General features: G+C 42.3%; 1 protein-coding gene across 1 annotated transcript; it reads left to right on the top strand.

Moving 5' to 3' along the window:
- Window positions 1–32,573: 32,573 nt before the first annotated feature.
- On the top strand, window positions 32,574–67,730 carry MAK10 (MAK10 homolog). Its single transcript, XM_087391701.1, has 17 exons — window positions 32,574–32,755; window positions 35,186–35,253; window positions 36,093–36,233; window positions 36,329–36,496; window positions 36,787–36,937; window positions 37,322–37,401; window positions 37,602–37,865; window positions 46,675–46,818; window positions 46,927–47,061; window positions 47,150–47,248; window positions 65,181–65,237; window positions 65,333–65,457; window positions 65,573–65,670; window positions 66,124–66,242; window positions 66,504–66,572; window positions 66,704–66,802; window positions 67,295–67,730. The coding sequence occupies exons 1-17, from the start codon at window positions 32,668–32,670 to the stop codon at window positions 67,562–67,564; spliced, it is 2,175 nt and encodes a 724-aa protein (XP_087247827.1). The 5' UTR covers window positions 32,574–32,667; the 3' UTR covers window positions 67,565–67,730.
- Window positions 67,731–72,089: the final 4,359 nt, after the last annotated feature.

The raw sequence follows: 72,089 nt of genomic DNA, 5'->3' as shown, positions 1-72,089 counted from the left end.
TGGCTTTGACTCATCAAAGTAATCTGTTTCTGACAATAGTTTTCTGAGCCATATAGCCTCACATGCACCTGTAGTGAGTGCTCTATATTCTGCTTCAGTCGAAGACAAAGAAACAGTTGGTTGTTTGTTTGACAACCATGATATAGCACCTTGACCAAGGAAAAATGCATATCCTTGTGTCGATCTCCTGGTCTCATGATCTCCGGCATAGTCACTGTCACAGTATCCCATGCAACCGTGGATGACTTCTTCTATATTCTATCCCAAACTGTCTTGTACCTTTGATGTATCTCAAGACTCTTTTGGCTGCATTCCAGTGAGATTCTTTTGGATTTGCCATAACCTATGCTAGTGATCTTACTACATAACAAATATCTAGCCGTGTGATTATCAGATATATAAGAGATCTGATGAGTTGCCTGTAGTATCTGTCATTGACTGTAGGCTTTTCTAAATCTTTAGTAAGTTTCAAACTTTGTTCCATGGGAGTGGCTGCAATCTTGCAATCTGCCATATGAAACTTCTTCAGGAGACTATCAACATACTTGAGCTGACTCATGAAATTGCTATCTGAATCTCTCCAGAACTCAATTCCAAGAAATAGTGCATAAGTCCAAGATCTTTCATGTCGAACTCTGTAGATAAGTCTTGTTTTAGTTTTCTGATGAAGCTATCCTTACTTCCTATCACAATCAGATCATCTACATACAAAAGTGTAATAGTAATGTCTTCCCCTTGAACTTTGTAGTAGAGAGTATGATCTACATTGGACTTTATGTATCCCAAATCAGGAAAATACTTGTCGATTCTATTGTACCAACTTCTGGGTGCTTGTTTTAAGTCATAGAGACTTTTCTTGAGATGGCAAACCTTATTCTCCTTTCCTGGTTCAACATAACCTACTGGTTGTTGCATGTAGACTTCCTCGTCTAGGTAACCATTGAGAAATGCATTCTTGACATCGAGCTAATACACATTCCATCTGTTGAGTGTCACTAGTGATATCAAGAACTGTATGGAATCCATCTTTGCTATTGGAGCATAAGTCTCATCATAGTCCTGACCATATTGCTGTGCAAATCCTTTTGCAACTAGTCTGGCTTTGTATCTCTAAATACTGCCATCTAGATTGTACTTCACTTTGTATATCCATTTGTTTGCTATGGCCTTCTTTCCTTTTGGAAGGTCACATAATTCCCAAGTATTATTCTTATACAAAGCATCCATTTCTTCATTCATAGCAGTTTGCCATTTTGGTTTGTCTACTGCATCTTCGAAGTACACTGGCTCTTCTGTAGCCATGATGGTAGTCATAAGAGCATAATTGGTGGTTTCAACCTGAATTGCTTCGCCTTATGAGCATATGTCAATCTGGCTGGAGGTCTGCTTTCCCTAGTAGACCGTCTGAGCTGCTATGGCTCTGCTTGGGGTGTTGCTGGCGATTCTTGCTCTTCTTCATCAACCTATGACTATGAAGTTGATGCTTCTATCTCCTGTGTTTCCATTCTGATTCCTCATCAAAGATTACATCTCTGGAGATAATGACTTTGCGGTTGATGGGATCATACAATTTGTATGCTTTGCTTTCTTCACTGTAGCCAACCATGATGCGTTTGCATGACTTTGCATCCAATTTCCTGCAATGATCATCATGTATGTGGGCATATGCTATGCAACCAAATATGCGGAGATGCCCAATGTGTGGCCTGTGTCCAGTGAATGCTTCATAAGGAGTCATAACCTGTATCGGTTCAGTAGGAAGCCGATTAAGCAAGTATTTTGCTGTAGCTATTGCTTCTTCCCAATACTAATTCGAAAGATGCTTTTCACTAAGCATTGCTCTAGCACTATCTACTAAAGTCCCATTCTTCCTTTCAGCTCTTGCATTCTGATAAGGAGTATCTGCACAGTTGAATTGTCTTCGAATGTCGTGATATTTGCAAAAGTTCATGAATGCTGAAGACATGTATTCAGCTCCTCTATCTAATCTCATACCATGGCTTTGAATTCTTGAAATCTGGAAAACACTTCACATTTCTCTTTCAGAAAGTAGACCCAACAATATCTACTGTAGTCATCGATGAAAGTCAAGTAGTAAAGTGAACCATTAATGCTGCGGGTCTGGGCATAACCCCATACATCTGTATGTATCAAATCAAGAATACCTCGTGTACAAAAATCTGATTTGTATTACAAGGCTTGTAGCAATGATGCCGGGAATAGCCAAGAGGCTTTACAAGGCTGAAATGATGTGCACGATGCCGTGAGATAGTCGAATAGGCTTTACAATGGGTGGTGGCATGTGTGTGTGAAATCAAATGCTATCTGCCCACTAAAACAATCTGCAATGCCTCTATACTTTGAAGCCTGCTCATTGAACTGATGAAGGTAAGGTTTTAGGTAATGTAATAATGTGAAACCGTATGTGAGTGAATGGACTAACTCCGAGTAGGTACTAGTCGGGAATTTTGGGCATGGCTTAGATTGGCAACTTGGGGAAATTCAAAGTGAGAGTACTCTCAATGGAAGCAAGAACGGAAGAAGGAGAGAGAGAGAGACAGAGAGCCACACAAGTTTTGGTGGGTGCAGAACCACCCTAATCTTCTTTTTTTCATTCATTTATATATGTGTTTGAGTATTGTACATAACCGGGGTAAAGGCACAATGACCTTTAACCCCCACAACCTCCCACTTAAAGGACAATGTGCCTTTAAGGGAGAACAACCAGTGAGCATACTATCCAATGCCCATCAATACACAACAATACTCAAACCGCTGACTAGGTAGACTCTTTGTCAGCATATCTGCAGGGTTATCATCTGTATGAACCTTGACAAGCTCTATGCGCTTGTCCTCAAGTACCTCCCTGATGAAATGGTACCTGACCTCAATGTGTTTGGTCTTTGCATGAAAAACCGGATTCCGTGCTAGCTGAATAGCACTCATGGAATCACTATGCAATGTCAGTACACCTGTATGAATCCCCAAATCTCCCACTAGCCGATCAAGCCATATAGCCTCCTTGCAACCCTCTGTGGCTGCAACATACTCAGCCTCTGTGGTAGACAAAGCAACACACTTCTGTGCGCGAGACATCCACGACACTGCACCACCTGCAAAGGTGAACACATAACCAAAAGTGGATCTCCTACTATCCACATGCCTTGCATAGTATGAATCTGTGTACCCAAGTACACGCATGTCTCCTTTACCAAAGCAGATGCACATCTCCTTGGTACCCTTCATGTACCTCATGATGTACTTAACTGCCTCCCAATGCCTCTTTCCTGGATTAGCCATATACCGGCTAACAACTCCCACTGCAAATGCAATGTCTGGTCTAGTAGCTATCATAGCATACATAAGACTCCCAACTGCTGATGCATAAGGAACCTTGGCCATCATGGCCCTTTCCTCATCTGATTTGGGACTATCTGTATGACTCAGTTTCACATATGGAGGCAATGGAGTACTCACTGCCTTCCCCCCCTCCATATTGAAACGCTGCAATACTTTTGTAACATACTCTTTTTGTGAAAGCCAAAGGAGTTTCCTACTCCGATCACGCGTGATGCGCATACCAAGAATATGACCTGCAAATCCCAAATCCTTCATATCAAAGGCCTCATGCAACTTGGCCTTTAATGCATCTAGCTCATAAGTATTCTTGCTAGCCAATAGCATATCATCCACATATAGTGCCAAGATTATCAGGCTATTATCCTTAGCTCTTTTAGTGTAGAGGCAGTGATCAATTTCACTCCTTCTAAAACCCTGCGATCGAATGAAAGCATCAAACTTTTGATACCATTCTCTAGGTGCCTGCTTAAGGCCTAGAGACTCTTCTTCAGCTTGCAAACTAAATGCTCTTTGCCCTTTTCTTCAAAGCCTTCCGGTTGCACCATGTAAATTTCCTCATGCAAATCCCCATGCAAGAAAGCTGTCTTGACATCCACCATTTGCATAAGCTCCATATCCTCTGATGCCACTAGTCCAAGCATGCATCTAAGTGTGGTCATCTTCACAACCGCAGAGAATATCTCATCAAAGTCCACACCCTTCTCTTGCTTGAACCCTTTAGCAACCAAACGGCCTTGTACCTAGGCACATCATCACCTGTGACCTTCATTTTGTAGACCCATTTACATGGCAATGCTTTCTTTCCATGTGGCAAAGAAACCAAGTCCCAAGTCTTATTCTTCATAAGTGAACTCATGTCTGATTGCATAGCATACTCCCACTTGCATTGATCCTCACGCATCATAGCCTCTCTGTAGCAAGAAGGCTCCCCGCAATCAGTAAGCATCACATAGTCTACCCCTAGAACAAACTTATCAGGTGGTCTAAACACTCTAGATGATCTTCTCAAGGGCATTTCAGCTTGTTGTCCCACTTGCATATCAGCCACATTTGGCTCATCATTTCCACCAATAGATGATCCATCATCTACCCTTGATTGTATACCTGTGGGAGTACTTGTTTGTACCATTTCTTGCACATTTGGTGCATGGACAGCTTGTTGTCTATCAACATATGCAGGTGGATTCACATCTTGGAAAGTGATTCTCCTCATTTCCACATCCCTCATGGGTGCCTTATGCATCTTCTTCTCATTGAAGACCACATCATGGCTGTGTATGATCTTCTTTGCTTCTGGATCCCAGAGACGATAGCCCATCTCTCCACTTTCACCATAACCCAGAAAGATGCATTTCCTAGACTTAGGATCTAGCTTCTTTCGAAGCTCTTTTGGCACATGTGCATATGCCTCACACCCAAATATACGCAAATGAGAGTAAGAGGGCTTCTTGCCACTCCATGCCTCTTCAGGAATACCACCATCCAAACTCTTACTAGGTGATCTATTGATCACATGCACTGTAATCTTCATTGCCTCAGCCCAAAAACCACCAAAAAGACTTGCATTGGAAAGCATGCATTGCAACCTTTCTTGAATGGTACGGTTCATCTTTTCTGCAACTGGATTTTGCTCTGGAGTATGAGGGGATGTGAGCTCCCTCTTAATCCCACGTGTATCACAAAAATGCTGAAAGTCATGAGAGAGATACTCTCCACCATTGTCAGTCCGTAGGCATTTAAGCGTTCTACCTGACTGATTCTCAACCAAGGCCAGCCATTTCCAAAATACCTGGAACACATCACTCTTCCGAGCTATAGCATAAGCCCACACTTTCCTAGTTGCATCATCAATGAATGTCACATAGTATTCAGCCCTGCCTAATGACCGTGTAGGCATGGGACCACATATGTCTGAATGCACCAAATCAAGCTTTTCAAACTCTTTCTTTCCCCTTCTTTTATGGGCTGATTTAGTCTGCTTCCCATAGAGACAATGCTCACAAAATTCAAAATCAGAGAAACTCAAATGCGGTACATAACCCAAATAGCATAAGAGTTTCATTCCATTTTGGCTCATGTGCCCCAACCTGCAATGCCACAAAGAAGTGCTTGGCTGCTTGGTTATTGCAACAACATGATCAAATACCCCTGATACATGTAAGGGATACAAAGTCCCACACTTGGCACCCCTGGCCAAAAGCATAGAGCCCTTCTGAATTTTCCAACTCTGAAAGCCAAAAGTGGTGTGAAAACCAGCATCATCTAGCTGACCCACTGAAAGAAGACTCTTGGTCAGCTTAGGCACATGTCTCACATGTTTCAAAAACAAATGCAGACCCATTTGCAAAAGAAAACTTTATGTCACTTGCTCCCACTATGTCACATGCATAGTCATTTCCAAGATGCACACAACCTGTCTTTCCACTGTCATAAGTGGAGAACCATTCCCTATGGGGAGTAACATGGAATGAAGCACCAGAATCCAAAATCCAATCCTGGGAATATGCATCATCTGAAGTGGTAAGCAACTCTGTAGATAAACTAGACATGAAGAGAATGTCATTGTCACTATCATGTGTGACTGCATTGATCTCCTCGATCTTCACTTTTCCTTTGTCCTCCCTTGGACTCTCTTCCTTTTGATTTGCACCCCAATTTGCATTCTTTTTCTTATCCTTTTGCTCTCTTTTCAGCTTGTAGCAATCCTTTTTCATATGGCCCTTCTTGCCACAATGGTAACACTCAATGTTCCGTGCCCTGGATTTGCTACAAGACTTCCCTCTTTCTTGGGACTTCCCCCTGAACTGTGATCTGCCCCTTTGCACATTTAAGTCTGCATCCTACTTGTTGCCATCCAAAGACTTCCGTCTAATCTCCTCAGCCAACAAGCTACCCACAACGTCATCAAATTTCAGTACTCCACCAGGTGCAGAGTTACTGACAGCTGTACGGAAGGTATCCCATGAGGATGGCAATGAACATAAGAGAAATATTGCCTTAGTCTCTGCATCAAAATTCATCTTTTGAGCCTGAAGCTGGCTGAAAATAATATTGAATTCATTCAAGTGAGAAGCAATGGAGACCCCTTCCTTCATCTACAGCTCAAACAACCTCTTCATGAGGTAAACTTTATTAGAGGCAGTTTCCTTCTCATAAGTGGCACACAGTTTCTTCCACAAATCTTCCGTAGTCTACTCATTTACTACTGTGAAATAAACTGACTCTACAAGATGAAGTCTAATAGTAGACTTTGCTAATGCATCCAACTCATTCCAATCATCCTCAGACATATTTGCAGTCAATCCCTGCCAAGGGTTTAATCTGCTTCTTTTGAATAAGCACATCCCTTATCTGTTCTTTCCACAAAGAAAAGTTTGTCCCATCAAACTTTTTAATGCTGAAAAACTCCTTTTCAGATGTGGAAGAGGATGCCATGATGCAAATGAAGCAAAATCCCAAATGCTAGTGCCTCAAGAGAGAATCACACCAAATACCAGGTGCACCCAAATGTGTATGCCACAATAGAGTAAAATATCACCAAAATTCAAAGCTCAAAGCATCAAAAGATGCATTTGACTCATGTGCATATACTATGCATCCATATGAGCAAATCTGGCCCAAAAGAAAATGCCAATAAGTGCCCAATGACTCAAGCATAAACACTGTCCACTGGCATATGCATCAATAATATCTCATCCAAGAGAGCATAGCACTATCAGTGCATCACCTACAATGTGTCAAAGCTGTCCCTCAGCATAAAATAGCATCCATGTGCAAAGCGTCCATTAAAAATAGCATCCCACAAGGCAATTTGGGGCTATCAGCGCATCCAATAAGGACCGCAATGCATCCAAATGGCCTATAAATCATCCACTGCAACCCAATGCATACCACGAATGAGTGCACACTGCTCAAACTGCAACCAGAGTGATCTGCATAAGGTATGCTCAAGAAATCATAGTCCCACGGTAATGAGCGCTACTGAAAATAGAACCTGAGATGCCTCAAAACATGGGCGCCATTGCATAATCGGACTCAGCAAGAAAATCTGCAAATATCTCTCTTCTGCCAAAACTCCAAAATCCCAACCGATGAGTGAGAAATGGGAGTCAACACTTATCCACTGCCATGTGGCATAAATCTAAGGTTTCAAAACCTTATAATGAAAAATGCATAACAGAGAGACGAAATCGAATACACAGAGATCTATAACTCTGAAAATCCTCCACCGAATCGCACAAGAACTGATAGGCAGGGGTTTTTGGGCGTTCGGAATGCAATGGGACAGACGGTTTTAGAAACCGTGGTCTCAATCACTAGGTCCAACACACGGATTGAAAAACGTTTTTGGAAACAGAGCTGTTTGTAAACTCCACCGGAGTGCGAATGATGAGCAACATAGAAGTTTTAGGACCTCCTGAGTCCACCGGAACTGACAGATCTGCAAATGGTTGCTCCAAACTTGAGTTCCAACACCCGGGCAAAAAACGCAGAAACTGACAGTGAGTCAGAAATCCAATGAAATGATCCCAGATTCAAGAATGAAGGTGTCTCCAAGCTCTTGAAGTGAAGTGGACACCAAAAGCAAGCAATAGTTGCCTCTACAAGTCAATACGGAGTCTCTGTCATCGAACGGAAAAGGGAAAAGCTCAAAAAACGACTTTTTCTTTGAAAGCTCTTAACAGGCTCTCAAAACCACTTCGCAAAGCCAAAGTGACTTTTCCAAAGGTTCCTCCAAGGTCTCTGCACACTCGGATGCAAGTAAAGTCACCCACAAAGCTTCCCATAGAGCTTCTCCTTCCTCCCACAGAGTTGCTGAGCTTCAAGCATTCACGCACGCTCAGCTAGATCACCCGGGCTCTGATACCAGTTGAGAGTGCTCTCAACGGAAGCAAGAATGGAAGAAGGAGAGAGACAGAGACAGAGAGCCACACAAGTTTTGGTGGGTGCAGAACCACCCTAATCTTCTTTTTTTCATTCATTTATATATGTGTTTGAGTATTGTACATAACCGGGGTAAAGGCACAATGACCTTTAACCCCCACACAAAGCGTCCCCTCTATGGCAATCTGGTCTACTTTGATCTAGATCTATACCAACTGTCGATCGATGAAAGAACAGCAAATAATTCCTTTTCTTTTGTTCTTTTTAAGTGTTGGGTTAGATGCGTCGATGTAGAGGCAAATGTGCATGAAGGAAGTGGTTTTGTCAGTGAGGCTTAAATGTGAGTATAAATTGCACCGAAATATGTGCGTGATGTGACAAGCGCATAGAGCACGAAAAAATGAGCAACTTTCCTTTTTGGAGCGCCCTCAAATTCTTCATGGATCAAGAGATACGACTTGATCTATGTGGAGGGGCAAAAGGAGTGCAAATGTGCTCAATGATGATGTGTCACTGTGAGTCACATGCAATGATGATGTGGCATTGTGCCTAGCAAGAGATCTACCTATGAAGCCCTATGCTGAGGTGGCAGGGGTGGTCACATGAAGTGATTGTGGAGCACTGTGTGTGCCTGTAAAGGCAAATGTGTGTGAAGGAAGTGGTTTTGTCGGCGAGGCTTAAATGTGAGTGTAACTTGCACTGAAATGTGTGCATGATGTGACAAGCACGTAGAGCACGAAAAAACAAGCGACTTTCCTTCTTAGAGCGCCCTCAAATTCTTCCTGGATGAAGAGATACGACTTGATCTAGGTGGAGGGGCAAAAGGAGTGCAAATGTGCTCAATGATGATGTGTCACTATGAGTCACATGCAGTGATGATGTGGCACTGTGCCTAGCAAGAGGTGTTCCTATGAAGCCCTGTGCTGAGGTGGCAAGGGTGGTTACATGAAGTGACTGTGGAGCACTGTGTGTGCCTGCAAAGGTCCAGTGTGCCATGTGGCACATATGATGTGGTAGTTGATGATGTGGCAAATGACGTGGCTAGATGACATGGTAGATAAGATAAGGGTGCTGACATGGTAGCCTCATGGGACTACTGATGTGGCAATTGCTGAGGTGTCAAATGAGATGATGCTACCACGTGCCAAACTTCTAACCAAATGTGTGGTCAATCAGGGGATAAGGGTAGCCCCTTATCTACCACGTGTCAAAGATAGGGAGGCTGAAATCTTGTGAAGATTTTGACAGAATCAAAGAGATTCCATCGGAGATGTTGATGCCGTCACCATTGCGGAGGAGCTTTCAAGAGCTAGGAGCTTTGATGCAGGGTCGACAACTAGTTTGAAGCTCATTGCCCATTCATTTGGGTGGCTGGTTGATGAAGGAGTTGGTTGTGGGAGCTAGGCCGTGGGCACGACCTTCTGCAGCCTTGCGCAATGCCTTACTAAAGTAGAGGCCTTTCGGGAGCTATGGGCTACAAGGAGCCGGTTGCTACAGGGAGATGTTGCTTCATTGGGAGGAGGCCCGTGCATAGGCTTTGGCTGTGTGGCACTAGATCGCTACGTTGGGAAGACCCGTCTAGGAGGTCATTGGAAGACCCATTGAAGGAGGGCTGGTCGTTGGGCATCAAAGCCATGGAGCCTTAGAAAGCTGCTGTTGTCTCGGTCATCTAGAGGTGCAGCATCTGAGCTGCTGCATGCAAACGGGCTGGTTGATGGCTAGTGCTGCGCGCATTCGTTCATCGGTAGAACAAAGGATGCCATAGCTATAGAGCATAGAGGCACTAAAGTACAAGCTAAATGCTTTGCTTGGCATTGTTGTAGAGCAGATACTTGGCTACAAGGCTGATCTCAACCACAACAAAATATGAACTATCTCTCTCTCTAAGGAGAAATCTCTATCACTCTTAAGTTACACCAATTCTTTCACAAGAAGAATCAATCTAGATCTCTCTCACAACTCAAGAAACACTCAAATGAACTCTCTCTCAAATGACAGAAATCTTTCCAATGAACGGAAATTCTCTATGGAAGTGAACTCTCACAAGAACACTCGAGAACTCTCAATCTCACAATCTCTCAATCTCTCTCACATGGATCGCAATGCCTCCACGGAAGGCAAGGGAGCTTTGATACCATGACAAAATATGAAGAGGGGAGAGGAGAAGAGTGGAGATGAGGAGAGAGGGCACAACTAGAGAGCACACCATAAATGACTAACTGTACACTAGATTTAGTTTAAAAAATAGAATATATACAAACCCTTTTAGGGTTAGGGTCAGGGGATCTAACCCTTCCTTTATAGCACTCTATAAGGTTAGTGCTATGCACATATGATCATGTGATGGTGCTATGCACACATGATCACATGATGTTGAGCGTGAACTCTCAACATTATACTCCCTCAAAAGCGTCAAGAAACTATGCACACATGATCACATGATGTTGAGCATGAACTGTCAACACTATACTCCCTCAAAAGCCTCAAGAAGTGAGCATCACCAAAAAGCGGGGAACATGGTGGGTCAACGAGTCCATGTCCTCTACCGTAAATCCATGGTACCAAGGGATAAGATACAACAAATCAGGGCCTAGCCCCTCTAGTGAACAGGAGTTGCCACCAAAAGGTGAATCACCAAAGAAAGCAAAAAATATGCACAGCCCACTGAGAAAGATGGAAACTATTAGTGGTGTCTCCAAAATACTGAAAAACACCTACACATATCCACTCCTGGAAATGGAAATGCTAGGGTTGGACTTAAATCCAAATAATGTCGGAAAAAGGAAAAGATAGTACAAAACGTACAAAGAACTGAGACAACTATTTGTAGAGTAGAAATGTTGCAAATACTTTGTATTTCAATAAATGGAAACAACAACCCTGATGTAGGAGATGATGATCCGATTATAATAACATCCAATAGTCGGGTAACGGTCAAAAATAGACCTACTTCCAAAAATGATGTGGTGGATAAGGCCACTACTACTGGCTATTAGGGACAATTATAATTGTCCCTACAGTTACAAAATTATCCACTACTTCCTAATGTAACTCCCCTTTACTAGAGGTCTACTAACCCTCCTTGGTTGAGGTCCACGTGGGTGGAGAGGTCATCCTCAATAGAAACTAAAGGAGGAAGAAGATAAAGAAGGCCCTAAATAAGAAGCACTGTGGCTCATACCTAGAAGGAGCGAGAGAAGAGCTCCCCAAAGATAGATGAGAACTGCCAAGAGGTTGCTTGCCAAAATTGAATGGAAGTACTTGCTGAATCATCAGAAGATGAGTTGGTTGAGCGTGATCCAGAGGGTTGGAGAATATGCTTGAGTGAAGGATAACCCCAAAGAACTTCCAAGAATGTTGGCAACCCTTGAGGGAGGCACACAAGTGTATTAAGGGGCATGAAGGTTGGTTATCCACCACACAATGCTAGCCTCCATGTATCGAGGGCTCACTTTGCCTCTTGCCTTGAAGCTCAGTGCTCCGCTTTGAACCCATTAGTCAAAGCTGGAATGCTAACGAGGGCTATCACCTTGTTGCTAAGGAAACACATTATGTAACAAGGATGAAAACAAAATTGCACCCACCCGTACGGTGGGTAGGGCCTTGAAGTTTGGATCTTGAAAGGCATCACTGCAGCACGGGCTAGGACAAACTAGGCTGAGGGGGAGCGGACAGGTAGTAGAATGTTTTACATGTAGGAAGGTAATCATCATACCACCGCTTGGATGCAACTGATTTCAGAAGCATACATGGAGATGAAGCCAAGGCACATAAGGGTTACGTACACGGGGATATACCCATAGTGCACCTTTGAAATTGCGTTGCCGATGGGCTTGCAGCGAATGAACTCGTAAGTCCCTTTGCTTATTATGAGGACGATATGAATTCAGTATTTGGAAACATAAAGTGTGTACGGTGTTGTATGCTACTGTGTTTGGGAACATGTAGATTGAATGAGCATGTGATTATCAAGCCAAGTTTCTGAGATACACTCCAATACAAACAGCATATGTGAGCATGTATGGTGTTGTATGCTAATGTGTTTGGGAATGTGTGGATTGAATGAGCATGCGATTATCAATCCAAGACTCCAAGATGCACTCATCAATACAAACAACATCTGTGAGTGTGATGCATATGTGTTCATGAGTACTTTGAGTACAGCCCACTATCAAGTCATAGAAAAATTAAGATCAAAGGACTCTAAAATAAAAAATCAATAGTATCCATTGAGTAGGGGAGTTCTTACAAGGCTTATGTTTCAAGTAAGTTGAGTTATGTGTTGCTATTTTGTGTTAGTCTTTAATTATGTTCTTTTACTTGAACTTCTCAAAATGAGTTTTACTCTTCGTGCTTTTTTTGTTTAGGTGAAGTACACTACCAATCACATGCAGTCTCTTGAAGCTATTGCTAAGAAGGTGCCAAAGGAGATGAGAAAGGATGCACAACGCAAAGAGAGAACTAGGATTCACAAAAAGTATGCTTACAAAATGGGAACAGTGAGTTCATATCTATTTTCATGGGCTTCTTTCATTGTTCATTGTTTTACATATCATACCTATATTTGTCTTTGCAATGGACTTCAAGTTCTCAACATTTTTTATCCCAAAAATGGGGATGTTTGGAAATCTAAGGTCTTTTCTTTGTGCTATGATGGGCATGACTCCATTGTCACATTGGCAAAGCTTAAATATCTTGCTAGTGCTGAGTTAAGGAATGATACGAGTTTTATGTTCCTTTCTTTCCTAGAAGCAAATAAGAGAATTCGAGAGACCTACTACATGGCAACTAGAGAGAATGAGTATAGAGGGTGTGTGTTTTATGTCTTGCACTTGTAAGAATGATTTTAAGTGTGGTTGTAATAATCACGTCACTAATTCGGTGGTTTGTCCTCTAGGTGGTTATTGAAGGAAACCTTCCTTGAGAAGTGGAGGTTTCTTCAATGATGTCTTTGGAGGACTTGACTATACTTTGTGCATTAAAGCATCCATTGGAGTTGCATGTTGACTACATGCTATAGTAGTACATTGAAGACATTAATTTGGAGGGCCAAAAACACATGTTCTCATCCCTCAAGTCTAGGGATAGTAAGGCCAAGTTGAAGAGCCTAAAATAAGGAGATGGTGGGGTGGATCACAAGAAGGCAGCTGAACTAGACTAGACATCTTAGCGGTTGGTGTATAGGTATTGCACAATGATATTCTTACTATGCTGCACATGGTTGTCTATGTGATAAGAGTTAACAAACATGATGTTTATCTTGGAGGTGTTTGTCCGACCCATTTCAAGAAGGTGGATTGCATGGCATGCCAAGGTAGTGTAAGGGGTGGCTTGGTAACACTGTGACATGTATGTTTCCTAAATCCATGCATGGGTTATCACAGTGGGAGCTTGCACAGTCTCTTTGGTGGGTTGACTTCAATGAAGGGTAACTATTGATTAGAGAGAGGGACAACTACATGCAGTATGCAACATGTAAAAAACTTATGGAGAAAGAGAGTCCCAAGCCTATCAGAAGAAGAGTAAACCAAATGGATGTACCGAGCAAAGAAAAGGAAGGAATATCATAAAAGTTTATATGACATGCTTTTGTTGGAAAGTCTCATGAACGTGCTCTCTAGAGGATGTTCCGGCCACTCTTTTTAGGGCTGCTCACTCCTCGGTCGACTCTCCATGGGAGATCCTAGCTAGCATTGCAGCATGGTACATTTGGAGAGCCAGGTGCACTGAGGCTTTGGAGGGTTCTCAAGTTCACCCTTCTCAGATCTTAGCCAATACTTGGACAAATATGATACACACTCTGATGGCCATTTGGGCGACCATGCAAAAATCATCTCGAGTAGCCTCCTCCAGGAGAGTTACTTTTCTCAGAGATTGGAGAGACTCTCCCTTCTTTGCTGAGACTTCTACAGGGTTGAGATGGCATTTTTAGCCTCAGCCTTGGTTTCTTTCTACCTCATTCCTCTGAGGTGTTTTTATTACATGCTTAGCATGGTGTATTTCTCCACAGAGCTTGCTCTAGTGGGTTTCTTTCTTACTTAATAGAAGTCTCTTTTTTGGAAAAAAAAAAAAGAAAGTCTCATGAAAGTGGCTCTTATAAATTTCATTGACTATTTGAAACAATCAGTTGTTGATTTAAGACAAACAAAAACATGAGATGCCCCTATTGGATAAGGATGAGAATGCTATTGTGATAGAGCATGATAAGATCTCCTCCGTAGTTGTTGTGTTACACTTTTAATGCCTATCAATCCAAGTGTGTGAGCAATACTGAATAGCTTCATTGTATTGTAATTCTTGAAAATGTAGGAATGGAGATTGCTGTTAAGGAGCAATTTACTTTCGTGTATTATCCTCCTTCACATGTGATTGTTTGTTTTATTCTTTTGCATGAATACAAATACAACTTTACTATATGCCTTTAGGTCCTTCATGTCCCCTTCATGTGAATAAAATATCAATATTTGATTTGTTAATGAAGGATACTATATTTCTTAGATGGAGTGGTATGCTCACATCCAAGGTTTGGAGGTGGCACATTGTATATTCTTGCTTAATAAATTTCCATATGGCCACCAAACAGAAGATGGGCTGATATCATGGTGTGTTGCATTAAGTTATCTTTCAATTTATTCAGTTCACATGAGTGATTAAATGATTTTGATATGTTTGTCATGCTCTTGTAGATGCGGTCATGTATGCTTATGTTTTGTAGATGGGTGGCCCCTAGACCACCATTATTCTATATAGAGGAGAGTAAACCTCTATTTCAAAGGTTGAAATGTTAGCCCATGTGTGACCATTGGAGTCACTACATGCCAATGGCCAAGAGTACAATGGGACCCTCTTTGACATGAGCATTACGGGGTGCAATTGAGAGGTCATCTTCTTTTATTGAGGCTATTTTTGGTGTCTTGTGTCCTGCAGTTGACTTAGCTATGGAGATGGGTTGTGGTCTGGCACCACTCATGAGATCATGCTTGGCCAGAGGTCCGCATGCTTCTCTTTTGATAGTGACACTTCCATTATCAAAACTATTGTGGAACCTCTTGTGCAAAGTGCTACTGCAAAGGGAGTTCGAGCGGATGTTTTGGATGAGGAGGGGCATGAGGGAGATGAGTATGTGGTTGCACCCATCAGCATCCCATATGACTCATAGTGAGATGCTAGCATGACTTTGTTTTTATGACTGTTCATATTATTCATGATACGATAACTTAGAAGCAAGTGGATCTTTATCGGCTTGTGGCTGTTGGTGTTTCATGTTTAGTTGTATATGGCACCATTAAAATTTGAAAATGGTGTGGGAAAAAGTGAGGTTTATAGTGCTTGTGACATTCCTTACTTGATAGTATGGGCATAATGCATCATGTTTTGAATTACATGCTAGAATCACGACTTACAGACAATGCATTTGTTTTGTGGCTTGTGTTTCTTTGTATTGAACTTCCATGCTATGTTGAAGCAATGGCAAGGGAATGGTGGAGAGAGAAAATTTTGATAGAAGACCGAAAGAGAGAAAATGGGTCCATTGTATCTATGTGGATGATGAGTCCTTATTGAGTTAAGAAAGATCTTGGCTTGTGTCCCATTATTATGCTACAAGTCCAGCTTTGGCCTTTAATCCCTTGTGCTAAGAGGTTCATCTATATGAGCCTTGTTGTCAAACAATGATACATTTTTAGTTTCAAGTTGAACTTGAACTTCTACAAGTTCATCCTTTATGTTGCTAGCTATGTATGGGTCCTCAATCCATGTACTTGTTCGACATCAACTTTGATCCCTTGTGCTATGAGGTTCATCTATATGAGCCTTGTTGTCAAACAATGATAAATTTTTAGTTTCAAGTTAAACTTGAACTTCTGCAAGTTCATCCTTTATGTTGCTAGCTATGTATGGGTCCTCAATCCATGTACTTGTTCGACATCGACTTTTGCTTCGATCACTAATGCAAAGAAAAGAAATATAAATGGTTTACCTCTACAATCATTATTTTGGTTCTATAAAATGCAAACATTGCTTATTTGAAGCTTTTATTCAACTACAAAGAAAGATACTTTGATACTCTTATTTATGGAAACCACCTCTAGGAAGAATTTGTTTGTCGATTTGTAGGTTTCTTGAATTTGTATCACCATCAGTTAGGACCTTTATGCATTCCAGATGTTCTTCCAGTGTAAGGGATTAAGAATATCCTCTTTTGGAAAAAGAGGCTTTGCTATCATTTTTGGGGAGATAAGTGCCTTATCAGGGATAGAAAAAGAGATCCAAGGGAGGCACAAGTCACTAGAGGCATTTTAAATGAGGGTGTGTATTAGATGGATGAACATGGCCGTAGCATGTAATATGTATGTGTTCAATCAAGTACTTCAAAAATGAAATTTTAAAAATTAAGGCATGCCTTCTTTGAGGACTCCTCCTAGACAGGTCTATGAATGGCGCATTTTTTAAAAGATTTAAAAAAAGGGATGGATATTACCTCCATAATGGGTTTTTCTTGATGGATTCCTGTATTGGATTGTTTGTTGTGTGCTTGTAATGGAATACAGAAAAGGGTCTCGCTCACTTTTCAACGCTCGTTCCTTTGCTTCACTCGCTTTTCATTGCTCTCTTTATTGACTGCCTTGGTTTCATGTAGTACCTCGTTTTCTTTCTAGATATAAAGGAAGGTGGTGCCATGTGGCAAGCAAAGGCACCATGCTTCCTTGCATTCAAGGCCTCCACATGGCATCCCTCTATGAGGTGCCTCCACATGGCATCCCTCTATGAGTTGCCTTGCCTACCTAGACACTCTCTCTTTGATGCCTGCCAAGACACCACATTCTCTCTTTCTTTCATCCTCTTTTCCACAAATCTCCTCATGTCGCTGTGACAATCCAGACTGATGACTCCCAAACTCTTCTTCATGAGCACCATGCCTACCCCTTCTTACCACTACTAAGTTATCGCCAAACCTTCCCTCCCATGGCTATCCAAGCTATATATGGCCCACATCGTCGCAGATTCCCTTGCTTATGTTGCCCAACATGTTCATGATTGGGTGGGTTTTTGTTGCCCTAGGAAAGGCTACTTGCCCATGGAGTCAAAAGACAACAAGTTGTGCTTCTTTCACTACCCTCTACTTAGCTTGCAAGTAATGACCATCAAATTGATATAAAAGAATCAGACGAAAGGAAGGTGAGTCTCCTGCGTGCTTATTAAACTCTGTGGAGAAATATTTTTTACATATATTTGTTCAATCAAAGTGTGTCTAAGCCTATTTTGGGTGACATTGAAGCACATAAGAGCTACCACTCCCAATTTCATGCCTTAACTCCTCCTTGAATCTTCTTAAATACTCAAATTACTTTTGGAGGTTCAATGATCATAAGATACTTTTGGAGCTATAATGATGAGGAGCTCTCCCTCTCTCTTAGCTCTTGTGGTTACTTCTCAAATTTGCCTTTGTAGTTTCTTGAGGGCCAATAAAAGTATTTTGATGTAGAATTGGATGCTTTGGCAAGTTCTAACTTAATGAAGGGAGAGTCCAACCATGTGAGGATGCCTAAGACTGCTCACTACACGGCCTTGGTTGCAGGCCATATCAAGCAAGTGGCCCAATGCATGATCTTTTCTCCTTCTATCCCTTGAGCAGCACCAAGCCATGATTCTTACGCAAAGGAGAGTGGATGTGAAAACCATGAAAGGATCCATGACTATAAATGAGGTGTAGTCTTATGTGTACAGCAAAGATGGCGATGGCAATTCAAGGGTAGTGGGTGGTGTGCAACCCATGGCAAGATAAGGGCCACATTCCTCTGTTGAATCTTAGTAACCTTGGTGCTTTTAGTGTATGATCAACGTGCTCCTACATGCTTCTTAATTCAATAACTCTCTCACAATGGATGGAATTCCACACTAGTTACAATTGATCATTTCAATGGAGAAGACTACCACTAGATGTTAGTCTATGATTTCATGCTTCTTCTTCTTCTTCATTGGACTTCATGCATTGGATGGCTCCAAGATAGAAATTATTTGCACAAGGAGGTCATGGAGCATGGACTTCTTTTTTCCAAACCAAGATAGTGCTAGATAACATCAAATAGATGCAAATCGATGCCAGGCAATTTTTGAAGAATTTTGTAATACTATCATCGCTAAAAGGAGTGTTTCCACATGCTCATACATGCTTCTTAAATCAATGACTATCTCAAAATGGATGGATTCCTCCCAGGTGATCGTAGAAGACTACAACTAGGAAGCTACAAATGATTGCAACCATGGAAGCTAAACAATCATGATGGGAGATGAATCAAATGCTAGTGCTAGCGTGTTGGATCATGGAATCAAATAAGAATGCTATAGTGAGGTGGGTTAAGTGAGCAACCATAGAGCACCATAGGACCATCCTAAGGAGTGCAAGATGTGGTGATGTGGGAGAAGGCAAGACGGTAGTCAAAACAGCTAATACGTAAGGAAAGAGGAAAGATTTGTGTATTAGAAAGTACATTGTAAGGTACATCAAACATAGAAAGACCCATGAGAGCTTCCATTTTGATAATAATTGCATAGTTATTAGAGAGGTCAAGACTCCTTAGGCTCAAGCAAGAAGCCAAAGACTCCAAGATGGCTCCTTGCAATGAGTGTCTTGCAAGAGATATATCAGGCAAGCTTTTCCAATCAAAAAAAAGCTATGAAGATATGTCACCTGAGAGAAGATCACTGTGGGGCCTAATAGAATGTTATGCCATTCATTCTGAGGCTAGCGGTGGAAGTAAGAACAAATCAAATAATCATTGCTACTTATAAAATATGTGAGCATGACCCTTATATGGTTACAACAATTGCAAGACAACTATGGCATGAGCGCAAAGTTAAGGTGAGAAACTAGAGATTTTTGGGCTTTGTTGTACAAGTTTGAAGTACAACATAGAATGTTAGCACTCGTAACAATTTTAGAAGTTCACTTGGATTAAAGGCAATTTAATTATTGTTCAAACAAAAATTCTTGAAACGCGCGTGCACACACAGACACATACACACATATAATTGAACCATACAATTGATTCAGTCATAGATTGGCCTTAAACTAAACAATTAATTTATTTATTTTTAAATCAAATATGGAGATTTAAACATTCAAAAGATATGAGATATAATTTTATTTCAAAGGTATTATAGCTAATCAAGGTAGGTTTACAAAAGTGTAGAATCCATCCGGTAGTCCAGGCTCCGAGGTCAGGGTTCACTTACCTGCCACCATCCAAGAAAAACTAGGTGTTAGAACATCATAGTCTCAATTGGGTAGACAGGTAATGCCTGTATTCCCTAGCATGTTATTGCTTTACCAAGGAACATAGACAACCGTCTAGATTCACAAAGTAAATTTTTGAAAATACCATGCCATATGTGCAATTGGTGTGACAAATCTATCATAAAAGGGATACATCCGCGACTAAAGTGTGAGACAATAAGGGGGGTAGTCCCACCCTTACAAGAAAACAACCAAATGGGAGGTAATCCACACCCTTAGGTTAGTCCATCTCAACAATTAAAAATGGGTGATAAACGACTAAGTCTACAATCAAATGGATGTGAGGGGGATAAATGTGTTAGGTAAAGTCAATTAAGAATTAAAAGAGAAATAATTTTACATATATATTACCAAGCTTACAAGACAAAAGAAATTAATTAACTGATCATAAATTTCATCACAAAAAGAATGAACTCCTAAGAAGTAATAAGTAAACCAAAAAAAGGGGGGTTAGATAAAGCTTTTATTTTAAAAATCAAGCAATTAAAAGAACCTATGTTTATGTAAAGAGAGGGTAAGAGAGCATAAAAAGGGCTAGAGAGAACCTAAAATAAAGGCAAGAAAAAGAGAGACCTAAAATTAAAAAACAAAATTGAGGCCACTTTGAATAAGGCAAGTGTTATAGATTTTAGACAATCAATAGTTACACGAATGCCATAATTTAAGAGTCTAAAATTTAAATAACCTCCTAAGAATATACAACTAAAGAATAGGGTTTTTGGCCATAGAAAGGGGGAGAAATAGGTAAAAAGAAACTTAACAATAAAATGTTTGACACATTTAGCAAAAAGAACAAAAAAATGTAGAAAATAGTGTTACTAAAAACATGTAAACAAAAAAAAGGAAAGAACTTACTAGTAAAAAATGTCTAAAAGATACTAAAGACTATATATATATATATATATATATATATGTATATATAGATAAACCAAAGACAAAAATTACTAAGTGTAGAAAAAATCCTAAAAAGGTCAGAAAAAGAGCGCTACCTAAAAGCAAGTAAGCAAGACCTATATATATATATGTATGTATATATATATATATATATATATATAAGCTCTATAAAAATAAATATAAGCAAGTAGGCAAGTTCTTTACATATATATATATATATATATATATATATATATAAGGAAAGAGGAAGTACTAAACCACGTAAAAAAGCACAAAAATCGGGAACACTAAAAGCAAGAAAAGAGAGAGATAAGAAATGCTATGTGACAACAACAAGAGGTTAGAGGTAGTGAGGAGCGTAACAAGAAGAAGTTGGCAAGTACGCAAGAAGAGATGCCAGCAGGTCACGGAAGGGTAGAGGTGCATAGGAGGCCACAGCCATAGTAGAGAAACACCATGAAACTTATACGGTTGTGATATACATAGTAGTATTAAGCATCCAGTTAGGCAAGCAAACAAGAAGGCACACCATAGTCCACCAAACAATTAGAACCAGGTGAGGTAGTTTGTGAGGACGGACTTGAGAGTTTGGAGAGGCCATCGGTAGGGAAGGAGACTGAAAGTGTTTGTGAGAGCAAGCAAAGAAATGGAATCTGAGGTCCAGGCAAAAGAGGTCATAAGATAGGAATTTGCGGTAGTCTAGGCAAACACAAAGGGGATCACTCATAGCAGCCATGTAGCTTAGTGAAAGACTACGTAGAGAGGCCGTCACCTGCAATAGAGAAGAAGCCAAGCATGGAGGCTTGAAGTTAAAAAAGGTGGTAAAGTGAACTCTTTACACGCATTGAGTGATGAGGTTGGTGAGAGAGCAAGAGCAGTGAGGCAAAGAGTCAGACCAAGAGAATTGTGAGGAGCAGCCAAGGAGTTGTCTCAAAGGTAACATAGTGAGACCTGAGTAAGTTCCAAGGGCAAGACAATCTAAAGAAGATCACACGGAAAGCTGATCATCCGTAGGGAGAAGACAACGATGCTGATCACAGGGAGAAGGGACCAAATAATAGTCGAAGGATTTTGATACAAGGTGGAAGCAAAAGGCCAAGTAGATGAAACCATGAGGCAACTAAGGGAGGTGAAATTTGAGGGTGCGTCAGAGCCAACATGAGCGAGAATAACAACATTTGCAGCAAAGGACTCATGCAATTGAGGCTAGAAAGCATGTAAAAGGCAAGCAAAAGAGTAAAAACCACCGATGAGGAGCCCAAGAGGGATGAGTACAAGAGGAATCAGACTCACATAGAGACGAGGGGTCAAGCATTTGTGTAGATGCAAAAGGAGCAAAGAATGATAGTCAATGAGCTTAGGGAAGGTGCACAAGAAAGATTGGAGGGAAAGTATCCAGACAAAAAAGTACGAAGGAGCAAGGCAAAGGCGAGAAACAATTGGGAGGCATAAAGAAAAGAACCTGAGTAAAGGTGGCAGCCAAGGCATCCTTGCAGGGAGTTGAAAGGAGTTAGAGTAGTTGGTGAAGGGCAAAGCTGCTCAAGGGAGAGCATGAGCAAGAAGAGAGAAGGAAAAATTCACGATGACACAGAGTAGAGCAAGGTGATGAAGAAGGAGATATAAGAGCGACTCTAACAACAAAACTATCATGATCCACCAATGGAGAGAGCACTGCTTACTTCATTAAACCCCGTCACATGCACCGCTCAAGGGTAGATAACCTTTATCTAAACCTTATCCCCACCTATAAGGAATAATATAATGCGCAGCAAGCAATATAAGGGTATGCATGTAGTTGGCCATGTAGGTAGGTCTAGGGTAGTCAGTTGTGTAATAATTGTTTTAGGAGGCAGGCTAGGTAGTCATCTCGTGAAACCAAGTGCCAGTGGCAGAAAGATAGTGGGAAATAAATGTGGCGGGGGGGTTTGGGGTTTCCTTTTTTAAAAAAACAAAGATTAGAAAGTCACAAAAAAGGGCAAAATAAAATCAAACAAGGTAAATAATTAGATGGAAATAAATTTAATAGAGGAAAAAAAGGGGGTTAAATAGGAAATATATTAAAGGTAAAACTTAAAAAAAGGGGAAAAGGAGCTCGTAATCACAATGAGATGGAGGAGCAGAAATATATTTTGGCATATAAGTGTGAGTGTGTCGAAGAAAATGGAAGGGGAGAGAGAAAGAGAGAAGAAGAAGAAGAAGAAGGAGAAGAAGAAGAATGTATTATCATCCTCCAGGGGCCAAGAAACCGACCCATGGGACCCATAAGCACAATAATACAAGTGTCTCCTTCCTTTTGTGGAAGGGAATAAGAGAGCAACTATTCTAAGATAGATTTTGTGATACAATATTCATGATATTTGAGAGTCTTGGCAATAAAATTACCCAGAGTCAGTGGAACTGACCAGTCAACCTAGTCGGTGGAGCCGACTAGTCAACCTAGTCGGTGGAACCGACTAGTCAACCATGGAATATTCACTGAATATTCCCTATACCATTGCCTCAAGGGCTCCCACCCTCAAGCCCCCACCAAGGGGGCCGTTGGCCCCCCTAGGACCCAGAGTCAGTGGAACTGACTAGTCAACCTAGTCGGTGGAGCCGACTAGTCAACCTAGTCGGTGGAACCGACTAGTCAACCATGGAATATTCACTGAATATTCCCTGTACCATTGCCTCAAGGGCTCCCACCCTCAAGCCCCCACCAAGGGGGCCGTTGGCCCCCCTGGGACCCCCCAGCTAGGGGCTAGCTGGCCCCCAAGCCCCAGCAAGAATAAGGGGCTCCCACACAATCACCTTTCTACCATCAACAGTCTCATTGTTGATAGACCTCATCTGACCTGCAAGTCAGGATCCATCCAATGTCCTGGGCTCACACATGGCTTCTCCTCATATGGGGGCCTTACAACTTGAGCACCTTGGACTGCTGCTGGTTACTAGGAGGGTGGGGCATTGAGCATATCTAACACCCCCCCTCAATGTCCACCCGTAGGTGAACTACTTTCTCGGCCCAATGCCGAGTCTCTGAAGATGACCCTGAAGCTGATCCTTCCCGAGTGCCTTGGTAAAGATATCTACTCCATTTTGCTCTATTGGATAGTAGACCAATTCCACTATCCCGTCCTCGATCAAATCACGCACATAGTGATACTGAATCTCTATGTTTTGTGCACGCATGAAACACTGGATTTTTAGCAATGGCCATGCAACTTTGATTGTCGCACCTCAGCACAGTTGCCTCATCCTCTTGCACTCCCATGTTCCATAAGATCCTCATCCACACTACTTCACAAGTAGCAAAACATGCTGCCTTGTACTCAGCCTTAGTAGAAAACAATGCCACTGTTGGTTGTTTCTTACTGATCCAAGAGAAGATACCTGAACCTAAAGAGAAATAATATCCAGAAACTGAGTTCCTGGAATCAACATCTCCATCCCAATATAAGTCACAATGACCAGCCAAGGAAGTGCCCGTACCATAGGTGATGCCATAATCAAGAGTGTCCGTACCATAGGTGATGCCATAATCAAGAGTGTCCACATACTTGAGCACCCGCATCCCTGCATTCCAATGATTCTCCTGGGGCTTATTGGAGAACCTGCTCAAAACGCCAACAGCAAAATTGATGTCCGGTCTGGTGTTGCACAGATAGATGAGACTGCCAACCAACTTCATGTACCTCCCAATGTCTGTTGGTGGTGAGGCATCCTCCATAGACAATCTCGCATTTACCTCCATAGGTGTAGCTATCTCCTTGCACTCGAACATACCAAATGCCTTCAAGATCTCCCTTGCATATTTCTACTAAGAGATGAAGATCTTGCCTGGCGGACTTCAATCCCCAAACAGTAGTGCATCAAGCCTAAGTCTGTCATCTCAAACTCAGTGCTCAACACCTTTCTTGTCTGCTGGATCATGTCTTCAGTCATCTGTAATAAGATCATCCACATATAGAACAATAATAGCAGATTTTCCACCTTTCCTGTACACATATAAGTTAGCATCTGAGGCACATCTTTTGAAGTTTAATTTATGAAAATTTTTGTCTATCCATTGGTACCATGCTCTTGGGGTGTGTTTTAGGCCGTACAAAGCCTTCTTGAGCTTACATACCTTGTTCTTAGAATGGGGGGCCTCAAACCCAGGTGGCTGAGCCACGTACACCTCCTCCTTGAGGTCACCATTCAAGAATGCTAATTTAACATCCATTTGATAAACTGGCCACTTTTTATGAGCAGCCACCGATAGTACTGTGTGAATAGTGGTCATTCTGGTAGTTAGAGTGAAAGATTCCTAAAAATCAAACCCTTCAACCTGTGAAAATCCTTACGCAACCAATCTGGCTTTGTACTTTTCCAAAGTCCCATTGACCTTGTACTTTACCTTCCAAACCCACTTGGTGCCAATAACCTTTCTATTAGGTGGTCGATCTACTAGCTCCCAAGTTTCATTCTTCATGATGCTGTCATATTCTACTTGCATAGCGTTTTTCCAATCTCGGTCTGCAAGTGCTTCCTCCAAACTCGTAGGCTCCTTTACTTCTGCAATAATCTCAGCCATCAAGGCCATATTGACTATGTGAGCAGAAGCCCTCCTTTGCTCCTTGATTCTCTGAGATTGCCTTGGTCCATCTGCATGCTGCTCAACAGACATAGGCATCTGATTATCATGGTCGTAGAGCTACCTTACCCATTGCGGCAATGGCTTTTCCGGTGGTCTAAGAACAGGTTGGTGACTTATACGTTCATCATCTGATATTTCCTCCTCCTTTATAGCTCCTGGGACAGGTCCATAGTGAATTACCTCTTCGCTTGATGATAAAGTGGAAGAGCTCTTCTCTACCTCCACTGCATGTGGCTGCTCCCTAAACCCCACATCGCGGCTCGCGATGATCTTCTTTGCCTCTCAGTCATACAACTTATAGGCTTTCTTCTCATCACAATAGCCTAAGAAGATACATTTGGTGCTTTTTGGTTGTAGCTTGTTTCTCTCTTTGTCTGGTACATGCGCATAGCATTCACACCCAAACGTCCTGAAGTGGGAGATAGATGGCTTCTTACTGCTGTAAGCCTCGTGTGGTGTTTTACCTTTGAGTGCCTTTGTATAGCTGCGATTAAGGATGTAAACCGTAGTATTGACAGCCTCAGCCTAAAAGTGGTTTGGCAGATCATCACCTTTCAACATACACCTCCCCATCTCCACGATGGTCCACATTCGGTGTTCAAAAACCGAATTTTGCTGAGGTGTATGTGTTGTTGTCGTTTGTCGCTTGATCCCTTTGCTCTTGCAAAAATTTCCAGACTCTGTAGAAACAAACTCACCACCACCATTCGATCTGATTTTCTTCACTTTTCTCCCTGTTTCATTTTCAACAAGCTGTAGCCATTCTTTCAATTTACCAAAAGCTTGAGCCTTTTCGCAAAGAAAGTACACCCACATCTTCCTACTATAGTCGTCGACAATCAATAAAAAATAGGAAGATCCCCCCAAGGCCTGTGTAGGCATCTTGCCGCACAAGTCAACATGCACCAACTCTAGAGGAGTGTTTGCTCTATTCTTGCTTTCTTGTGGGAATGCCTTTCTTTGTTGCTTGCCCATCATGCAAGCTTCACACAGTTCTTTGATTTCTGCGACTACAGGTAAGTGAGCAACCATACTTTGCTTTTGCATCTCCTTCAGTACTGCAAATCCGATGTGGCCGAATCTTTCGTGCCAAAGTTTGCTTGTGCCCACTCCACCGGTGGCTGTAAGAGCACTTAGCTCATATAGGTTGTTCCTCCTTACTCCTGTGCCAACAAGATTGCCTAAATTTTTGCTCCTGTCTTGATGAACCTCACCTCATGGTCAAGGTCAGTTATGGAAGCAATTGATAGCAAATTTCTCTTGATTTGTGGAACATACAACACATTAGATAGTTTCTTAACATCTCCATTTACGAAAACAAATGAAACAATACCTGTACCCTCAACAGGGCATTTTGCGTTATTACCAACCGTCACGATGATGGGTTCCTGTAGAGGCTGCATGGAACAATATAGACCCTTCTTGCAGGTCATGTGACGGGAGGAACCACTATCCAACACCCATGAATCAGTGGTTGACCCTTCTTGAACTGAGGAACACTCTTCCTCAATGGCCAGAAATAGATCCAACTCTACTTCCACTGTGTTAGCTGTCTCTTTCCCCTTATCTATCTTCTTCAGGGTACCATTCTTTTCATCTGCTTTCTTGACCCAACAATCTGTAATCACATGGCCCTTCTTCTTGCAGTAGAAAAATTCTCCCTGAAACTTCTTGCTGCCCTTCTTCTTTTTGTCACCAATAGTAGAGGACTCACCTTTGGTGGAGGAACCACCTTTGCCTTTCGCAGTGGCAGAGAACGCAACATCCCCATTGCCGCCTCCATCTCAAGCTTTAAGCCTCAATTCCTCCTCCATAAGTAAAGCACAGAACTCCTCAAATGACAATGGCTGGGGTCTCACCTAAGTGTTAAGTGCTATTACTAATCCATCAAACCTTGGTGGACATATTTGGAGACACGGCCAAGCTAGATCTTCGCTAGTCTTTTCTATCCCAACACCAGCCATTTGGTCTCACAGATTTTTGATTCAGGTTATGAATGCCTCCGCTGTCTCTCCTTCATTAAACTTCTCAGCTGTGAGCTATTGATTCTCCAGGTTCTGGATCCTTGTCTGATTCCACATCTCATACTGACTCTTCAATATGTTCCAGGCCACAGTTCCCTTAGATGTATGCTGAATCAAGGTCAAAACACTATTAGTAGTACTTGTAACCAAGGCACACAGAGCATCTATGTTCCTACGTTTTCAAGCTCGTAGAAGGTTGACATTAGGAGGTATCGTACCCCCTGGATTTGCTGGGTCGGGGGTTCCTTATGGTTTTGAGTCAATCCCCAGTACTGTCTCCAGAAGATCATACGAATCCAGAATAGCAGTAATTTTAAACTTCCATAAAGTGTAGTTTGTACCATCTAGCTTGCCTTCAGTGAAGGCTGGTGGGCAAATCCTCAATGCTTGGATTGTTGGTGTAGCTGGTGCAGCTACAGTTGCTGAACTTGAGCCGCTTCCTATTGTCATCACTCTGTATGTTGTTGAAGCCCTCGCCTCTCTTCTACTCTTTGATCCTTAGAGTTGCCTGGGCTCTGATACCATGTTAAATTACACGACGCAGCAGAATAGAAACTGAACAAAGAATAGAGTACACAGCAAACTGGAGAGGAACAAAATTTTCCTTCAATATTGATGTAGTACAGATGATGGCTCTGTCCACCCATGCGCTCCCACAGTGGAGCTTAGATGGCGATCTAAACAGATACTAGGTGAAGAGCTACTAGCTGGAAGTTATGATCTAATCTGAACTGATCTGATACAATGGACTAGGGAGCTCGCCTCTTTATAGCTATGAGGGCGATAGTCGAATCAACGTTTTAGTATTTCTCTCTCTAGATCATGATTTGCAAGTATGATTGTAAAGAGGATTTTGGCTACCCCTATATTCTTCAATTCCTCATACCTATTTTCAAGCTAAAGATATTACAAGTGAACTTTGTTGCTACTCCACAATATAATGATCTTGTATTGTGTGCTCTAAACTGCACTTTTGATCCTTGTTGCCACAGGGTTAACACCAATAGAATGGGGTGGCTAAAAGGAAGAACTAGACAATCACTAAAATGGGCTTAGGCATGCTAAGAGGGAGCAAGATTCCTAGATCTTTTGGCCATTCACATGGCTGTCCACATCTTGAATAGAACAAAAGCCAAAGTGGCGGTGGAATGGGAGACTACATATAAAGCGTATTTTGGTAAGAAGTCTGTAATTTCTCATCTAAGGATTTTTGGTTCCGATGCATGTGCACATGTAAACAAAGCAGACAGGATTAAATTGGATCCCAAAGCAAAAGTGCATCTTCATTGGGTACAGTGAAATATCAAAAGCATATCGATTGTATCACCCAAAAAGGAAGAAGCTAGTGTGGTGAATTGGGATGAGGTGTTCAATGAGTCAGAGCCACAAGCAATTGCACCAAAAGCTCCAATTCTTCCCTAAAGACTGAGACTTGCTATCATGTAAGAAGTCTCAAGCCATGAGCTGCGAAAAAGTGCTTATTGACTCTACCACCCATATGAGTCCAAAAGGACTCTCGTGCATGAAAGACATACTCCACTCTCTGATTTAGCAATGATTTCTGAAGAGCCCTTGCTGCTCTTGAATCCAAGCATCTGTAGGTTGTTTATGCTCTTCCCTCTGAAGGGCTATCAACTGATGGCGAAGGCCAGGTTCTTGTCTGAGTATCTCTTACTTTTTGGTGTTAGTGAGACGGAAGGATAGAAGTCACTATTGTCAGATAGGGCTACTACCACATGTGAAGGGGATGAAACTACACCCTGCATATGAGAAACCCAAATCTATAAAGCCACCTTGGTGAGCTCCTCCTCCGAGTACATGGAATCCAGAATCTTGAGACTCGTAGAGTGGCCTCTCAAATGAGGCTCGGAAATCATCAACACCACTGGAAAGTGGTTTGAAGTATAAATCCCAAGAGCAATGCATATACAACCACCTCTATCCAAAGCCCAATCGTCAACATAAAATTTGTTAATGCATGCATGAATGGGCATCTGAGGTCTCTTGTTTGACCAAGAAACTGGAGAGACTGTGACGGAGTGTGAAAAGCATCATCAAACTAAACATCTCAGCCACCACTGAACTAGAATATGAAGGCATCCCAAGCTGCTCTCTCCAAGGAATGGATACCTCCTTCTCTACAAAGGATCTAGAAACTAGAATCAAAGATAGAGTTGAGGCATCCATGCCAACAAGACCGACCTTGACTAAGGAAAGGAAGTTACCAAAGTGGTACCTGACGACCTCATAAGATTCATGTGTGACAGGTAGCCCAGAGTGGTCTCAAAGAAAAGCCCCTACCATAAACTATGCCTTGATAGTTTTGAGCTAGAACCTTTAAGAAACAAAGGGAGTCCCAAAGTGGTAGGATGCTATGAAAGTAGAGATGGATGCTATTTTGAAGAACCACTCATGGGATCTTGTTGATAGACCCTAAAAGAGGAACACATGTAGAAATGGTTGACTATGGAGAGACATTTGCTCGTTTAGCTAGGATGACAACCATTCAGGCATAGACAGAGTCATGGCAGCCCACCATTATTGGCCAATTTTGTTAGATGGACATGAAGTCAACCTTTTTAAATGGTGAACTTCAAGAAGTAATATATGTTGAGCAGTCATAAGGGTTTCAACATCCAATTGATGGCAAGAAGGTGTTCAAACTTAATAGGGCATTGTACGAGCTAAAAAATCTCCAAGGGCTTGGTACCAAAGGATAGAGATGACTACTTTCATGAGATTGGATCATCTCGTGGTCCATCTAATCCTAACCTCTATCTCTTCATAAGTGGAGGTAAGACCATGATCAATATCCTTAATGTAGTTGCTTTCATTACATAAGTGATCATAAGAAGAAGATCCAAGAAGTCAAAGGACTCTTTGATGTAGGAGTTCAAGATCACAGATTTGGGACTTCTCCTTCATTTCCTTGGGATATACAAGTCATGCAAAATAAATGAAGGTAGTTTCAATTATGAAGAGAGCCTCAACAGAGGTATTGTCAAGAGGTGCTGAAAAGATTTAAGATGCAGGATTGCAAAGAAGCATCAACTCTATGGAGGTTGGGACCAAGCTAAGCCACTAGAACCGTCTTAGTTGGTAGATGCAATGATATTTTGGAATATGGTTGGTAGTTTGCTGTATATAACCAATACCAAGCCTAACATAGCTTTTGCAGTTTGAGTACTCTCTTAGTTCTCAACCAAACCACCTCAAAGGCACAACCAACCATGTAATCATGTATTGCTCCGATAGCGAGCTTTGAGGATTCTATGATATAGATTTGATTGGCATACATGGCACTCAACTTCGAGTTACTAAGTCATGCTTACAAGGGTTGCCATATCATGGCTAAGCAAGAAGCAACCTATTGTTGCACTATCTTCTACGAAGATAGAATATAGGGTAGCTTGTTTGGCAAGCATGTGAGTTCGTTTGGCTTGAGGAGGAGGTGACAATGACCATATGCTAAAACATGAGTTGCATAGTGATTGCAAAGAACATGATGTTCCATGCTCATATGAAGCATATCGGGGTTCAGTATCACTTCATTCTGGAGCTGATCTAGGACGAGGCTGTGTAGTTGCTTTATTGTCCAATAGATGATAGAATCTCCAATATCCTTAGTGAGGCTCTTCCTAGTGAGTAGCTGGAGCATCTCATTAGGCGAATGGGCATTGCCCCATAGTTGAGTCATTGAGAGGGGTCGTTGGAGTGTCATTGACCCACCTTTGAGCCCCCCTATGAGGACAAGTGGGCAGGGCACCATAGGAGGGGAACATACTTGGACAAAACACTTGCACATGGTGTGTAACACGGGTTTAGAGGACTAACTACGTGAAGGATTTGAATAACCACAATGACACATGGACTATCTACATGGCACAAGGTAGGAATGTGCACTGCCAGGGCCTACCTAGTGGATACCTGCAATATACAATGAGATAAGCAAAAATTGGCTGATTCAACTTGTGAATTGGGCAAACCACATCCCGTATTCCAACAAACCAAGTTGGCTATTTTTGGGCAGACTCCAAGCTCCTACATTACCTAAAATAGGTCATCATCAGTGGTAACCTCCATGTAGCAAGTGAAGGGCCCATGACTTGTGTAGAGTGTGGCACATTATCTCTTTTGTAGGTCTCTATAGGAGCATCCATCTTTGACTACGATTTTACCTAGCATCTCTAGCTAGATGTACTTGGCTCTTTCCTAAGTAGTTTTCCCACATTTTGTGGATGTGCATAATGAGTACTATTTCTTCTCTACATGCTGTAATATCTGCACGAGTTTCAGTGAATGCTTGCGCGGCTGTGTCTAAGGGAGATTAGTGATTGTTTCAAGTTTATTTTGTTGTGATAGGGTTGTTGTCAATATAGTTCCTAATTCTAAGAGTAAATGGTTAGTCTCCTCCCCTTTAAGCTTTTGCTACAAAGGTGTCAAGGACAATCTAAGGGGAGTGGTTCTCAGATGCATGCATAGTTAGGTGAAAACTTGTTACTAATGTAACATTTTCTCCCTGACCATTGTTGTGACCCTTGTATATCATGCCATCTTCATCGACTTTATCTTGAAGATCCCCCTTGCCCTATGGTTGGGGAATATCATGACATCTCTTGAACTTGCAAGAGCACTGCCATCTTGACTTGAAACGTTTTAGACTAACCCCAAGTGGCACAAGGGTTTTTGACCTTGTCTTCATCCCTCACCTACTTAGAGCTACTCTTGTGAGCTTCACTGAGATCTTAGGCCTTTCCCTCTCATGGCTATGGGCTTTGAAGCAGGCATACCCTAGCTCATAGCTGGGAGGTCTCCTCTCTAACCTCCTGCACACATCCCATCACCATACTTTATTGCAAAAGTTGGTTTTTTTGCACATGTTTAAAGCTCATCGAGATGCTAAACATTGACTTAGGTAGAGGGAATATGAAAACTTCATCCCATAAAATCATGGCATGATGGTCATGTAAACAACTAACAATGTCAAGTAAGGGTCTTAGCACATGTGATGAAAATGAGAAAAAGGGGTCCATCCATATTCAAATCAAAATGTATTTTTATCCTATTCCCATCCCACCATGTGCTAACAACCAAAAGGGCCTTAGCACTAGCAAGGGTTTAGGATAAGAACCTATTTATCATCATCTCTCCTTGGATGGGTTCGCTTGGTCTAGGATGGGAATAACCACTTTTTCTTCCAGGATTGGTTCACTTGGTCTAGAATAGCCACTTTTTTTGCCAGCCCTTGAGACCCAAAACGAGATCTACTTTTTAAGCGGTTCCCCGGCGGGAGGTTTGGTCGTGAGATCAGATACCGTTCAATGGGTAGAAGAGGATATGAATGGAATGATGACATGCGTCCCCACTTATAAAATGATGCCATGTGTCCTTTCCATCCCTAGTTGTGACCTAAGCCACATTTTGATCCCGAGGGTTAAGTGCAACTAGGGCAAAAGGGAGCAGTTTACTAAAGTCAAGGCTCTCGTTATCGACGTTCTCACGGAAGTAATAAGGAGAGTTTTGTCGCAGTTGTTTTGCAAAAGCCTCCATGGCTGCCGCTTAGCTTCACCTTCGTGCCCTTTCCAGGAGCTATGGAGACCGACCCTGCAGTTGAGTTTCCTGCCGGCGATCAGACCGCATGGGCCGATGCTTCCAACTTCTTTTCAGCAGTCTGCAACGGTATCATACTTTGCATCCTTTTATCTGCCCACAAAGGCCCCTTGTCCTCTGCTGCTCTGTTCAGTGTTTGGTTACTCAGTGATTCGGCTCGCCTTTCCTCTATATGGAGGTCAACCGCTGTTCCTCCTGAATTCCTTCCCGTCTAGGAGTGATTGGAGGACTCAATCGTAGAGCTTCTCGTGCGTATCACAGAGCAAGAGTTGCGCAAGTGCAAACTCCGTGCACATGGAAAGGATCAGCTTTAGATTGCCATTCAATACCTCAGTTTTACCGATGAAATGATTGGTGAACGCTGAGAGAGAGAGAGGGAGAGAGAGAGAGAGAGAGAGAGAGAGTTCAGGGGCGTGATCAAAGAGGATGCGACATGTAGGAGTCTGTATGAACGAGTAAGAATTGAATCAGCTTATGTGAACGATAATGATAAGTAGGATGACACTCGTTTTCAAATTTGATTGAATGAGGGTGCCAAGGAGACCATATACAATATTGTTAAAAGGGCAATGACGGCATGGGATTATACTAGGGTGCAGCCTTATTTTTTCATCACCATCAAAGGTGACAATTTGACGGACATATAACCGCTCATTGTCGATTTTTAGAATTTGTTGCTGATGTTGGTCAGGGCTTTGTGGGAACTAGGATGATTAGACTAGATGGAGTCATTGTAGGCATTGAGTTACTTGAAGATGAAAGAAGCATTTTGTATATGGTTTGGTCCATCTTTGGATACTCTCTCTCTTCAGCTTAGTTCATTTACTGTCTGCACACATCTCTCTCTCTCTACACTATTACATACTAAGGAAAGAAGTTGGATTTGAAATTAGCACTGTGTGATTGCTGGGCACTACATCTTTGTTTATCTTCGGCTACTGCGGGGAGTGTTAGCTGTAGCAAGCAACCTCCACCTTTGTTTTTCTAATGCCATCCAGTCAGCCCTCATTAGCCCGACTTGCAAGCACAATCAATGCCATGCCTTACGTATTGATGAATACAAACAGGCAGTAGGCTGTTGCTCAACAAGCAAACTTCAGCTTCTCGCTGAAGTTACAACACCAAGCTCCAACCATCTTCCTTTTACAAGCACTAGGCGAAGATGTATTTGGCTGGTTGGATCATTTCATCATCAAATTTGCCGATAACTTCTTGTAAGATTACCAACCTATCAAGAACTTGACATAAACTGGTTGGGGCTGCCAAATATACCAAAATACACCCTAACATTCAAGCAAGCTGGCATCATCTCGGCATGGAGCATATTGTATTGGATCAAATCAATGGCCTCTATTTGAGCACACAAGACAAGGAACCCGTGCCCAGCATTGTTTCATCTAATGTTCAGCAATTTCTACTTCATTCTGTGAAATGATGGGGGTAGGCACCTAGCCACTAAAACTCTCCTTCCAACAAGTGCCCTTCCATGAAGACTGCATGTGCCTCTCTAAGCACAGTTGAAACAATCCGCTTCCTCCAACTTCTTAAATGCGTCGTAGCACAACAAACACAAGCCCAAGATCCTACCACCTGCAGACAAGCTATTTGATTGCGTACCACACTTAAAATTATCTCAACCCCTCCATTATCACATCTTCTTTTCCTCCTATCATCTCTTTCCCCTTCCACCACTTCTTCCCATTGCTACACCTATAGAAATTGTTTTGCATCCTCCAAACCTAGTAGAGGATAGGTCCTACTTCACACAATTGACATTTTCTTAAGGAACTATGCAAATTCTCTTCAATCACTTACACAGTAGATGTAAAAGACCACTATTAGTTAATAGTGGTTACTAGTCCCATAGATCTTGAAGGGTCTCACGTGGACTTTAATAAGCAACGAAACGAAAACAACCCCCCCCCCCCGCCCCCTTCGCCAGCCTTTAGCTTATCTGTCTACACATTGTCCCTCTCTTCTCTCCAGCTTGCTGTTTCATTTTCTAAGCTTTGTTTGTAAACGATTCCCAATGCATAAGATTGAATGTATCTGGTCTTTCACGAGGATATAGATGAAGATACATATAATGCATCCGTGTATGCTTGAACATAATTGCAGACACATACATGTGCATATGCACTCAAACACGCTTGTTTTATTTGCATGCAGATATTTTAGTAAGCACTAATGATGAAAGTACTTGCTTCAGGAGTAGTCTTTGTCTTAGCATTTATCCTTATGTGAAGGTTTTTAAAAACAAAATTTTATTTTCTTGCCCTCTGCCTCTCCTCCCTTTCTTCCTCTCTGCCCCTTCTCTACCTTTCTTTGTTCTTTTCTTGTGTCACTCTTTTAAGAGTTTTGAAAACTAGGATCAGAAATATTCTAGTCTTGTGATGGTATATTTACATGGATGCATGTGTACAGATTGTAAAGCTTTTAAAATCTTAGCTTTGGTAGCTTTCTGATTCAAATATTCACTGATGGTTCATTATTTTTCAGACTTGGAAGTTGGTGAATTAGTTCATGGAGAGAGGTTCAGTTTGTTTGAGGCGATGTCTGCCTTGGAGGTAGGGAACTGCCATTGCCATAAAATTTTGTGGTATTTATTACATATCAGCTATGTGATATAAATGCATGCTTACAGGTTAGCTTCGTAATAAAGGATATTTTTGTGAGGTTTGAATGTTTATCTATCTACATTTTAACAGGAAGGCTTTACAAAACCTCCCCTTATCTTTTGTCTATATTTCGCTGTGTTTTTCTCCTTCCTGCTCCCCGAAAGAACAAATAAAAAGACAAAAGATGAGCTTCCACAGGAGTCTCATATACCAGCAAAGACGTGCATCGCTGGGCTGTACCATTTTGTGGCTTTATAATCAGAGATGTATTTTGCCTGAGTCATCTTTCTTAGATTATTTCAGTTAATCCCATTCACTTCTTTTCTTCGTCGCTTTCCTTTCCCCTGGTCTCCTAAAGGGTTGTGGGGTTTGTCACCTCATTCATTCTTACACTTCCCCATCATGTATTCCCATTGGAAGAATTTGGTGTTACAGCTTCATGTGCTTAATGAAGGCCAGACGGGATGTTCTGTTTCACTCATTTGTGGTAGATTTCTTGTTGAGGATCTTCTCTTTTTTCTTTTGGGTGTGTTTGGCCTATTTGCTACTGTATCTTCTATTGGCCACATTCTCAAACTTGGAATATAACTGTGGATTAGCACAATGTGGAAACACAAGAAAAGAAGGTTGATTTGTGCTGCATTTAATTGAATAGTGTTGTAGGCTTTCCCCCCCTTCCTAACCTTTTATAGGGGACTCCCCATAGTCTAAGGCTTCGAAACCTCTGGTATAGGTTCAGATCTTGTTGGTTTAATTTGTATCCTTAGCTTGGTCAAACTGGTTTGCAGATAATGGATCCAAAGATGGATGCAGGAATGGCAACTTCTGGTGTAAAAACACTTGAAGATGCTGTTCGGAGGGGAGCAGCTCCTATCGGTTTGAGTGCTCCTGAGATAGTAGATGTCATGGATCACCTCTTAGCATGTGAGGTATAAAATGCTGGAAAGAGTTTTGTGTGCAGGTAACCTTGTTTTGGACTTCATGAATGCTCAGATTTAATACAACCTGTTTGTGATGCGTGCAGGCATCCTGGCACAAGGGTCATTCATTGGCTCAGACAGTTTTTTCTTGTCTCTATCTGCTAGACCTGGATAGAACTTCCCCAAATGCCCTGTTGCATGCATATTGCAGAACAACCAGAGCAACTTGCAATTTGATACGAAATGCTGTCTCTGCAGCTCATACGAATGAGGTGTGTCCCAGACAACAAACTTTCATTATGTTGACTTCTGGATTTCAATGTCTTTAGTTCTGCCCAAAGGCTAATGTTATGACATGCGAATCATTTGGAAGAGAAGTTGATCTTTCAGAAGGACAAAGTATTTCTGGTCACTTCGTTTGTGTAATTTCTAACTTTATTTCTGGTGATATTAAGGAGTTTTACTGTTATTAATTCACTTGTAGTCCGCAAGTTCATGCTTCACGTGTAGTGGCGGCTTCATCCTTGGAAATATAACATGAAAGAGTATTTGATTAATGCAGGAGGAAGAGCTATTTACAGTTGCTTTTGGTCTCCCTTTAGAAGGAGAGGGGGATGGAAAATGTTTGTCTGGGTTGCACTCAGTAGAAGAGGTAGTGGCTCGACAGTTAAAGGGCAGCAAGGGTGTCACCGTGAAAAAAAAGTTTGCGGAAGGTTAGGCTTTGACTTTCAAACTTTCCTTAAAAAAGAAAATCATACTGAACACAACTACAAATTGTTTTTTTTGTTGGCATATTATTGGCTATTGAGCATTTGCCTTTGTCATGCTCAAAGTCTGGTCTTCCACCTCCAAAGAAGTGAGAGAAACTCGGTTTTTCCTTTGTGCACACGATGTAAATAGTATATAGCTAGCTGCACCCTCGTGAGTGTGTTTTGATGCAAGACCTTAGGTCTCAACGCTGTCCATGTTTCATTGTTGTCATGTCTATTCATGTTCATGCTTGGTAGAATGAAAAGAGGCGGTTTCTTTGAAGCATGTCCATTCGAATTTATTACAACTGATTAGAAACAATTAATTTTTGAAGCTGTATTTTGCAGATGTTGAGCTGTTGCAAGAGGATCCAGATTTGGAAGAAGGATATTGCCAAGCAGTTTTGTCTCGTGTACGATTCAGAAAGGTTATGATTCTTATTGTGCAGGCTTTTGTGTTTAGAAGTATCGATTTCATTGTGAAAGTCCTGATGATTTTCTTGTCTTAGAGGACTCAATCGTTGCTCAATTGGCTGTACGCGGTGCAAAAGAGAACTTGATAACCTTGAACTTGTAATTTAGAGCTTCAGAACGGTTAGTAGTTGACACTTAAATCTATGGTGCCCAGGCATTTTATCACACAATAGTCAATATGAACAAACCTCAAGGACGAGGCTTAGAGATGGCGCACAAGTATATTACAGCAGCTCTTTTGGAGTTGAAGTCCATCCGACAGTCCTCTGAATTTCTGTCATGCCAACACAATGAATCTTTGAGGAGTGAGAAAACCACCGCATCTGGCCGGCCTGCAATTGGATTTGATGCAAGCGTAAATAGGCGGCTGTCTGCTCCTACGCCACCCCGGTCTATCAAGATGGTTAACTGGCCAGAGGTAATCTTTTCAAATTTTGTGGTGCGGGAAAGGGGCCATGATCGTTGCTTGCCTCTCAGAGAAGCTGTTGGTTTTATCTCAATGTCTACGTTATGAACATGTGCAATCGTGTCAATGTTGAGTTTACCGTTTTTGCCATTAAGTTGGCCTTTGAAACACTGCTTGCTTTGCTATTAATGTCAATCGCCTCCTCTTCCACCCACAAAAAAAGAAAGGTGCACTTTCCCCCTGCTTTTTGATGTTCCTTGTCTATAGGGTTGGGAAATTCTCAACCCTCCAAATTGCATTCTGATGTGCACATTCTTGACTTTCAGATTCTGGAGTCCAGGGTTGGGGGGGGAGAGAAATAAAAAGAAAGATATATTAATGTCCACAGAAGGCCTCGTGGGCCTATGGGACAAAGTGACACCAAAGAGAAAAACTCATACAAGCCACAAGGGGCTGAGGCAAAGGGAGTGCTAAGACCCTTTGCTGAGTATTGTGCTGAAATAAAAAGAGCTCACTGGCTCAAAACAGGTGATGCCTGAGGTGTCCTTGAAGGGGCTGAGGCATTACCAGGGGTTTCCATGCTTTAAGGAGGGGGCTTTCATTTGCTGTAATTTGATAATGAGCAGCAAATAACAATATGAAAGAGAATCCTTAGAAAAAGAATGGAAAGAATCCACCTGGCATAGATTAGATCTGCCAATTAGTTGCGTAGAAAAGCCCTGAAAATCTCTGTCCGGAGGTCCATTTTGCTGTCTTTGCAAGTCCACGTGAATATGTGAACAAAAACAGGTGCCTGGCGAGACTTTCGAGGAGATAGGGCGTTGGCAGAGGCGTTTTGCAGATTGCGTGAAAATTGGCACACTTTTCTTGCATTGAAGTCCGTGGCTTGGCTAAGGTGGCCTGCGTTGAAACCTGTGGGGTACTTGAAACAGGCCCGGGCCTGGCTAGCCGGAGTTTTAGGGCAGCAAAGAGCTGCTGTTCACAGGCTATGAGCAGTAGGGACCAGACTGATTTGATTCGCTGGCAGAGGCTGCTTGCATCTGGTGCTGCTTGAGGGAAGTGCTTTGCTCGCTTCCAGGGCTGATTTGCGGGCAGCAAGGGCTGATGATCTGGGCCAGGAAAGACTGGCTGGAAACCAGGGCAGCAAATCGGTTGATGGAGAGCGGCATATGGCGTGGAAGAGAGGCGAACTTGCGTGATGAAATTGCGTCAAACGGGAATCGTCATTTATTTTTGGTTGCCTAGGTTGGGTGGTTGCCAAAAATTAAAACGTGGGTTGCCTTGTCCCTAGGGTAGTCTTGGGTTAGGCCTTGGGTGTAGGGCTGGTTGCCCTTTTTAGGCCCTCTAGGTACCCTTTTGTAGGTTGGTGCTTGGTGCCAAAGGGTGTGCCTATTCTAAGGGGTATGACCCTTGGAATAGGTGTACCTTTTCATGAAGGGGTGTAACCCTATTTTAAAGAGGGATGTCCCCACACGAAAAGATGTGTCCTTTTTTCCACGATGGGGTGTGTCCCTTAGGCGAGGAGTCAAAAACTCTTCATCAAAAGATGTGTCTGATGATGAAAAAGGTGCGTCCCTTGGTTTTGGGACAGCCCAAGCACATCAAAAGACACGATTTTTGTCGTGTCCATTCACATCAACTCGTGATGTGAGGGAGATGGAGAGGCCACTGATGACTTAGGTGGGGTTGGTGCTAAAATTTTTTACGCTCATTCTCTCCATCTTTTCCATGCACAACGTGCGTGGATATCCTTCTAGTGGAAGTAGATGTATCAGATAGGCGATAGAAGGTGGGGGGCATTTCCTATAGGCAGGAGGGAAATTTGCTCCGATACCACTGTAGAAGGTGGGGGGCATTTCCTACAGGCAGGAGGGAAATTTGCTCTGATACCACTGTAAGAAATCTTAGATTTCCTTATTTAGAAATGTGCTAAGGAACATAAAGGAGACTGAAATAGCAAAGAACAAAGAATATTTGTATTGCTCGAGTGTCTGTAGTGTGTCATCCATACAGTTGGACCTCTCTTATATAGAGAGTGGAGTCACACATGAAGTGTGTACTCCAAAGTGTATGTGCATGAAGAGTTGTGTATCCCTTGTGAAGGGTGTGACCCTTAATGAGAGGGTACATTACAATGGTAGTCTCTTCAATAGAATCTCTTGTGAAGGGTTGTGCCTCATAAGAAGTATCCCGTCGAAAGGGCGTACCCTTCCACAAGTGTCCATTCATCAAACCATCCATAAGCCTAAGGTATAGAGAAAGGAATATGTCAGATCGTGACACAGTAGATTGCTCTATTTGATCTCAATTAATACAACTCTAACACAAAAGCTTCACGGATATCTATTCAGAGAATCAACAGAAGATTATGAGCTGTATTTGACAGAGGAGATAGACAAGAGACCTTCTATTACATGAAACTCAAAAGAACTATTGATGCAGGGTCATCCAGACCGGGCTTGTCGCCAATACAAAGACTCTTCTAAAGAACCCTAGCAGCTGCTACACATCGACTCTATCTAAGGCACAAAGCTTGGACAAAAGGAAGGAACTCATCATCTCTTTATGACTATATAGGACGTCAAATAGCTGCCTCTGTCACCGATAGAACCTTCACGAGCAACCTTTATAGTCACCAAGCGGCAAGAGAATAATACCAAATGCCACGTAGCTGCCCATGCATTGGAGGATCAAACATGCAGTGCATGGCCCAATCAAAGATCTCAGCCTACATCACATAGCCAATCAGAATGTTGCCCCTTGCCCCAGCAACCTTAGGACCATAGGTCTCCCCATGAGACTCCCCCCGAGTCGAAATGGGGAGAAGGAAATAGAACAACAAATCAAAAGTTACAAGGAAACGGATCAAAACAACACTACTCAAAACTGGTGAACAAAACACCTTAAGAGCGAACAAATTCAGACTGGTAATCACTATAAACGCCAACAGACGCAAAACCAGTGCACCGTAAGAATTAAAATGCCCAATCTTGATTACTAAAAGCTACAAAATTTGCGTGATCTTCGGACCCTGATGCTTCATAGGCTTTGGCTTTTGTATCATGTACTTTCTGCTTGCGCCAACAATGCTGTTCATCATGCCTTGGCTTGCCACAATGACCACATCTCTTCTTTTTCTGAATATTCTTACCTTTGACTGCATATGTTGTATCACCGAACGGTTGAAGTATGTCATCATGTTTTGCTTCGCTTAAAAGAAGAGCTACACAGTCACGAAAATCCGCACTTTCATCAAGTCATAGAATTCTCTCTGTTTCATTGTACTTCGGAGGTAAGGACTTCAGGAGAATGGCTTTCTTATCATCTGCCTCTACACGTGATCCTAGATCATGCAATTGTCTAAGAAGAGATTGCATTTTGTTTAGGAAGTTTCCCAGATTTTTGTTCTCATTCATTTTCAAGTCGAATAATTCTTGCTTCAATATTGCTTTTGAATGGTTCATGTGCATACCGAAAAGTGTCCAGAATCCTCCAATTCTCGGCTGCAGACTTCTTCACATCAACATGGTGAAAATAATCCAATGTGAGAGCTCGTCCAATTATTCCTATTGCCTTATCACTTTTTTGATTCCATACTGCTAATTCTCGCTCTGATTCTGGTTTTCTTTCAGATCCATCAACGATGCCCCAAAGACCTTTTTGCATCAAGTAGAGGCGAGTAGATAGCTGCCATGAAGAGAAATTTCGACCGGTAAACTTCATAAGAGAATTGTCTGCGCTCTCTTTCTTTGTGAGATCCATCTCCTCCAGTTGAGTGACTCCTAGTGCTCAATCAATGCTTTGAAGTAGGCCTCAGCAAGGATGTCGAGTGAAACACTCCTCCTCCACAATGGAGAGGCTGATATACCCGTAAAATAGCCGATTGGGGGCCTGTACTGCCGACCTAATCAGGGTTATGCTGATCCAGCTCCCTGGCTGGCCGATTCAGTCAGTGGACTGGCTGACCAGACCAGCCCTTGGGGTCATATAAGAGTCAATACCCCCTGTTGGCTGTGCCTCTTGTGCTCAAGTCCAGGGTTGGCAACAGCCCCTTGTGCCCCTCCAATGGGGCCTCCAATAAAATTGCAAAACTACGTGAATGAGGGTTCCGTGTGTGGCCCAAGGAATGGCCAACACCATGGCTGTCTGTACCATGACAGATTTGACCCAAAGGGTGGGTCATAAGTAACCCTAAGAAGGATACTCATCTGCTGTCCATGTGGCGGCCTGTGTATGGCAGTACTCTCTCTTCCTCCACGCCCCTCTATCATGCTACAGTGGTCGCTCCCCCATAATTTCCAGAGGATGGAAAAAAAGGAGAGTAGAGTTTATTGAAGAGCACAATATAGAGGTATTGTGGGAAAAAAGAATTAGGGTAAGGTAACTAATGAAACATAGGTGCAAATAGAATCATTCTAATATTATGACAAAAAATTAGGCTTTATAAATAAATAAAAGGCTTAGTAAGAGGAGGAGAGAGAAAAAGGGGGGTAGAGTAGTGAAAATGTAGTTAGAAAGGTGAGAAGTTTACTTAGTAAAGAGAGCAAAAGTGGGTTAGAGTAGAAAGGTTTTAAGTAAATAGAGGTAGGGAGGGAAAGGAATGTAAGGGGGTAGAAAGTAAGAGAGAGGGGGTTGGAGTAGAGAATTTAATTATAGTTATAAGTAAATACAGGTGAGGAGAGAGAGGATCGTAAGGGAGGGGTGTAATGAGAATCAATAGAGGTATGTGAGAGTTCATGTGGCCGTCTGGGGCGTGGACAAAGGAGAGATTATGGGAGCAACAATTATCCGATGAGCACGGGCAGGGGGTGGTAGAGGCGGCGATTTGGAGATGTAGGAGAAATCGATGGAGATTACAAAGAAATTTCACAAGAGCAGGCATTTGAATTCTTGGCAAGTGCAACACAATGACCTTGTAGGAGAAAGCAGACAAGATTGGGATCATGTTGCATTGGCTCTATTTCTTTGATACCCTCTCAATGAGTTGTTGTGAGCCACAACCCAGTCCTCGAAGAATACAGTCCATCTACTCCCTTTGTCGGAGACGATGTTCTTGGGCAATCCATGTTGTATGAAGAGTTTGGCGATGTGTGGAGCCTGGGCACTGCTCTTGCAAGCGACAAAAGTGTGCCATTTTGGATAGTTGATTAACAGTTACCATAATCCGAGTGTTATATGTGAAGGTTGGCCAAAAACTCAACCCAGTGTGCTTGACGAGTGTTCATTGCTGGCTTAGTGAAGATATACTTTTGAGAGTGATGATTTGTCTTTACAATTGAGTCCGAGATAATGTTTCCATGCGCGGTAGGCATGAACAATACCAATAAAATCCTTATCATAATGGTTTGGATATCGGAATGTTTATGGCTGTCAAAAGCAATAACTCTGCCTTCTTGCATCAAGATTGCTCGTGTAGCTACGTTGGATTGGAAGTGTCAGCCATGACCTCAAGCAGAAGGTTTGGGTCAGCAATAGTCATAACAGGTGTGGTAGTGAGTGCTTGCTTGAGCTGTTGGAAACTATACTTTGTTTCGGGAAGTCACTGGAATACTTCCATGCTTTTTAATAATTCGGGCATAGGAGCTACAATCTTGGAAAACTGTTAGACCTTTGTATGGTAGAAGTTGCCCAACCAAGAAAAGAGTGGACATCATGAACGTTCTTTGGAGCAGGCCAGTTCCGGAGTACCTTGATATTCTTGGGATCCATAGAGATTCCTTGGGCATAAATTACATGTCCCAAATATTCGAGTTGGGTTTTGAAGAACTCACTTTTCTCTACGTTGATGTAGAGAGATTTGGTGCAGAGAACTTCAAAAACTTTATGTAGATGTTTGTGCTCATGTAAGGATTTGTTGAAGACGAGGATGCCATCCACGTAAACGACAACGAACTATTGTTCATTAATGTCATGAATGTGGCCGGGGCATTGTTTAACCCAAAAGACATGACCATACATTCTCAATGTCCGTACTTCGCCTTCTTGTATGCGGGTTTGATGATAACTGGAGCGAAGATCAATCTTTGAAAAGTCCATTGCATGTAGAAGTTGATTGAAGTGGTCATCAATGCGAGGCAATGGTTACTTGTTTTTGATGGTTAGCTCGTTTAGGGTTCGGTAGTCGATGCAGAGACGCATTGACTTATTCTTCTTTTTCATAAGTGGTACAAGAGAACCGAAATGGCTACGACTAGGCCGAATGTGACCTTTGTCAAGTAGTCCTGTCACTTGTCTTTGGATTTCTTCGTTTTGTGTGACAGAAACCTGAGAAGGAGGTTTTGATGGTGGATTACTTCTTGGAATAAGGTCGATTGGATGATCCACTGGTCGTCGAGGTGGTAATTGCTCTCTAATTGCTTTGGCAATTCCTGTGGAAAAATATCTAGGTAAGGCTAGGAAAAGAGTTGGTTGAGGTACTCAAGAGGATCCTTTTTCGGTGTCTCCTCGACTGTCGTAACCAATAGAAGTGTAGTTTTAACTTATCGTTTACAAACCCACTTCTTAACTTATAAGGCGGAGGCAGCTGGTGTTGAAGGAGCATCCCTAGAACCAGGTAACTCGATAAGTTTTCCCTAGTGGATAAATTGGATGGTATGGCAGCGGAAACTAATTGATGGATCGTAGTCGTAGAGCCATTGTTGTTCGAGGATGATATCATACTGAGAAAGGGACATGATGTCAAAATTCAACTAGTGTTTAATGCAAAAGGACAAGTTTTTGACTCTGGTGTTGCACAAGATGGTGGTTCGATTAGCAAGTTCAATCTGATAGTCTTGGGAACTAGGACTAGTGGTCAACCGAAGTTTTTGCCCATAGAACTAGATGAGAGCAACCATTGTTGATAAGGAAGGTGACTGTTGTACCACTAAGTGATACTTGGACGCAGAGTACTTGAGTGGCCATGGATACTAGAGTCATGCAGCATTGCTGCTTATTCTCCTTTTTGAAGTCTACAGTCACTGTGTACACCTGCATCGTTCCCCTTAATATCAACGGCCTCGTCCTCAGTCTCCATCTTTGTCTCTAAGTCACGAATATTATCCTCTACACCTGAATGAGAGTGCAACATCACTCAATGCTCGACATGTTAATAGTCATCCCATTGTCTTCAGGTCTGAATTTGAGGCTTGCCAGTTTTAGTTGCTGTCATTGTCCAGGCTTCATTGAGGCTTGCCGTTTTTACTGGCTTCAGATCTGAATTGGAGCCTTATACGGTGCCATGAAGAAATACTTGGTAGCTGATCATGTAGAGATTGCATATAAGTCCACCAATAGGCAACGAATTGACAAAGTTCAGGGAGGATTAAGGAGCATTGGATTATTTTGCATAGTGCTAACGTAAATCTGTATTTTGAAAGCACTCTTGCTAAGTCTATTGCAAGATAATTGAGGATAAAGCTTGTGACTGAAGGAGATATTAATCAGCAGTAAACAAGTGCAAGGGAGCCTTCTCTTTCTTTGCTGAAGTCATTTTGTAGTTTTTGTGTATAGTTTAGTGTTTTTGCAGTGCAATCCGTAGTATAGGGAAAAGTGCTCTCAGTTTATTTTAGTTGGAGTTGGCATTAGAAAAAAAACCCCAAACCAAAGTTAGTAAAGCCAAAACCTTGTAGATGTGAGAAGTAATAGTCACCTGGACAATTGCTTCCATGTGGAGTAATCTTTGAAGTTTACTATGAAAATCGAAGATGACACTTTGATATCATTGGCAACTCGGCTAGTACAACAAGTATCACGCTCGATGGCACGCGAACCACGTTCGTTGAACATCAGGATTGTGAATGTAGAGGATGCCATACGGCAATTGTTGGCTTAGCAGTTGCAGGCCAACAAGGGACATGAAGATTACGTAGAGCTATCCATACATTAACAGAGACCTCCAAGGGAGGATAAGGAAAAAAGGGATAATGGAGCGGTAATCTAGTGTTAAAATGATGGAAAAGGGTAAACTAATATAGTATAGGCTAGAGAAATGTGTAGGGAGGATGTTGACAGGAAGTCTTACGTCATTGAAGGGTGGCTCCACTGGTGGGACGAGGCATTTGCCATATGTGAAGTCCATAATGACAATGATGATCTGGGAAGTCACATCTTTATGGAAGCTGTGAAGGGTCAATTTAGGAACTGTTGAGATGGAACCTTGAGATGCAGATTGCAAACAGCTAGTTTTTTCCTTTTTGCAGCCCTAGGGAAATTTGGAGATAATATATGAAGTTTTTTTAAAAAAATAGGGGGAAGAAGCGGTTGAAATGCCTTGTTGGAATGCAGTTTCTGTCCAAAGTATTTTAACAGTGGTGTGCAAACTAACCCCCCTACCTCCCCCCAATTATTCATTCGCTTACATTAAGGTGCTTTACCTGTTCCTTATTCCCTTAGAGAAAGAATCACTTATATTATGCTCACAAAAATCCATACAATGACTTTATATGTACTCTGTTTGAACTGCCATGTCCACAGCCTTGCATGAGCTCTACTTTAAAGGTTGTGTAAAGGATTACATTCTTTATTTTTTCTTGATGAACTAGTTTCTCGTTATGAATAGCAATACAGTTTCTTTCAAAAAATTTTAAAGTTTGTTTTCCCTACTAAACCGCTTCCTACTCGAATCTCGAATCTCTCCCTCCTCTCTTCCGTTCTTGGTCTTTGATTTGGTTGTCATGTTGCAACAGGGAAACCTTATTAGGAGGAACTGTATGCGCAGGGTATTGTCACGGCTGCACAACACATTTTTTGGCTACCTAGTTAGTGAATTGAAGTGCAAGGCGTATCTGATGTGTCTAGATCTAGTTTGACTCCTTTTTGTTTCATGTGTTGTTCTTAGCAGACATTGGTGCATTTTGAAAAATTACTTGAAGACTTAGACCTTGTGTGCTCATTTTCTACCAATGTTAGCCTGGAAGAGCTTCTACAAGTTTTGGTGGACTTTCAGAAGCGTGAACCTGACTTAGTAACAAGAGCATTTCTTCAAGTAGGTGTCACTAGCCATGGTATAAACAGGTCGAAGCGTTTGCATCTGTTTTGTTTATTGGTCCCTCTTCTACTTAAATATTCACTTTTGGTACTGAATGTGATACAGATTTTCTTGGTGCAAGATGGGAAAGTGTTCGGGCGACATAGTATCTCTGATGTTTTACGTGGCACTTTTAGCTTGCCTCAAATTGGTGATAGCAAGGCATTTGAATCTGACAACTTCATTTCAAAGTCTGGACAGGTAGGTCTTGCAGTCGTTTTCGTCAGTGGGGATTTCATGTTTTTCATTCTGTTCATAACCGTTAAAATTGTCTTTGGCTTGGAAACAGCTGACCCTTTATCTACTGAGAATACTTTGCACCAACACAGCATGGCAGCGCCGCAAGCTTGGGAAGATTTTAGTAGAATGGGGTGCTTTACTCCAACAGGTATGATGCATATTTTAGCAATGCAACTTTTCACCTAGCGTTTTCTTAAAAATCCATTTGAGCAACTCACTCACAGCCTGACATGTCGCTTTGTACTTGGCTTTTGTCGAACAAAGACTGAGTGCAGTTTACGTCTTTTGAGCCACAAGATGGAACTTGTTCCAAGCAAGAAACAATATCTTGTCATAATCATAGTTCTCGAGATTTTTGGAAATGGCGGGAAATGGTGTTTTGGAGTTTCGGCCGTCGGAAGAAACGGTTTTAAAGGTTATTAATTCATATATATTATACATACATATATCATTAATGAAAACATTACAAAAGCTTGAAAGATACATCTTTGGTCAATATCAAAGTGACTTATAAGACAAGTCTTATGCTATGGAACAATTCATATGAATCTGAGGATTCAGGAAATAAAGGAACTTGGAAGGAAGGTGGAGATTTGAGAGAAGGAAAAAGACCAGCAAGCTTGATGTAGGTGGAGGAAAGTATAAGGAGAGAAGCCTATAGTGGTGCAAGTGAAGAGAACGGACAAGCAAAGGAGGAAGAACCAAAGGGCGAAAAGCAAGGAGAGAGGGCGGGTGCACGCAAAAAAATGGTTTGTCGGGCATTGCACAAGTAAAATTAGGGGAAGAAAAAAAACTTGTCCGAAACGCTGTTTCATATTTCAGAATTGGCTAAAAAACCCCGTACTGTTTCGGACCTTCCAAAAAAGTTAGCTAGTCTGGTCACAATACCTAACCACAGACATACCCGTCTAATAAATGATCCCATACTTGCATGTATCTTTGAGATACTTTATCCTCATGCCAGCCTTCTAATGACTCACTCTTGGCTTTGATACAAAATGACCTAGCAAGTTGCAACCCCTCTATACTATTGGTGCTAGGTTGAAATGTAAGATTTGGGGGAGAGAGAGAGCAAGAGAGTGAGCTGAGAGCTGAAAGCTTGAAAGCTTAGTTGCAATAGAAGAGTGTGAGAGTGCAATTGAAAGAGTAAGAGATAAGGTTTTGTCCTAGTGACAAAACCTTAGTAGTCACTAACCATAGTTAGTGGACTAACTGCGGTTAGGGGAAAAAACCTCTTAAAGAGGGAAAAGTGCCCCTAACTAGCTTATTAAATTACATTGGTCACTGCTGAATTATATCTATAATTCTAACACCCCCCTGCAGTGCCAATGTCATGTACAAGGCTGATTAATCACCAAACGGATATAAGTTCAGGGCACTGCGAAATGCCATAAACTTTTCACGTGGTAGTGCTTTGGTGAAAATATCTGCAACATTGTCATGTGTGGACACAAAGATCATACTGATCTCTCTTGCATGCAACTTCTCTTTGACGTAGTGATAGTGAACCTCAATGTGCTTCGTGCGAGCATGAAACACTGGATTCTTTGCCATTGCAATGGCACTCTGACTATCAGTGAGAATTGCTGAAGGACCCTCCAATGACAGATGAAGATCAGCAAATAGATGTCGTGTTGGGGTAAAGGCACATTGCCACCCTTATAAATGTTATGACACTTATGACTGTCTTTAAGACAGTCATAGGGTGAAAGCCTAATCCTAATAAAACCTATGAGTTTGTGGTGTGGCTCAACACTTTTGACACACCCACACTTCTTGTGTCTCCCTCTCTCTCTCTGTCTTCATCGTTCCACTCCTTCACTCTTTCCCTCACAAGTGGTATTAGAGCCTCTACCTCTCCCTCTCAACTCCGGTCTACCCCTCCCTCTACCCCTCCCTCTCCCCTCGGGCATCGTACCCTCAGCAGCGGCAGCAAGAGTAGGTCGCGCGCGAGCAGAACGGGGCAGCGCGAGCGAGCAGGGTGAGCAGCCAGCGCAGGAGCAGCTGCTCACGCAGCTAGAGCTGCAGCAACAGCTAGTTGCTGCTAGCTGCGCGGGCGCAGCCAGTGCGCGCACCGCACAACACCGGCCGCGCGCAGCCAGCGCGACCAGCGCGCAACACCGGCTGCGTGCAGCCCATCGACCGGACAGGTACGGCCATCCGTACCGACTGTACGGACGCCGTACAGGCAGCCGTACCATACGGACGCGGCTGTACGGACGTTGCGACAGGAGGTTCGAAAATTTTTTTGGGGATTTGTGCCCTCGTAGGTACAGGGTACAGCAGGTACCCTGCGCAGGTACAGCAGGCACATTTTTTTTTTTGGGAAGAAGGAAAAGAGAGAGCACTCTGCTCTTCATTCCCGGAATTTGTTCAGTTCTCAAAATTGTGTGTTTGAGGTACAGCAAGTACACTCGTGTCGCTCGTGCTTGAGGTGACTAGTGCCACAGTGTGTGGTGGTTGCACAGTTATTTTGTTTCGGGAAGGTCAAATGCCTTGATTTTGCAGAGGGCTTTTATGCTTTTGCTGAGTGCAAATCTTAGTTTTCGGGTGACAATTTCAAAGGGCTTTTGCCTGGAAGTGTATGCAGTGTATGCCTTGAGGCAGTGTGGAGCCAGGGTGCCCACATTGGTCTTGTTTCCGCAATGTATTCAGTGACATTTCTTGTAGGTCACATTCTGTGTATGACACTTTGAAAATCTCAGTTGAGCCACGCTTGGCCAGGGCGCATCGAGTTTACTCGGTCCCTAACTGTCCATCGTTGACAGTGCTCAAAAGGTTTTCTCTTCAGTGTTTGTACGTTGGGATCTGTGTTGTTACTGTGTACACAGGGCCGTTTATGCATTACATTGTCAGGCGAAAGTGCTAGGAGAGCGCTGTATTTTGTATGCTACCTCAATGTTGAGGGTGTTTTTCACTTGGTACAGGTGTCAAATCAAAGGGCTTTTGCCCAGATTTTGCTTGTGAGCACTTGAGTTACGTTTGAGAACTTCAGATGCCTTTTATCCCCTTGGCAGAAGGGTGATTGTTTGGGATTTGTCCCATACTTTGTTGCAGGTTTTGTGACAGGCTGAGGTGTTTGGAGCCTTTTTCAGTGGACAAAACAGTGCGACAAGTGGTTTATGCATATAAAATCAGTGCAATACCTCATCTGAGGTGGGAGAAGTGTCCAAGACAGCAGTGTTTTGTGCTTCGTCAGATGATGATGCACTGATAAAGCACTTTTGGAACAGCTGCAGCATTCTGAAGTTACTGTTTTATGCCTATTTGAGCACGGTACAGTGTGTCAGAAGGTACAGTGACTGGAGGGAAAATTTTCTGTTTTGCTGCAGATTTTTTTTTGACAGTAAAAAACAGCACTATTGTGAGTGCTCCTGGCTCTTGATAGAGCAGGTTTTCTGAGAAATCAGAATTTTATTGTCATTTTTTGACTTATAGGGAGTCAACATTTTCTTTGTCTGATATGGCATCAGGGGGAAGTGAATCTTCAATACTGAACATAAAGAAACTAGAAGGGGCACACAATTATGCATTATGGGCAGAACAGTGTTTGAATGTACTTCTGCTAAAGAAGATTTCTAAGCCCATAAGGGTGAAGGGTGTCAAGCCATCTGGGATGGCAGATGATGAGTGGGAGGAGCTTGATTTGTCCGCTAGGGCTGCTATCATGCTTACTCTCAGTGATTCTCTTGTGTTCAATGTTCAGGCTGAAAAGACCTCTTATGGTCTATGGCAGAGGCTAGAAGAGTTGTATGTCCAAAAGAGTTCAGCCAGTAAGGTTTATTGGTTGAAGAAGCTTGTCGACCTTCGCATGAAGGAAGGTACAGCTATGACCTCACACTTGAGTGAGTTCAATGCCATCTTTACACAGCTTATTGCACAGGGATTGAACCTTGATGAGGAGTTCAAGGCTACTTTCTTGTTGTGTACCCTCCCTGAGAGTTGGGACACTTTCAAGACCACCCTGTCTAATTCAAATGTCACTCTTATGTATGCTGATGTGGAGAGCTCTCTCCTTATGGAGGAGATGAGCAGGAAGAATAATGCGGGCAGCAAGTCTTCCAATGCTTTGCAGGTACAGGAAAGAGGTAGGACTCAGCAGAAGGGGAGATCTGCTGGCAAGTCCAAATCCCGCAGTCAGTCATGTGGCAAAAAGGATATTGAATGCTTTTACTGTGGCAAGAAGGGACATGTGAAGTCTAAGTGCTTCAAGTTTATACGGGATCAGAAAGCCAAGAAGGCTGAGACAAAGGATGCAGGCAGTGGAAGCAAAGGCAAAGGCAAGGCCAAGGCAAATGACTTGGATGCAGTGAATGTTGTAGCAGAGGACAGTGACAGTGACAGACATGATGTTTTATGCTCTTCTGCTGTAATTGCACATACATTGGTTGTTGATGGCCATGACATGCACACCTGGCTCTTGGATTCAGGTGCTTCTTTTCACGTTACTCCTCATAGGGAGTGGTTTACTTCCTACACAGGTACTCATGGAGTTGTTCACCTTGGGAACAACTATGCATGTCAGATTGCAGGGATTGGCAGTATACAGATAGTATTCCCTGATGGACGCATATTTATGCTTGATGGTGTTTGCCATGTGCCGCAAATCAAGAAAAACCTGATTAGCACTGGCTTGTTGGATGACAGTGGTTACCACACCACATTTGGGGATTCCAAATGGGTGATTACTGATGGCCAGGTTGTGGTGGCTGAGGGTTATAAGAGTGATACCTTGTACCCTCTTTATGTTTCCAGTGTAGGTAATCATGTTGTTGCCATAACCGAGCTGCCGAAGGTTTCATTGTGGCATAGCCGGTTGGGACACATGTCCGTTAAAGGAATGCAAGAACTGTCATGTTTGGGTTATCTGCCGTCTCTTTCATTTTCAGATTTGCCTACTTGTGATCATTGCATCTTTGGAAAGCATTCTATGACTCCTCATAAGAGAACTCCCCAGAATAGAGCACCGCTTGATCTAGTGCACACTGATTTGTGTGAGATGCCACAGCTATCACTAGGGGGTGCAAAGTATTTCATTACTTTTATTGATGATGCCACTCGCAAAGTGTGGGTCTATTTCTTGAAGCATAAGAGCGATGCCTTAGATGCTTTCAAGAAGTTTGTCGCTCAGGTTGAGAATCGGACAGGACGCAGGCTGAAATGCCTCAGATCCGATAATGGGGGTGAGTATGTGTCACATGCTTTTGTACAGTTTTGCGAAGCTAAGGGCATTAAACAGGAACTCACAGCCCCTCATAATGCATCTCAAAATGGTGTGAGTGAGCGGATGAATCGAACTATTCAGGAGAAAGTTCGATGTATGTTGTCTTATGCTGCATTGCCCCATGGCTTTTGGGCAGAAGCCGTGCAAATAGCAGTTCACATAATTAACAGGTCGCCGAACAAGGCTTTGGAGTTGAAAGTGCCAGAGGAGGTGTGGTCTGGCAAGCCACCTTCATATAAGCACTTACGTGTGTTTGGTTGCGAGTGCTTTGCTCATGTACGCAAAGAACTGCTCACCAAACTGGACCCAAAGTCTTTCGGATGCATCTTCATGGGTTACGGTGATGAAGGTGAAATGGGGTACAGGTTATGGGATCCCGTCAAACGGAAGATTATACGCAGCAATGATGTCATCTTTAAAGAGGATTGTGTACACAAAGAACCCGTGCAACCTGTGAATACAGGAGGGTTGTTTATGATGATGTCGGACAGCAAAGAATGCCCATTAATATGCAGCAGCAGGCTGCTGTAGATAACCCTGTTCAAGAGGGTATACAGGCTGAAAATCAGCCAGACAATTTTGCCAATGATGCACCACTGGATATGCCAGCAAATGGGGCTGTAGAACAGCCAAATATGGTGGTACAGCCACCCGTCATGCATGACGAACAGGCTAGACAGCAGCCTAATCCGGAACATTTTGTTAGGAGGAGCACCTGTGTACAACGGCCTCCTGACAGGTTTGTTCCAGGAGCCAATAATGTGGCTGATTTTATCATGCTGACAGATTGTGGTGAGCCTTCCAGCTTCAAGGAAGCTATGGGAAGAACAGAGAAAAGGAAGTGGGAGAAAGCCATGCAGTCAGAAATGGACTCCCTACTTCAAAATGATACATGGGACTTGGTGCAGCTACCTGCAGGCAGAAAGGTTTTGCCATGCAAGTGGGTTTACAAAGTCAAAGTGGATTCAAATGCTTTACCGAGGTATAAGGCCAGATTGGTTGCCAAGGGATTTAAGCAGGAGAAAGGCATTGACTTTGATGAGATTTATTCCCCTGTAGTCAAGATGACTACTTTGAGAGCAGTGTTAGCTCTTGTTGCTCTTGAGGACATGGATTTATGTCAGATGGATGTGAAGATTGCTTTTCTTCACGGAGATCTCCATGATGAGATCTACATGAGTCAGCCAGAGGGATATGCTGTTAAAGGAAAAGAGCAGCTTGTGTGTAAGCTCAAGAGGAGCTTGCATGGACTCAAGCAGGCGCCAAGGGAATGGTACAAGAAGTTTGATGCCTTCATGCAGTCCCAAGGGTATCATAGGTGTGAGTCCGATCACTACTTGTACACCAAACGGACAAAGGATGGCAGTTTGATGCTACTCATTCTATATGTGGATGACATGCTGATTGCCAACAAATCTCAGCAGGAGATTAGTGCTTTGAAGAAGCAACTGCATAAGTCTTTTGACATGAAAGACTTGGGTGATGCAAACCATGTTCTTGGTATGCGGATTATTCGTGACAGGTCCAAGGGACTTTTGTTTCTGTCACAGAAGGAGTACATTGACAAAGTACTGCAGAGGTTTAAAATGGAGGGGGGGAAGTCTATTAGTACCCCGTTGCCTCCATATTTAAAACTCAGCAGTAAGGACAGCCCCAGATCAGATGATGATAAGGCTGAAATGGCCAAGGTTCCGTATGCATCTGCAGTTGGTTCTTTGATGTATGCCATGGTTGCCACTCGTCCGGATATTGCTTTTGCGGTGGGAGTCATCAGCAGGTATATGGCAAATCCAGGCAAGCGGCACTGGGAAGCAGTGAAAGGCGTCTTGAGGTATCTCAAGGGTACCAAAGACTTGTGCATATGCTATGGTAGGCAGGATGCATTGGTGCATGGTTTTACAGATTCAGACTATGCAGGGAATGCCGATAACCGGAAGTCTACTACCGGTTATATTTTCACATTTGCAGGAGGTGCTATATCATGGGTGTCTCGGTTGCAGAAATGCATTGCACTGTCAACCACTGAAGCTGAATATGTTGCAGCCACTGAGGCTTGCAAGGAAGCAATATGGCTTACTCGGCTGGTGGGAGATTTGGGCATTACAGGAGATATGCCAGTTTTGCATTGTGATAGTCAGAGTGCTATCATATTGGCAAAGAATCCGGTCTTTCATCAGAAGACCAAGCACATAGATGTGAAATACCATTTCATCAGGGAGGTACTGGAAGACAAGCGACTTGAGCTTGTGAAGGTGCATACTGATGATAATCCTGCAGATTTACTCACTAAGAGCTTGCCTACAGAGCGGTTTGCACATTGCCGCCACATCATGGGATTAGGATGAGACCATTCTTATTTTATGGTCTTGTATACAGTAACTGTATATTGCTGTAATTCTTATTCTTTTCTCCCCTTTAGGCACATTGGCTTTTAGGTGGGAGGTTGTTGGGGTAAAGGCACATTGCCACCCTTATAAATGTTATGACACCTATGACTGTCTTGAAGACAGTCATAGGGTGAAAGCCTAATCCTAATAAAACCTATGAGTTTGTGGTGTGGCTCTCTCTCTCTCTGTCTTCATCGTTTCACTCCTTCACTCTTTCCCTCACATGTCGCAGCCAGACACATTCAACTGTTGCTGTGAAAGCTGCCCTGTACTCAGCTTCACATGATGAGGTAGCCACTGTAGATTGTTTCTTGCTCAGCCAGGAAATGCAAGATTTACCCAAAAAGAAACAATTGCCACTAGTGGACTGCCTAGTGTCATAATCACCAGCCCAAATCTGAATCACTGTAGGCATGCATCTGCAAGTCACCCCCTGGGAAATAACAAGCCAAAAGACTTCGTGCCCTGCAAATAACGGAAGATGCGCTTAACTGCCTGCCAATGCATAGTTTTTGGGCTGTGTATATACCTGCTCACCTGAGATACTGCAAACTGAATATCAGGTCTAGTGTTGCAGAGATATATGAGGCATCCAACAGCCTGACTGTAAAGTGTGGCATCAACTAATTCTCCTGCATCATGCATTGTGAGTTTCAGCCCCGGCTCCATGGGAGTGGCTATGGGCTTACAATCATTTATGTTAAATCTGTCCAAGAGTTTCTGCACATACTTGGACTGAGACATAACAGTGCCACGTCTCTCTTGAGAGAACTGGATCCCCAAATAAAAGTGAAGCAGTCCCAAATCTGACATGTCAAAGTTGGTCTGCAAATCAGCTTTGAAATCTGCAATATTATCTTCATTGGACCCTGTGAGCAGTAAGTCATCCACATAAAGAAGGATGACTAAAATTTCCCCCCCATCCATCTTGATGTAGAGGGTGCTCTCAGTAGGACTATTGTGCAGCCCCTTGCTGGTCAAAAAGGCATGAATCTTGGCATACCATGCACGAGGGGCCTGTTTCAGCCCATACAAAGCTTTGTTTAGCTTGCATACCTGAAGTGCATTTGCTGTAATTTCAAAGCCTGGAGGTTGTTTGACATTAACCTCTTCCAACAAGTCTCCATTTAAGAAGGCTGTTTTTATGTCCAACTGATGAACATTCCACTCAAAATGTGCAGCCATTGCAATAACAGATCGGATGGTGGTCATCCGGGATGTAGGAGCAAAAGTCTCCTCATAATCTATGCCCTTTTTCTGAGCATAGCCTTTGGCAACCAGCCTTGCCTTGTATCTGTCAATGGAGCCATCTGGCTTCCGTTTCACCTTGAAAACCCATCGTGTGCCAATGGCATGTTTACCTAGTGGCAAGTCTACAACATCCCAAGTCTGATTTTTCTTAATGGACTGCAACTCATCGTGCATGGCATTCATCCAATGCACATTGTCCTTTGCTTCTTCGAATGTTGCAGGCTCCTCCTCATCGAGAAGAGTACCTGCATATGCTGATTCCACTGAATTAGCACCTTCCATGTGCCTTGCTGCACTGCGAGTCCTGCCAGGTAATGGAGCATCAATCTTACTTTACCTGAGAGTCTGTAACAGCCAGTTTGGGACTGTTTTTGCTGCATGTATGTCTGCAATTTCTTGCTGAACTACCTGTTCCACTGCCTGTGGAGGTGGCAAGACATCCTGTGGCTGAACTGGAGCATCGGGAGGTGGCTGTAAATTCTGATTTGCATCAGAAATATCAGCAGGGGAACCCAAGGCAATGGGTAGCATCCCCTCAAAAACATCCTTTGAAGAAGAAGGCATATGAAATTCAGCCTGAGTGTGAGCTGAATTTTCTGTAAATATCACATCTCTACTGACAATGATCTTGCGTGTAGCAAGATTGTAGAGATGGTGCCCCTTGCTTTTTGCACTGTATCCAACAAATATGCACTTAATTGCCTTATCTGACAACTTATGCCGAAATTCAACTGGCACATGTGCATATGCAAGGCATCCAAAGACTCGGAAATGATCCACTGAAGGCTTTCTCCCATTCTAGACCTCATAGGGAGTTTTTGTTTTCAAAGCCTTAGTGGGAGCCCGATTTAAGATGTAGTGGCACACATTAGACCTTCAAGCCAGAATTTGTGAGGCATGTGTTTGCTTTTCAGCATACATCTGTCCATATCCATAAGAGTTCTATTTTTCCTCTCAGCTTTGCCATTTTGCTGAGGGGTCAGCCTCACTGTGAGCTGATGCACAATACCCTTGCCTTTCAGAAAAGCATCAAAATCTGCAGACAAGTATTCCCCACCTCTATCTGTGCGCAATGTCTGTGTCTTGAGTCCAGTTTCATTTTCAACCATGGCTGAAAAGTGTTTAAACACCATGAACACTTCTGATTTGCGCTTCAGCCCAAAGACCCAAGTGAAATTGGAGTAATCATCAATAAAAGTAACAAAGTAGAGATGACCACCCAATGATGGAGTCCTTATGGAACCACAGACATCACTGTGTATAAGCTGTAATTTTCGGACAGCTTTAACTGAACCATCCTTTTTGAAGGGGAATCTATGCATCTTGCCTAAAATGCACCCTTCACAGGCATGTGGAGGAGGTATCTCAAGAGGTGGCAATGCATCAACCATAGAGTGCTTCTGAAGTGTCATCAAGTTGTTGTAATGCATGTGGCCATATCGGGCATGCCATAATTCTGCATTCTGCATGGCAGCAGTAGGAGTAGAAACTGCAAGAGCATGGGCTGCTCTTTTCTCAAAAAGATCAAGCTGAAAAAGCCCACGCAGCAGAGTACCAGATAATCTCAAGGCATAATCATTTTCCGTGTCTCGGATAGCACATTTGTCATCCTCAAAGATGACCTGAAATCTAGCCCTGTTAAGAGTGGACACTGAAAGGAGATTCTTGGTGATACCAGGCACATACAAGACATCTGAAAGTCTGAAAACTGAGCCATCAATGGCGGTAAGCTCAACTTCTCCTGTGCCACGTACTGAATATGACGAGTTGTTGGCACAAGTGACTTTCTTACCAACGGGAGGTGGATGCAAGGAAGTAAAGAGACACTTCCTAGAAGTGATATGCTTGGAGGCACCGTTGTCAAAATGCTAAGTATTCAGTGTTTCATTGACACTGAAAACTGATGCATCCGTAGAGGGGTCATAACTGCAAGTCAAAAAAGCATATGTATCATCATTACAAGTGGCTGTACTATCCCGAGCATCTGGAGCAGCCAGCCTAGAATCTGAAATGCAAGATAAAAAGGCATAATCCTGTCCAACAAAGTTGGCTGCAGCATCCCCATTGTCAGATGCATGAGGAGCTGAATCTGAAACAGCCATACCGGAGCTGTTTTTCTTCTCTTTTACAAGCCTTTTCCTGCATTCTGTAATGTGATGACCTGGCTTTTTGCAATAATGACAAAAACCCTTATTCTTGGGCTTACTTGCATCATTTTTAGCCTTTTGTGAAGGCTGTCCTAACCCACTGGACGGCTGATTTACTGATGTCTTTGCCTGTCTCTTTGTTTTTGACTTGAACTTTGAGAGCATAGCTTGTTCACCTGCACGTGAAGCCAAGTTTTTCCTGGTCTGCTCTTCCTGAAGCAGAAGTCCTATCAACTCATGAAAAGTGAGAGGATTTGCACCCCCCTCAATGATAAGTTCAGCGAGGTATGAAAGCTGAGATAAGACTCAGGAAGAGAATTCAGAGTGGTGGTAATCATCTCTGAATCAAGAATAATCTCATCAATGTTCAATAATTGCTCTTTGAGATCCTGTAGCTTTGTGAGGTGGACTGACATGGAGTCACCCTCTTCCATATGTGTATTACTTAACTCTCTTTTCAAGAAAGATATCCTTGCATCATTCCGGGCTGCATACATGCTTTCTAAGATATCCCACGCTGCCTTCGAGGTCTTACACGACCGGATATGCGGAATGATAAATCTTTTCACTGATGTATGACAAAGCTAAGGCATCGCGTGAATCCCATCTCTTCTGCTCTGGAGTAGTGGCTATAGCTGCACCAACAACTTGTTCTGCAGCTGCACCTTGTGCACGACCTCTTCCACCTCCTTGTTGGGGAGGGGTATCAGGTGCCATACCTGCTGGTCGGATCTCACCCCCATTCACATAATCCCATAAATTGTGAGAAATCATAATATTGCGTACCATAAAACTCCAGAGGGAGTAGTTGGTACCATCCAACTTGTCTTCATGTGAAAGACCACCGAACTGGAAATCATTTTGATTTTGTTGGGTCATATCTGAGAAAGAGATTTTAGCAGATACAAGACTGAATTCCCTTACTGGGAATGAAATGCACAACTCCCAAAAAACTCAGCCAAGCACTGGCTGTAGATGCAACTCAGATTTCTGCACTTGCACTGTCAGAAATCTGTCCAAGCATCCAAAACTCTCCAGAATCTGCCAAAAGTACTGCAAAACACTTCAAGAAAGGCAGTATGAACTAAAATCTCCAAAATTGCTCTCCCAACACAAAAGCCCAAAAATAGGCCCGAAATTGCAAACAGAAAGGGGCAAATTGATCAAAAGCCCCAAATGTTGCAAGAATTGCGCTCTGTCTGCAAAAGCCCCAAATTTCATTGCGAAATTGCAGTGTAATTACAAAATTCCCAAATTTCTGCAAGAAATTATACTGCAAAACTGAAAGCCCGAAATTTCGAGCTTGAAATTGCAACTTGAAAGGGGCAAAAGCACAGAAAGTCCCAACTTTTGCAATTTCAACAGAAAGCCCCAAATTTTTGGGCTAAACCTCTGAATCTGCTTGCAATGTCTGCTTCACAAGCAACAACGAACTCGAAGATACCCAAATGACTGCAAAAGACTGCAAATATTTGTACAAATACCACCAGATTTGCTGGTACGGTGAGTATGGATGAGCAGATTTAGGATGTACGGAGAAGTACAGATGTACGGTGCAGTTACGTATGATGAGCTGTACTGAAGCAGGACCGTATGGCAGGTACACGCAGGTACAACAGGTACAGGCGACTAATCGTACGGTCGTATGTACGGACGAGGAACAGTACAGTCGCAAGTACGGACGTCGAGTTTGCAGGTATGTTGGTACGGGCGTCAGCGCAGGTAAGGCTGGTATGGCGCTGCTGCAGGTACAGTACGGGTACTACAGTACGGACAGCGAAGTTGTACGACGAACGTACGGAGCGATCAGGAAAGAAGCGTAGGTACGGACGACGAACAGTAGATTCGAGTAGGTACGGCAAGATTGTACGGAAGGTACGAAAGCAACAGGTATGTACGGTACGGCAGGTACAAGCAGGTACAGACGTAGCACTTATGGCAGATGCGAGCAGGTACGGTAGGTACTGACGACAAGACTGCAGCTGACGAAGGTACGAGCAGCAAAGAGAGCTTGCGGGAGCTTAGAGCAGGTCCTAGAGCACGATCTGCTCTAATACCAAATGTAAGATTTAGGGGAGAGAGAGAGCAAGAGAGTGAGCTGAGAGCTGAAAGCTTGAAAGCTTAGTTGCAATAGAAGAGTGTGAGAGTGCAACTGAAAGAGTAAGAGATAAGGTTTTGTCCTAGTGACAAAACCTTAGTAGTCACTAACCATAGTTAGTGGACTAACTGCGGTTAAGGGGAAAAACCTCTTAAAGAGGGAAAAGTGCCCCTAACTAGCTTATTAAATTACATTGGTCACTGCTGAATTATATCTATAATTCTAACATGAAATAGTTGTCAAGAAGGCAAGACTATGTCCCAACTTGGCCATTTCAATTAACTCAGATGTACCCTCATTGCTCACTTGGCGCGAACCTCCGTTTGGGTTTCCTTTCACACCGATCTCCATCTTGATTTTTTTTAAAACTTTATATAGTATTTCTCTTGAGAAATTAACATAGTACTCTTATGAGCTTTCTACCAAATGTTTATGCCAAGGAAATGTTAAAGAGTTCCAAGTCTTCCATCTTACACAGACTCTTTGACTTACTAGATCTTCTTGATGTGGTTGCGTGTAATGATCAAGTCATACATGTAAATTTTGATGGTCACCGTCCTATCTTGCCATGAAAAGAGATACAAGCTTGGCATTGACGGACTACCAAAGAGCCCTTTCCTCGTAAAGTTATCGACAATTTTTCTAATAATCGGAAATAAAAACTTGTGGCTGCTCCATGTAAACTTCCTCTCTAGATCTCCATTCAAAAATGTTGACTCCACATTCACTGGTAGATCGGCCACTTGTGATGAGCTGCCAATGCTACGATTGCCCAAATATTTGGTCATTCTTGCTGTCTTGGAAAGTCTCATAGTAGTCAAGACCTTTTACTTGCGCATAGCACTTGGCACTTTCCTAAACTAGAAAGAGTTTGTGATGCATTATAATAGAACTGTGTAATATAGGTTTGATGGGTGGCAATGCCTACAGGGCTCTAGATTGGGATGACACATCATTGTAGGCAGGTGTCTTTAAATCAGAGTGATGGAGGCAATTGCAATAGTTAGTGTGATAGAAGTCTGGCAGATTCTGAACTTGTGACTTGTGGTGAGACAAGAAGTGCAAAAGAAGATGGTGGCGGTGGTGAGGGCACAATTTCCTGCAGTTCGACATGTGGGTTAAAGGGCAATTAAAGCTCGTGTGTATGTATAAGAAGCTGCCAAGTGCCACTTGCATACAAGTGTTTTGAAGAGAAAGTCAGACGATTAATGGCCAGAGAGAAAGGCTATTACATCGGGTCTATTTTTGGGGATTGGGCCCTATGTGGCTCCATGTCACCATGGGATTGGGAGAGTATATCAGTATGGGGAGAAAGGTTAGCCAATCAATCCTAGATGAGAACCTAGCATGGTAAGGTAAGGTGAGGTGTTTAATTTTGGATTAATTAATTAATTTGTATGCAAATGGTCCTAGGATGTAATTAGAAAGGACCAAAGAGGGGTCACCTTTTCATGAAGGTGAGCTCCATTTACCACTTTTTACCAAGCATGGAAGGTTGGCTACAGCTTGATTCACCCTCTACATTTCTAATATAGTTGGAGATTGGAAGGTTGCAAACTTTGTGCATATTTATTCAGAGTTTGAGATATTTTGCCGTCAATTCATCAAGATAGAGCATAAAGCTGCTTATGCTTGGGCACTGATGATGACATACGTGTTGCTTTGCTTGCTTTTGTTTTTCATAAAAGTTTTTGTTTACCTCTTTTTTCTTCTCTTTCATTTTCTCTTTTATTTTCTGTGTAGATTTTTGGTCTTTAGAACAACAAAAAATCTAAATTTGTATGATTGGACATATTCTAGTCTTACAAAGGTATACATAAAGCATCGAGGGCCTAATTGGGCAGATGCTAGATTTGACAAAAGCTGTTTTATGTACGAGGGTGCATGAGCCATGCACTGCTAACTCCTTAACAGGTAAGGAATGGCTTGAAGTAGCACCAAGGGAAATATGTGTAATATTCATAGGTCCAGAGTCAATATATTGTTGTAACAATTGTTAGAAACATGGTGTGTGTTTGAGAGAGAGAGAGAGAGAGGCTAGGGAGGAAGGAAATGATACTCAAATGAAGGCATAATGGAAAGGCTCATATTCATTCATCAAGTATGATATGTCAAGTGAAGTACAAGCCTTTATAGGCTACATACACATTCTAGCACCAAGTGCATATGGGATAAGTCCCATGGTGACATGTGGCACTCACACATCAAACCACTACTAGATCTCTAGTACAACACACCTGATATCTCCAACACCCCCTTCAGAGCAGAGAGTCTGAGACCCAACACGCAAGGAGTAGACCAATCCCCCCTCCACCACTGCAAAGAGCAAGTCCAATTATCCACACCTCTCGTGTGATAGTGACTTCTCAGTCAGCTTGCGACCGGCAAGGGCAGACCATCACTCGTCACCCCTCTTTACTCTGAACTGGGTGGTAAATACCATCAAACCAAAGTAAAAGACAATACATTCATTTTTGGGGGACAACCTAGGGCAGAGTACCACTTATTGACTCCAAATACATTCAGTTTAGAGGGACAGCTCAAGGCCGAGAACCTTTATTGACTCAACACAAAAACACATAGCATCACTTATCATCATCTACCTTTATTGACTCAACACAAAAACACATAGCATCACTTATCATCATCTACCACCTCAGAGAGGGATAGATCATACTTTATTGCAGATTAAGATTGCTCCTCAGGTCTAGTAGTTGTGGCGTAAATATTCTCGAACTTTTCTAGGGTCTCCTTGGCTGAAGTAGTGAAATAGTTTGTTAGCGAGTCTCACACCAATAAGCGCTAGTGCTTTGTCATTCTGTTCATCCCAAGCTGATAGTGGTGCTGATGGGTCTTCACCACGAGGACTAGGCTCTATAGTAGCAAACTGACGTATCAAATTTCGCAGCAACAAATGAAGAGCCAGCAAGCTGAAATGAAGAAGCAGCAAATAGAGGGGTTGGTCCAGGGCTCTGAAATGGATCAGCAGCCTTCACAAATGCAAGGCGGTTGAAGCAATGCATGAATAAACGTTTCCAGCAGCTAGTCGATGACCTCGGAGGCTCCAAAATGCAAACCTAATGAATACACAGCAAGAAAATGCTTCGAAATGCAGAACTGAACCAGAGGATGAGAACTTGTGGGTGTAGATACTACTCGAGGTGCTGCAGCAGGTCCGAAATTCTCAAAACGGCTCACCAGGGCACTCCAGGTGCAAAAGTAGGTTGCCTATGTAAAAGGTGTCTCCCAAGAACAGGTCCGAAATGATGTAGCAGGTCACCACAGTGAAAAACAGCTGCTGTAGGTGTGTTGGAAGACAAGAAACTGCTCGAAAATGCTTCAAATGCCTCGTAATACTGCAGAGGATGCTGTCAAGTGGCTGACTACACAGCAGCAGCAATAAAAGCGTTGAAAACCTCCGAAACATCTCTGTTGAAGGCAGCTATGCGGCAGCAGCTCATAAACCCTAAATTCGACAATGGAGAGCTCCACAACAGCCTTGGGAACCACATGTGCAGGCGCACCTTGCAGAAACTGCCGACCAGCAAGCAAGCTTTTCCAAGGCTATTTGAATGTTTAAGGCTACTACATTCAAGACTACTTGAGTTTGAAATATGCTGACTAGAGAAGGCGGCAATGGAGGCGGGCTGTGGGCTGGCAGAGATGGATGCAAATGACTGCAAGAAGAGGCAGCTAGAGGCAGAAATGAGGCAGGGGAAAGAGACAGCTGCAAGAAGGAGAGCTGAGCAGAGTTAGGGTTAGGGCAGGAAGATGATGGCGTTGCAGGGCAGCTAGGGCAGGACTGACTGATACCATATTAGAAACATGGTGTGTGTGTGTGTGAGAGAGAGAGAGAGAGAGAGGCTAGGGAGGAAGGAAATGATACTCAAATGAAGAAATAATGGAAAGGCTCATATTCATTCATCAAGTATGATATGACAAGTGAAGTACAAGCCTTCACTCACCAAGTGCATATGGGAGAAGTCCCATGGTGACATGTGGCACTCACACATCAAGCCACTACTAGATCTCTAGTACAACACACTAACACAACACATCTCACACACTCTTTGGCTATGCTATCTCCAACAACAATGAGGTAAATGTGGCGGATAATAGTCTTTGAATTTTGTAATTGAAGCAAGTCTAAGGGCAGCAAAACTGTGTTCACATTAAGGTGGTTTATAGGGTGAGGTTGGATTCATTTACATACATTTGGAAAGAACTGTCTAGGGTGGGTGGTTGACCCATGTGCTGATCTTTTAGGCACTGCACTATCTAGAGAGTATTTACACTCTTTCAAGCAGAAGTCTCTTTATACTAGTAGGGAGTTCAACCCCTTTTACAAAACCCTTTACAAGTAAACACTACCCTTGTATTGGTTCTGATGAGTTTTAGTTTGATTTCGAGGGAGTAGTTTTGTGGCTGGTTTATGTTGGGATGGTAAATGATGGTGGTTCGTTTGTTGCTATTATTTTGTCCTCTTCAATTCTTAGGGTTACATGAATGAGTTCCCTTATCCTTTGTGTAATTGTTTTTCCTATATAAATGGTCCCTAATGTGCATGCATGTGTGCCTTATTTTCTTGATTTCGCATGGGAAGGAGGTATGTAGAATGGGAATATGAGTTGAGGGAAGATGAGGGACTTGGAAGAGAAGATATTAGAAGTTGTAGGAGGTTTGTAAAGGGAAGACTGCTGTGTAGAGGAGTAGGCAGTGAGTGATATTGGAGAACAATGTATGGAGGAGATGGAGTGTTTTTGTTTGAAAGTACAAAGTTTCGACTTTTTTAATGGTTGTGAGTAATGTTTGGTTTAATGCATATAGTACTGCATTTCTGGACATGTGTTGATTTGTAATTGTGAAATTCAGATACCTTCCACCTTTTTTTTGAGGAGTTTAAATTTCAGTGGTCACTAGGTACAGGTGTTTGGAAAATGTACACATATTCTAACGTGAGACACCTTTTTCAGGCAGATGTAATTTTTGATGGCCTGTTACAGAAGACATTGGCATCATTGAAAGACAAGGTACTTTGCATATCAACAGTAGTCATGATTACCTTGTCTTGTGTGATAATCGAAGCTGTCATGGGATCCCTCTGATGTGGTATCGATTTTTCCAGGATTGGTGGGAAAATGTCATTATGGGATGGGCTGCAGAACAAACCTGTTGGATTGCCATGCATTTTTTAATGCTGGGTTTTCAACTTGAACTTTACTCACCCTCAGAATATTGTATGGTTTACTGGTCTGTATACTTTCTTAGGCTTCAAGATGAGATGGCGCTTGTTGGTTTACAAAGTTATAACTTTTATTTACTCTTGCATTCCCGTCTGACTGTTAAACATGGATGTTCTTTGTAGGTACCTAGACCATGTACTGCTCACAGAACTGCACTATAAGCAGGTGAAGGAGAGAAGTGAAAGTAAGCCACCCGTCGGCACAGACACTCTGGACTCGTGTAAGTAAAAGCATCTATGCACAACCCCAACCCAAACCCTGTACATCTTCCATAATGTAACAAATGCATGAAAGTTGAGTCGTGTGACAAAAAGGCATGCTATTGATGTCTTGTTGAATTGTGGATTAGAAGAGGTTTTTGCAACTAAGACCTTTTAATGCATAGAATGTGTGCACGCTTATTTTTATTTATGCTGGTGCACATGTTTGTGCTGTCAAATGGTCATGATACTTTCCTGGATCTCCCTACTTTTCTCAAAGGTAGTGGGCTCCAGTGAATGTGAAAGGGCAATGCCCTCAAAGTAACTTGCATGAAGTCAAAGATGCTGAAAGCATTATTCTAGTTGTGTTGAATGAAGCTGGGGCTACATTCAGGGTCAAAAGCATGACTTTTTGCGGTGCTTCCATAGGCTCACACGGAAGGCATCACTTTCTCTGTTGTTATCATCATCAGCCAAAAAGAAGGGGAGGAAGAAGAAGGGCTCTCTGAAGGCTATGGAGAAGGAGAATCAACTTACCCCTGGCGTGCTGCTGCTGCAGTGCTATATTGATTCATGCAAAGGTCTCTCGTGGGTATGTCCTCCTCAGAATGCTCGTGCCATGTCTCCCTTCTAAACTCCACCTATCCATACACACAGAAAAGTAACAATCAGAGTATTTACAGGCTGGAAAGGTAGTTTCATATTCAATATTTAAAGACAATTCTTATCAGTGTTCAGTCATGACAGTAGCAATTGTAGTTTTGGTAATGCTTCCAAAATTTGTCTGTTTTGGAGCCTATTGAGAATGATTGGCAGCACCTTGCCTCCTGAAGCTTTTAAAAAATGTTTGCAGATGCTGGCAGCTTTGGCAGCTGACAAAAAAGTAGTTCATCGTCAGACTCTTTTCAACACAGATGAAGAGGTATAGCGAAATTCTGTTCTGCTCATTCAATGCTGGGCTGTAGTAAAATACTATTTTTGCTTGATAATTTGGCTTTTTCCCTTCATTTCTTGTTTCCCTGTTAATTGACACCATCTGAATTTTTATTTCAGAGATTCTTGCAAAGATTTGAATTGTTTCATAAGGTTCCGGTTCCACAACCATTATCTTATATTCATTTCAAGGAGTACAGCAGGCAGAAAAATCTTTCGGTGTGAAACTTCTAGCCTCAGCAATTTGAAGTTCATATGAAAATGATTTGTCCCCTTTTGAGATATATCAGCTTACAATCCTTTCTTTTCAGTAGTGCAGACGTGTTTTATCCTGTTCTTCTCATCAGCTGGAGCTCAATTACATTAGCATGAAGTTTTTTGTATAGTCTAGTGTGAAGTTTGCAAGCGCATGAAGCTCTTTGTATAGTCTAGTGTGAAGTGTGAAGTTCTTTGTATAGTCTAGTGTGAAGTCTGCAAGCGCATTCATACACCGCTTCATACAGCATGTTTGGGTGGGCAGGTGTCATAATAGCTAATCCCTACTAGTCATGACAGGAGATTTTGGTTTGTGGTGTCGACGATTTTCTGAAGATTGAACTTGCACTTTTTGTTTTATGTAGAGTATGGATATGTTCCTAGATGCATTTATATCTTTACAGATGTTGATTTTATGAACCTAGCTGTATCATCTAACTTGATTCAGACTTCCAGATCAAGGAGCAATACCAGTGGTCAAATCACTACTTCATGAGTCTTCAGCAGCATTTGCAGGAGCTTGGGCATTGTCTTGCCAAGGCCAATCTAGCTTCTATCAGTCTGTCGCAAAGAACACTGGAAATTCGGCAACTAGAGCAGGTAGCGTTGAGAAATCGTATTGCATTGCAAATAGTGGATCGATCTGGACCAAGGGACAACCTCAAAGTGTTTTTCGAGTTCTCACAACATCCATGTTTTGCTGTGGCCACTATTAATAAGACCTAAGAAACATATTTCAGGATTTGATTAGAGGCTTCAGTATTTCAGTGCTCTACAGGTTGATTGCATTTGTAGCTTCTCTAGTGTTACCATGATCCAAAAGAGTACTTACGTGTATGCATTCAATCTACAGTGATTCAAAGTGAAATTTCAATTCCACCAATTTGGTCAATGGTCTTTGATCATGTATTTCAATGCCTCAATATGATTCATTTCATTTTCATGGCGAAATTTTGCAAAATGGTTTGTACCTCACATTCTAATTTCTGGAAACTACACCATGATCAGTGGGGATGGTGCTAAAACACAAATTTTTTAACGAAGGCAGCAGACCCTTTCTTGATTATTTGCAGCTATGTGTCCTGTTGCTCGCATAAAGGGCTTAAAAAGTAATTAGTGGCCTTTTTTTGGTAATTAACCTGTAGTTTGGTAAATCAAGCTGCACGGTTTCTTTATGTGTATGTAATAAAGTTGCATGTTGGTAAATCAAGGCCCTCGTGCTGCAATAAAGAGTTGTGCCACAGACAACATAGGTAAATAAAGAGTATTGGCACACAAAGCAAAGCAAGAGAAGGAAAACTAGAGGAGTAAATCAGTAGGCTATGAATGAGATCATGGTTGACACGTCCGATCGCATACGATGCGTACCGTCCGATATTGGTGCAGTACTCAAAGAACAAAAAACTATTGAGTGGGCATTCGAAACCCAAAAAAAGGAGTGAGTTTTAGACTAGGTAGTTTTACAAGCTTTTAAAACTTGTTGAGACTTGATTCTTGAAACACAAACATGTTATGTATGTGCAAAAAACAGAATGGGCAGAAAATGGCTCCCCGGCGGATAGAAATCAAATGGTTGAATCTTTTTACATTGAAGGGAACATACGTACCGTACGTGGCGATACAGGATAGTACGAAACACACGGAACATTCTGTACATCGAACATAGGCAATTGTGAATGAGAGTATGCAACTCTAGCATGAACAGAAACAAGGGGAATGAAGTAGCAAAATATGAAAGGAGAGCAACAAAGTAGCTAAACATAAAGTGATAGTACACAATAATTGCACGAGTATTTGTTGTCGCAAGAATCAGTGGAGTGTTGGACTCATAACATACTTCGATGTCAGTACGGGAAAGTGGCTTGTTGCAAAACATGCTTTTTTGGTTATGCATGTGGCCAGAGGTTTTGGACTTTGTACATAGAGAGTGTAGTACTAGAGTTTATAGACATGACAACGTTACAAGAGGTAGCCGCTTGTTGACAGGTGCCTTGCACAATTGATAATTGTGTATGATATTCTGCAAAGATGGTGTAGACCAAGGAGATGTATATATGTTGCCCTTGCCCTCATAGGGATGGTCATAGGGTGGGGAGTATGTTGCACGGCTCATCTTTTAGACTTTTGATCTAACGGATACATCCTCATGCTAGGAATCGATTGTTGAAATTTATCTCTTGCTTGCCCTACCTTTGCCATGTATTACTAGCATGACTTTGACCACACCACATGTATGTTTGAGGATATGGCAACCGGAGATGCTAAAGCAACTCCTCAAGCACTTCATCGACCTAGTTGCACAACACTCATTCCCATACATGGCCATGGAAACATAGGGTTTTGTTCAGTATAGTTGTCTCCATGATGAAGAGTGCAAAGTATGTGGGCAATGTTGGCATGCAAAGGCCAAATGAAGGCATGCAGAAAAGGAAAAGAGTACGGACTCTTAGTGGCCACAAGAAATGGAAGCTCCTTACAAGGCATGAGCAATAACTTTTGAAGTATTCTTACAGAGAGTTGTTGGCATAGGATATATCTGGAGGATAACACCTAGCTAGTATGCTAAAGAGATTATTGACTAATCCCTTTTAGTTAAGGCCAAAATTGACAATTATTAGTAGCTAATTTTATGTATCCCATCCCATATAGTGAATGGATATCACCTATTGTTTTATACCAAAGAAAAGTGGAGACCTTAGAGTTTGTGTAGATTATCACAAACTTAATGCTACCTCAAATGTGGTACCTGTGCATGACGGTTATCCCATTTCAGATGAGAAAGGTCTAACCCACCTTAGTCATTTCAACATTCCAAGATTATGAGGAATTTCACAGAAGTGTTCTTAGATGATTATGCAGGTTCCTGTACATAAATAGCTACTACAACATTCCAAGATTATATGAGGGATTTCATGGAAGTGTTCTTAAATGATTATGCATATTTTTGCATACATACTAGTACCAAACAGATCCATGCACAATACTTATGAAAATTTTGGAGCGATGTCATGAGCTTCATATTGCCTTGAATCCTAAGCAGTATGCAACTAACACATTGTGTGCACTCCTCTCTCATCTACTTCCTGATGGTGTAACTGCACCATAGCATATAGGGCATAGGGTCAAACCCTAACTCTTGTTAGATAATAGTGTGTAATGTGGAAATAACATGTGCTAGGGGGTTATGTAAACTAGCACTCTCGAGTGGTATTGTAATAGGGTGATGACAATGATTGGGTGTGATAGATTTGGATAGGTGATGTTGGAAATGATATAGATGTGTTGATCTAAAATGAGGCATTGAATGCCTTTGTAAAGCCTATATAAGGCTCATAATGATGTTAATAGATTTATGCTTCCATCTTCTATCTCGTGCATCTTGTCCATCTTACACGTCTTGTCAAGCATCTTGCCTTGTGCTTCTGCATCTGGTTCTCAACTTGTGTGGTATCAGAGCATTTATTGGCCCCCACCTTCTCTTGTTGCACTCACCTTGCTCCTTTCTTAGCTGCTGCTTATACATTTGTTGCATAGTCGACTTGATCTACACTTTGAATGCACAGTTGTTTTTTAAAACACTATTGGGGCTTCTTTCAACAAGTCAGCACTTTCTAATTGTGTCACTTAGTTTTGTAGAGCACAAACGGGGCACTACATAGTGACAATGAGCAGGAAAAAAAGAGCCTTTTGTATTCTTTAGAATAAAGGTTGCTTGTATCTTGAGCTTGTTACGAGGCAAGGGCGTCATCCTACTTCAACAAGCCTTGAGTCTTCCACGGTAGCACAAAGAGGGACTCAAGTTGTAGAACCACCAACCACCGAAGATCAAAGATGTTGAGATGCTAGTGATGCTCAACCAATGGCCATGATTGTTCTCTCTCAAGAAGAATATTGTTTCTCACATTCGATCTTGCAGCTTTGTAAGGGCTACCTGGGTGCTCCTTGAAATTGAGGACCATGTTTGAAGCATCAGAGAGTGTCGAAAGAGTCTTGCCAACAAGCAATGCGATGCCTCCTCACAATGCACATAACCTGTTGATGCTACAATGTGAAATAATGCTACGACCCATCGAATTATCCTAACATGACGGCGGGCTTGGGACCCCCCCTCCCTCAAATTGCATAAATCTTGCCAGCAGCCTCTAGACTTCCTCAAAGCTTCCAGCTAGCTTCTCGCTTCCCTGAATGTCCTCCGAATCTTGACCTCCACTGACTCTCTTATCAACAGTCCCCCATTGCTTTCCCATGAATCTCGAAGAAGCCTTTGAGTTTGAGAAGGACATCCCTAGTTTGAACCGCAATCCCTTGATTGTGACCACCCAATCCACAAGCACCTCCACATCCCACCTCGTGTCCAACGTATTGCCATCCCAGGTTCATGATGAAGAGCTTAGGAACAAACCCAACCCAACAGTAGATCAAACAGCCCCATCGGTTAAGGGAAAAGAAGAAGAATGGATGATGTAGAGGAGCCTCAACCAGACACAGAATACTCCAAGCACTCTCCGTTGGGTGCTTAATGGCTCAATGCTCTAGGCGGTCGTGCAATTCATTCAAGGTACAAGGATAGTGCCACTGAAATATACAAACTGTACTAGCATACTTTAGCTTGTTACAAAGCCCTCCATGACCTCTTTATTGCTCTCTTACTCTCTTTCTTTCTTCCTTTCTTGCTCTCTTTCTCTCTTTCTCTCTTCGTCTTTCCCTCTTTCTCTCTTTTGTCTCTTGCTTTCATTCTTATCTTTCTTCTTATTTTCTTTCTTCTTTCTTCCTTTCTCTCTTTCTCCTTTCCTCCTTTCTTCTTTCTTCTTTCTTTTTTCTGTTCTTTCCTTTTTCTTCCTTTCTTTTCTTCTTTCCGCATTCTTTTCACAATTTTTGCATTCTTCTTCATATTTCCGCACTCTTTCTGCATTCTTTTTCGCATTTCTGTTTTTTGTACTCTTTTTCGTATTTCTGGATTCTTTTCCCTTTTCTGCATTTCCGCATTCTTTTTCACATTTTTGCATGCTTGTTCGCATTCCCACATTGTTTTCTGTATTTTTGCATTCTTTTCGCTTTGCGCACTCTTTTCCTTATTTCTGCATTCTTTTCGCATTTTCCGCATTCCTTTCCACATTTTGGATTTCCACATTCTTTTTTGCATTTTCGCATTCTTTTCCATTTTTTTCCTCTCTTTCACTCTTCTCATCTCCTCTTTTCTCCTCTCCACTACTCTTTTTTGTATTCGTTTCTTTTCCTCTCCTCTTCCCTA

The sequence above is a fragment of the Dipteris shenzhenensis genome, chromosome 20 (genome assembly GCF_047967505.1).
Source record: "Dipteris shenzhenensis isolate YYH24624 ecotype China chromosome 20, Dip_SZ_1.0, whole genome shotgun sequence".
In the NCBI taxonomy this organism is placed as follows: Eukaryota; Viridiplantae; Streptophyta; class Polypodiopsida; order Gleicheniales; family Dipteridaceae; genus Dipteris; species Dipteris shenzhenensis.
The sequence above is the reverse complement of the archived record's forward strand: the minus strand, read 5'-3'. Positions and strand labels throughout refer to the sequence as shown.

Excerpts from the sequence above, each read along its gene's own strand:
- MAK10 (XM_087391701.1), top strand. The coding sequence starts at position 32,668 with ATGGAGACCGACCCTGCAGTTGAGTTTCCTGCCGGCGATCAGACCGCA. Across the intron at positions 35,254-36,092 it reads AGGCGATGTCTGCCTTGGAG|ATAATGGATCCAAAGATGGA; the intron begins GTAGGGAACTGC and ends ACTGGTTTGCAG. Across the intron at positions 65,671-66,123 it reads CACAGACACTCTGGACTCGT|CCAAAAAGAAGGGGAGGAAG; the intron begins GTAAGTAAAAGC and ends TATCATCATCAG.